The 72089-nt window shown below is 38.7% G+C and overlaps 3 protein-coding genes across 3 annotated transcripts; all 3 read left to right on the top strand.

The window, feature by feature from the left end:
* Positions 1-20265: 20265 nt before the first annotated feature.
* cnn1a (calponin 1, basic, smooth muscle, a) lies at positions 20266-26161 on the top strand (the record flags this gene model as incomplete). Its single annotated transcript, XM_079813359.1, has 7 exons — positions 20266-20325; positions 21130-21251; positions 21710-21776; positions 22330-22467; positions 24547-24663; positions 25521-25667; positions 25949-26161. The coding sequence occupies 7 exons, from the start codon at positions 20266-20268 to the stop codon at positions 26159-26161; spliced, it is 864 nt and encodes a 287-aa protein (XP_079669485.1).
* A 2941-nt stretch (positions 26162-29102) lies between these two features.
* pld6 (phospholipase D family, member 6) lies at positions 29103-35137 on the top strand. The gene is made up of 4 exons (XM_079811541.1): positions 29103-29145; positions 29875-30056; positions 30138-30361; positions 34434-35137. The coding sequence occupies exons 1-4, from the start codon at positions 29134-29136 to the stop codon at positions 34685-34687; spliced, it is 672 nt and encodes a 223-aa protein (XP_079667667.1). The 5' UTR covers positions 29103-29133; the 3' UTR covers positions 34688-35137.
* A 634-nt stretch (positions 35138-35771) lies between these two features.
* On the top strand, positions 35772-55284 carry rab3da (RAB3D, member RAS oncogene family, a). Its single transcript, XM_079812299.1, has 5 exons — positions 35772-36131; positions 38895-39131; positions 50044-50162; positions 50403-50527; positions 52213-55284. Exons 2-5 carry the CDS (start codon positions 38895-38897, stop codon positions 52398-52400), a joined length of 669 nt encoding a protein of 222 aa, XP_079668425.1. The 5' UTR covers positions 35772-36131; the 3' UTR covers positions 52401-55284.
* The last annotated feature ends 16805 nt before the right edge of the window (positions 55285-72089 follow it).

Below are 72089 nucleotides of genomic sequence, written 5' to 3'. Positions count from 1 at the left end.
AACTGGTCATCTTCTCTAACAGACATGTTCACATTATAATCTCTCTCACTGCTGGACAGGACATGACCATGATGACTAAACTTCTGGTTAAACATCACATAGCTAGTGTTTCAGAAACTAATAGCTTCAAATATGATTTCTGTAATATTCAGTGTTATTTTACTATCACTGATATAATATATTAGTTTGTTAATATTCAGAATTAGATTGCATTTTCTGTTTTAACTTTAATTTTAGTTAGTTTTAGTAATCACATCTAACATATATTTTTGAATATATATAATATGAAATAATAATAATTATTATTATATAATATAAAATGAATGTTATTTAGTATATTTGTTTTAAATATATATATGTTAGAATCTAACATAAAAGTTTGTGTTTATATTATATTACTCGACTTGACAGCACTGTTTTAAATATATAGTGTGTGTGTGTGTGTGTGTGTGTGTGTGTGTGTGTGTGTGTGTGTGTGTGTGTGTGTGTGTGTGTGTGTGTGTGTGTGTGTGTGTGTGTGTGTGTGTGTGTGTGTGTGTGTGTGTGTGTGTGTGTGTGTGTGTGTGTGTGTGTGTGTGTGTGTGTGTGTGTGTGTGTGTGTGTGTGTGTGTGTGTGTGTGTTTGTATATATATATATATAGATATATATATAGATATATATATATATAATTTTTTATATATATATATATATATATTATTTTTATATATATATATATATATATATATATATATATATATATATATATATATTTATGACTTATATATTTATAACTTGTATGCAATAGATGCAATTAATCGCGATTAAACGATTTGACAGCACAAATATGTATTTTTTAGGTTTATTTATTTTAATACTTCAAATTAAACTAATATGTTGTCCCTGCAACTAGATTAACTAAAATAAGTTTTATATTTTATTTTATTTAATGTTTATTTTGTTATAAGTATCAACATTTTCGTATGGTTTTAGTCGTAGTTTTAGTTAATGATAATAACCCCAGTAATGCAGTTTTTCTCGATTGCTAAAACACAGTAAGGGCCCTGTCATACGCCCGGTGCAATACGAAAAGTGTTTTTTGCTAGTTTCATCCTGGCGCATTTATCATTTTCACATGATATTTAAATAGCAAATGCACTCGTTCCCTTCTATTCGCCCATGGGTGTGCTGGTCTGAAAACCAGATGTGATGTGACTGCGCCATTGACCAACAAAACCCTGGTCTAAAGTCAATAACGCAGTATTTTTTATGTTATGTAAAGGGTGTGTTAGTAATATGTGCCTATAGGCGGGTGCACAACACTGCTTATTACACACACAGGGACGCGCAGCAGCACACAAACATTTTTAAATATTACAGATAAACGGATTCCTCTCTGGAGAAGCGTTCAGTCTTTATAGTGTTGCCACCTTCAGTGCGGCAAAATAAGGGACATCCATTCACGACACCCAGACAAGGACACAAATAAAGAATACGTCATGAAATGATTATTTCAACATTGACAACTTGACAGCTCAACAATAAACCATAAGAAAACATGATATCAGGTATGTGAACTTGCAAAAGAACACATTTTATATTATTTTACATTTGATTTTATTTATTTCTGAACTCTTTAGAAGCCTATTTGGTGCACTTTAAAGGGATAGTTCACCCAAAAACTAAAATTCTCTCATCATTTACTCGCCCTCATGATGTCCCAAACCTGTATGAGTTTCTTTCTTCTGCTGAAGACAAAAGAAGATATTTTGAAGAAAGTTTGTAACCAGGCTGCTTTGGGAGCACCATTGACTTCCATAGTATGAATGTATCTTCCGATGTGTTCAACATAACAAAGAAATGTATACATGTTTGGAACAACTTAAGGGTGAGTAAATGATGACAGAATTTTCGTTTTTGGGTGAACTATCCCTTTAAGCAGTCATTCTGAACCAGTAATCACTTCTTTGACAATTCTGAAATTCAAAATTTGTTTATTATTTTACTTAATTTATGACTATTTTATTATGTAATTATATGTCCCATTGTTATCTAAATATTTGTTTAAATGTCAAACTTTATATGACAGGATTATTTATTATGTATGATTAAAATAGCCTAGCTAAATGATAAATTAATAATATTAATTAGGCTTTAATCTATTAATTAAGCTGTCTAATGTCTAAAAAATATAATAATTCTGTCTGCCAAGCTCTAATAATGTATGGAATATTATATTAATATTTTTTTCATAAAAAAAACAATAGGCCTATACATTTACGTCACCGCTGCTGCTTTAAGTCAGTCAGTCTGAGCAACTGAAATGCTTCTCCGTAAAGTGTGCCGTTCGCCTGAGGTTCATCTTGAGTTACTGGACAGATCCGCTGATACCTTTTTTCTATTCAGCTCTATATCTGGAGATCATCTTGCGTTCAAACGGCGCAAGCTTGACATGTTTTAAAAAAAAAATGTTTACACTGCATGTTCTCGAAACTCCGTTGCTATGGCAACACAGCCACTAAAACGCAATCACACACAAGTGAGCTCCTGTACTACTTATTATGAAATAGATTTCTTTATATTTGCTTATATTAGTATTATCCACACTGCAATATCCTTATGTGTTTACTATGTATGGACCTATGTAAAATACGGGATAAATCATATCAAATAATTTTGCCTGTAAATATGGGACGATTCCGTATTTTACGGGACGGGTGGCAGTCTTTCCACTCACAAATTCTATAAATAGCGAATCTGTCGCATGGCACGAGCGCAACTGGCTTTTAAAGGGAACGGAAGATGAGACTCTGATTGGTTTATTGCACGTTACGCCCAAAACACACCCATGACTCATTAAGAGACCAGGTACAACCCTTTTGGACCATGCGCCTGGCGCACCGACCCTTGTTTCCGTTGTTAAACCAGCAAAAGTGGATTCGGTCACGCTCTAAGTGCATCTGCGCCATCCGTTTCAGACCATGCACTCAGATCATTCAAATAGGGCCCTAAAAACAAAGACACATTTCTCAAAACTATAAACACATTTCACCCACATTCCAATTTTCTCTGTGTTTTCTGCAAAACCTTACACAAAAATGTCCTCATTTTGCAGAGGTTTAACCATGCTCTCATTCAGAAGACACAAACACATCATATAGTTAACTCAAGTGTCACGCTGTGTCCTCAAATAGCACACATTTATCCATGTGTAAACATTAAGTAGCAAAACGGATGACAAACCAATCAGAATCTCAGGGTGATATATAGGCTTACAGGTGATTGTGTGCTTTGGAGAATGAATTCTAGTGGTGCAGTGTTAATTTTGACAGCGTATTTTGATTTAGTTTCAGTCAGAGTCTTTTGACTAAAATGCCATTTAGTTTAAGTCATATTTTAGTCACCTGAATTGTTTTTAGTTTTAGTCTATAGTTTTAGTCGACTAAATCTACAGTAGTTTTAGTCTCCTAAAATGTAAAGAGTTTAGTTAAATTGTAATACATTAAGCATTTAAGCATTACATAACCGACTGTCACTTGAACCGACATTTTGACACCATTTTGTTTTTGACATTAAAAATACACAAAAGAGCTCAATTCACTTTTTTTTTGTCTGTTTTTTAAAAACATCTATAGTTTTTATAACTTTGTATTTCTGTTTTAGTCAGTAGGCCATATCAGGTTAAGCTAAAGCTTCAAATAAGTTTTTTTATTTATTTTTTTAAATTTCAGTTAACATTTATTTCATTTCAAGTAATGAAGTTTTTTAAGGGTTTAAGTGAATTATAACCTGATACTTTATTGAATTTGTGTCAAATACTGGTCTTTCCTCCTGACTATAAATTAAATGGGAATGAAATTAAATACAGTTTATTGTGTAACCAAAAACGAATGTATAATGCGTGACTTTTAATGATATACAAGTTCGAAATACACAGGGACTCTTATTTTGAAATGTTTGCTCCTCTGTTGCAGTAGCAGCTGCTCATTCAAGTTCAGATGAGATAAAATATGCATTGTTACAACCGTCTAAAACATATTACTATATAAACGTCGTAGAGTAAACATTGTCATTATTCATCAGCATTATTCATGAACATTTGTTCCTGATGAAATACAAAGCATTACAGTTGATAAGTTGGTCTGCAGGCTCATCTACAGGGTGTTTGTACTACTCGCACAGACAATATAATTACAGTACAAAACAGCAGAACTTTAGATGAGAGAACTATGACTGAATCAAATGAACGCACAACAAGCATTTAAGTTTGATTTGTGTTGACTTTGTGTTGACTATTTCAAAGGAATTAAACACTATCATCTGCAATATTTTTCCAAACACCTCTCATAACCAAGTGACCCATATGCTTAAGCTGTTTGGTGGATCTGGCACCATAACAGATCTGAAGTAGCTGTTTCTGACAAAAGCGCAAATTGTTTCCAAGATCTCTAAGTGGGAGGGTTGGTCTTTCCTTTCCAACACCCAATAAAGCGTCCAGCTACATTATGATCAAATCAGCAGAACTCCCTATATAGTGTGGACCAGAACTGCCATCTGGAATAGAATTTGGAACTTTTGATGATCCAGAACGGTTCCATTTCATGTCGTCTCTTCATATTTGGGCATGTGTTGGATTCCACATTCAAACAAACGTCAAACAAATACAAAGGTCAGATTGTTTCACTTGCACATTTTATAAGGTTTCCACCTGAAAATGTGACTATAAACAAAAAACAAAACAAAAAAGGTGGGTTAGGAAACACATTCATTTGGTGCAGTTGCACCCCATACCTCTGTAATTATTTAAAAAAAAAACTGATCACAAGAACAACTCAACATCCGCTCCTGTAATAGAAAAGGGCACAGCTTTGTATATGCATCATATTTTAGTATGAAGCTTATTGCTAGTTTGTGTTCTGCTTTAAGAGAGCCTCATGCATGTTTCGTAGGTTTGGTAATGTATGAAACGCATTGGGTGGTGCTTATTTGGCTCCTGTGTGGGAGTGTGACATGAGATCCTACATGACTAACACTATATACGCTACTGTTCAAAGTTTGGGCTCAGTAAGACTTTGCAATTTTTTTAAGCTCACCAAGGCTGTTTTTATTAAAAGGTACACTGTGTAACTTTTTTGTTCAAAATTACAGCCAGTACATCAATCAATTCTTCTTCCAAAATGTGTTTTTGTCTTACCCTGATTCCCTATGGTAAGCCTATTAGAAGTGTTTGTATTTTAGACTTGTTGGGATGGTTTTGAAGGGGAAATTGCTCACTTGCGTTACTCGTCATATCGGTAAATAGAGGAAGGTTGGCATGGAGCAGCTAAATCTCGAACCTCCGGGGAATCAGCCATTTAAAGGTGCCCTAGAATGAGTTGAAACAATATTTTAAATTGTTCTTTTTTCTAGAGGTATATGTAACTTATTTAAGGGCAGAAATTGTCCAGACACGGTTTTACAGGTCCATTTACAACCCTAGAAATTGTCCCTAGAATGAAATGGTCTGTTTTTGCCTTATTTGGAAGGGTCATGAATAATAATGTGGTGTTCTGCTCTGATTGGCTGTTTCACTGCGCGGCTGATTTCAGTAGCTTTAGTGACAGAAACACATCATGACAATGGAGAGATATGTTTGATCCTGTTTCTGACAAAGATGCAGATTTTGAGGAACAACCAATTGTTTTGAGATTGGAAATGGACGCTTCTGAGTGGTAAGTTTAGTCTTTATTTGCAGTAAGAACTTGCAAAACGTAACGTCAGTACTACTATAACTTCAGCCTACATACTGTTGCATAACAGTCGTGTTATGCTGAGATTCGCCTATTTTTCTGTGGTGTTTTTCACGCACAAGACTTACATATGAAGGAGGAAGCAATGGTGTTTGAGACTCACTGTATGTGATGTCCATATACTGAACTCTTGTTATTCAGCTATGCCAAGGTTAATACAATTTTTCATTCTAGGGCACCTTTAAAAAAAAAAAAAGTCTGCTGGCAAAGAGATAGCTTGTAATAAAACTAGAATCAAAATTGGCTTGGCGTTTCGGAGATGGCAAGAACTGAGGGATTTTAAATGTTGTGACGCGGAAATGATGGTGTTTTTATTACTCAACAGGTGAGTAAGATATTTTATTGAACAGATCCTTTGCCATACGTATCTCTAACAGAGTTCATTGTAAAGCATGATCTATTGTGGAAGGTCATTATGGTTGTTGTAGCCTGTGCTGGAATTTATTTCGAGGGAAGTATCGTGTCTATTAATGTGTATAGATACAATGACGTCTTCAGCTAGTCATCTTGAGATCCTTCACATCTAAACTGGTTATATCTCTTAACTATATTGATCATTTTGACTTTATCACTCTATACAAACATTTCTATGATAACAATGATAGCCTTAAGTCTTGTAGTGAATGTTTTATGAGCAGTATGATGAGCATATTCATCCGCACAATCATGCAGAGCCGAAGCACAACCAAAACAATGTTCTTCTGCAAAATGCAGTTTGTTTTTAACTGCTAGAGGGCCACACATTACATAGTGTACCTTTAAATACACAATATGTAATATTTCTGGATCCAAATATCCAAAAACCACTAGAACAATGTTTTATATTTTGTTGACTTGTGTACTTACATACTCTCAAATGTTTCCAAGGATGTTTACATCCAGAGAAATAAGCTATTTTATCCAGGAACGGACCATGTCTGTGCATCGCCTATCAATGACATCATAACCACGTTACTCTCAATTTCCGTTTTTATGCTGTAGAAACCATGAAACACTAAAGACGCTTTCATTTATTATGTGTTTTATTAGACAGGTGAGGAACTGTTTGGATACATTCATGGACAGAAAGCTAATCATTGTTATACAGCTCAACACAGTTAGTCTTATTGTTTGAATCTCATTTTCTTGAGGGACCATGGTTTACCATGGCTAATATCGAGTAGCATTATAACATAATTCCAACACACTCAAATGTATTGAAAGTATGTACTTTACTATAAAAATATCTCTGGGAAAAAATCGAACCCAGACTACATCATTAGAAATGTAGAAATGTTACAAGTGTTTAAGATTGAGAACAGCAGTGCGTAAATGAATCAAACAGTGTCAGATTGTATGAACTGTGTGTGTTAAGTGTTTAGTTTGCAAAAGAACCAAGTTGTTCTGCTACTTGTGTGTGTGGATGTGTGACCAAATGTAGCCTGGCTCCGCCCTCTTACATACTTCCGCTCAATTTTCCTTTTTCTTCAGTACTCCGTCTGGGATTGCGGTGTATTCTCTGGTTTTCTCCGGTCAAACTTTAACCGGTCCAATCAGCGAACAGAGGGAGTGGCTGAGAGCAATGACATTGATGTTGTGCGCTAGTTTGAGATGACATACGTCACGACCAAACGTTAGCGATTGGTTATGGCAGATCCAGAGCGGCTCTGGGCAGATCCAATAGTTTTAAACTTCAACAGAGTACCTGCCTTCAAGGAAGTTAACGCTTGTCAATGGAGAGTGGCCAGACTCTCTGTACAAATGAAATGTACGAGAGACTAGTAGGACCACGCTAGACAAAATGAGCCTTGTTTTTAAAATGGTGCTTAAGCAATCAAAAAAAACTGTAAAACTACTTGGCACAAGTCGCATCTGCAGCCAATGAGCTCGACATTTAAATGGCTGGTTACCGTTCACTAAAGCAGATTGCAGGGCACTTTCAGAGTTAGTCTAAAACCCTCCACCTTCCCCAGCTCCACCTGTATAGATCTGCTATGGGAAATTCAAAGTTTTCAATCACGTGACTGTCGTGGAGCCCTGGAGGACAAAACAGCCATAGAACTGCAGCACAGCCTGTCAATTTTCCATCTTAAAAACTAAAATATGTGAACAAGATGCAAGTTTTGGGCACTTGTGATCCATATACACCACTTGCCGCAGTATTTCAATCACTAAAAACAGCGGGACGTTTTTAAAACGTTTAACATGAAAAACCCTTATAGGGCGAGTTGCACGAATAAGGATTAAATTAAGCAAAGTTTAACGCTAATCAAGGATTTGTTGATCGGGGTTATTTTTAAATCGAGTTCTGTTGCGCCACTTAATTTTAAACACAGAAAAACACAGTTTTGGGTTGTAGTGTATGATGTCCAGTGCTTTGCTTTAATGTAATTTAGCATGCATTGTCATGTGTGATTTTGCATATTCTGGTTAGAATATCCCTCAAATGGACAAGACTTTATAAAAGGCTGGGTACATGAGACAACTACGCTGCAAATGTCTTTCCATTACCAAGTGAACTATGACGGAAAAGAGATTAAACTGAACCCTTACAAGTGGACGCCAATAGAGACTCCAACCAGACACGCTGTTCTGTGATTCTGTTGCAAATGCACTGTTGCTGTGAAGTGACCCAAAACCAGGGGTGGAGAAGCTTCTGGATGCTTTCCATGACCTCTGACCTTATATCAAAAGCCCTTTTTGGCCTGAAAGCCATGGCATGGCTGATAACAGGAGACAGGCAGGCAGACTACTCGCATTCATTAAAGCGCAAGCAGGCTGGGACAATGTGTGCGTCAGAGGTTTCTGTGGTCATGAGTGAGTAGTTCAGTTCCCTAAAGACGCTCAATTCCCTGTTCTGTGGTCACTCTGTGTGTGTTTTCCTGAATTAAACAGTGGTACCTCTCGCTGGCCAGCTGTATCTTATCTGTCTGCCCGTTAACCCTTCTTACCCCACATCCTGCGCTCTACACCCCTCACCATACACAAACTACACCCGCTACAGGACACCCACGCCTGCCCCTCATACATCTAACACATGGCACTGGTTCGAATGTTCTTTTCATGTGTTATAATTAGTTTGATTTTGTGTAGTTTGAACATCAAATAAAAAATGCACTACTGTTCAAAAATGTCTTTTATTGAGCAAGGATGCATTCAATTGATCAAAAGTGACAGTAAAGAATATTCTATTTCAAATAAATGCTATTCTTTTGAACTTTCTAATCATTAAAGATTCCTGGAGAAAAAAAAATGTATCACCGTTTCCACAAAAATATGAAGCAGCACAACTGTTCTCAACATTGATAATAATCATAAATGTTTCTTGAGCCATCAAATCATCATATTAGAATTATTTCTGAAGGATCACTGAAGACTGGAGTAATGATGCTGAAAATTCAGCTTTGACCACAGGAATGAATAACTTTTTTACAATATATTCACATAGAAAACAGTTCTTGCATTTTGTTCATAAACATGTATATGTAAGCATGCACGCATAATAATTCTGAAATTAAAATACAAACAAATGAATGTCTTAATGTCATAGACCAAATAGAATATATATTCTCTATTATTATTCTAAATAGAAAAGAAAAGTCCACATTTTACTTTGCTGCCACCTATTGATGAACTATTGCAGCATGAATAGTCATCTTCTTTTCTTTTTTTTTACATATGAAAGTCTACGCAAATAAAATAAATGTATATATTTAGTTTGAAAACGTAATGTTGATGATGTTTTGGTGTTGTTTTGTTAAAAAAATATGTAGGTTTCATAAATATACATGAATTAAAATCTTCAAATTAATTTTATTAGATCCATTGAATTTCATGCTGGTAATTCTCAATTTACATATTCTTATAAATGACATCTAATGAAATTTTCAAATCAACAATTTCAAACATATTGATAAAAAATATATATAATTTCTTGCATCAAACTGTTTTTTGCTGCAGTATTTGAAAAATTGGAAATTTCAAAGAATTTCTACATTTTTGAATTACTCAAAAGGGGGAAATGAAGTAATAGCATGGTAAAAAACATGATAACATTCAAAACTTTTGTGCATCCGCCATCCACTCATTATTGAGAACTTACTGATGGGCCCTATCATACACCCGGTGCAATGTGGCAGCAGGCTCAACGCAAGTGTTTTTTACTAGTTTTAGCCTGGCGCAGTTATCATTTTCACGTCCAGTGCCACGTTACTGTTACTGTAAATAGCAAATGCACTCCCGCCCATCTGTTGGCCAATGGGCATGCTGGTCTGAAAACGAGGTGTGTTCAGGCGCATTGTTGGTGCGTTGCTATTTTGAGGCGACTGAAAACGACTGCGCCATTGACCAACAAAAACCTAATATTTTTTGTGTTATTTAAAGGGCGCGTTAGTAATATGCACTTATAGGCGGGTGCACAATGCTCATACACTCTGCTTATTACACACACAGGGATGCGCAGCAGCACACAAACATTTACAAATAAAAGGATTCCTCTATGGAGAAGCGTTTAGTCTTTCCACTCACAAATTTTTCCATGTGAATAGTGAATCCACCATGTGAGTGAAACTGGCTTTTAAAGGGAACGGGAGATGAGACTCTGATTGGTTTATTGTAGGTTATGCCCAAAACACACCCATAACTCATTAAGAGACCAGGTACAACCCTTTTGGACCATGCGCCGGGCGCGCCGACTGTTTTTTCCGTCGTTAAACTAGCAAAAGTGGATTCGGACATGCTCTAAGTGCACCTGCGCTTCAGACCATGCGCTCAGATCGATAAAATAGGTCCCAATATGGTTTTAGTTGAACATTATTAAGTTATGACTGTTTTACAAGCTTACGTTCCACTGGGTCCAAACAGACCCTGGAATGCAAAAGCTGTATACAGTTTTTAATGCATTAGGACGGTTAAAAAATATTTAAAAGATCTTACCAGCCTAAACTTTTGAATGGTTGGAAATGCTTTCGAACTGTTCAAGTAGATCTGTCATTTGGTACACACCATTACAACATCAATATTCAACATCATTTGGTGTCCAAATTCACATATTTTCACTCACTTATTCCAAACACACACAGAGTGAACTATGAGGGATATGCTCTGTGAACACGTGAATGAGGGTTTCAGGCAGCTTAATGCAATGTCAGAGCCAAAGCTTGAGTTTTCATTCTCTCTTTCCCTTCCGAAGCCTGTTTTCAGATGTTGAAGCTGTTCGCCATCATACACACACTTAAGTCATTACTATATTAGTTTCAACCTCAGACGGCACACAAACACACACCCAGAGTCTGTTCACTGAGCGTCTGATGCATATGCACACAAAACCAGAGTGAAAATCATGATATCAGATAATCTGGACAGCAATGCAACTTCTTGTAGCCACAAAAACCAATGGCAGAAGAACCACTTTTGGTTCCCCAAAGAATGTTTCTAAAAAGATCCATATTTTAATCATCTAAAGAAGCTTTTTCCACTATAAAGGACCTTTTATGGGATGGAAATATTCCATGGATGTTAAAGGTACTTTATGGAACATTAAAGAAGCTTTATTTTGAAGAGTGCACCTTTATATCAGAACGCCAGAAAACAAAATGTTGGCAAACATTTAGTCTTTGAAAGATATTCAATTTTATTTTGATGGAGGATGGCAGCAAGCAAACTAGGAAAGATGGGTTTTGAGAAAGTGGAAATCAAGACGAGGTGAGGCAGAAAATGAGACATGCTGAATTTTAGTGCTCATAAACATCATAGAGCAGATAATGACTATGTAGAGGAAACATAAGTAATAGATTGCAGAGAGATTTGGCTTGAAGCTCAATGGAGTGTTACTTTAAATGCTCACTGGCTCAGAAACCCGACCGCTTCAAACAAAACCTGATTAGCATTTGACTTCCCTTCTCCGCAGTAAATAGACGGCTGCTGTGAATTCTTAACTCACCCCGGCCAGGTGTTGTATGGTAGGGCTAGGCCTCATGAATGCGTGTTTCTGTGTGTCCTGCTCCATTCTCAAATGTAAACCCACCTGCTTTATTCTGATCAGGTAACAGGATAGTCACATTCGGACTTCCTCCCTCGGGTGTGTAAAAAGACTCGCATTCAAAATGCATCTATTGTTGTTTTCATGGTGCATTTTACAACTTCTACAAGAACCCAAATATGAAAAGATTTACAGTTAGTAATTCAGCAGACACTTTTATCCAAACAAAACGACTTACAAATGAGGAACATTACACGTTTTTTATGATAAGAGTCAAACTAGATTAGTAGGCTACACAAGCTATTAGAACTGAAATGAAAACTGAAAATATATAAATTAAAGCTTATTCTAAATATAAATAAACACTAGATAAATAATGCTTAAACAACAATACAAGTCAGTGGAGATTTTAGGAAATAAATTAAAGACTATTGCTGCGTCGCAATTCGCCTACTCCTCTAAAAGTATGTTCACTTTTTGTAAAGGAAAAAGTACATACTTTTGAGTGTGTAGCAGCAGAAGAGTAGACAAGCTTTGGGGCATAACTTCGTCATCTTTAACAGACAGCTCTGTCACTTATTACATGCATCCTGTCACCGTTTAAAATGCCTTGTCCATCATCTTGGCACAGTTCAAATCCTCCACATTCAATTTGATTTAATTTCCTACCGTTTTGGAGAGAAAAGAAGCACGTTGTTCTCCCAGGTCTTTCATGCGGAGACTCTTCTCATGCCTTTGAACATAATGATGCATTTAAAAGTTAGTGGCCAAACGTATCATTACAAAAGTTCGCAATGCTGTTGCAGATTAAATATAATGTGAATAACATTGAATACATTTCTTTTTGTCATGTTAGATGCTGATAATGAATCACTCAAACCCCTTTATCGAAAACCTCTCTACTTAAAGGAACACTCCACTTTTTTTGCTCATTTTACAAGTCCCCTAGAGTTAAATAGTTGAGTTTTACCATGGCTGCAGCCATGGTACGGCCGCGAAGATCCGCGACTATTACGCAGGAATGAGAAAGTAGTTCCTAGCCATATAGGTGTAGAAAATCGCAACTTTTCATTTTCAGTTTGTCTTAGCACACGATGTAACTGTAGAAGCGTCAAGTTTTAAATAGGAAAAATACTGAAAGTGTCTTTGGTCATTTTTTGAATGAGATGCTAATGGACTGATCAGAATCAATGATCTATGCTAAGCTATGCTAAAAGTGCTACCGCCAGATACAAAGATTGGCTGAATGGATTCAAAAACGGTAAAACTCAACTATTTAACTCTAGGGGACTTGTAAAATGAGCCTATTTTCAAAAAAAGTGGAGTGTTCCTTTAACTGTCGAACCCATGACCTTGGCGTTGCTAGCGCCATGCTCTACTGTTTGAGCTACAGGAAAGCCATTTTCATTATTCTGAACAATATATAAGCTTTTCATTCGAGTCATTGAACGGAAGATCTGAAGCGCGCGTAACCATCACACGATTTTAATTTCCCGGCAAAAACGGGAAATATGAATTCCCTTTACATAAAAATCAGCCTACAGGCTTTTATAGACAACCTAGGAAGTCAGGAAGTTTTGTTACAAGCTGTTCACACATTGGCAATAAAAAGTGATAAATACATGAACATTCTTACCCCTTTAATTATTTATATGTTTTGACCTGTAGGTGACGCTCTATCATCACATTTCCGTGGTACTGTCCGAATTATAGCAATGATTTAGACAGTTTTATGTCAGTATGCTATGGAAGCTTGTTTCCGCCACAGAATAAAAAAATTAAAAAGGTAATTGAGACTTTTTACCTCACAATTCGGACTTTTTTTCTCAGAATTGTGTGATATAAAGTCAGAATCGCGATTCAATTGCGAGAAAAAAATTTGAGAAACTTATATATAAGATATATAAGATATAAACTCGCAATTGCGACTTTTCTACAATTTTGACTTTATATAACACAATTCTGACTTTATATCGCGCAATTCTGACTTTTTATCACGCAATTCTGACTTTATATAGAGCAATTCTGACTTTATATCATGCAATTCTGACTTTATATAGCATAATGCGATTCTGACTTTATAACTCACCATTGCGAGAAAAGTCAGAAGTGTGAGATAAAAAGTCGCAATTATCTTTTAAATAGTTTTATTCCCTGGCGGAAACAAGCTACCATAGTATGCAGTAGAGTAGATGGCATTTACATTAAGTACAAATATATCACCTTGTTTGCTAAACGTCTGGTTGGGAAAGACAAAATTATGGAAATCACTAGATCGTTGAGATTAGCAATAGTGTAGGGGTAAGACGCATGTCATCAAGTTTTGACGCAAATCGACCTGAGGTTTGAATCCGCCTTTTGCCGAACTCACTCTACTCCCTTTTCCCATCACATATCAGATCGGAAAGGCATTTATTTTCAATAAAAATGAAGAAAATATTAGAAAAGTGGAAATAAAGCGTCAAAATCTGTTTAATAATAAGTGTTTATCGGTTGGGGTGAAAAGACATGTGCTGAATTAGAGACGATAAAAGTGAGTGGGTCCAATATCATTGATAGTAAAAAGTGGATGGGTCTTGTCCCACCCACATACAATGGTTCCAAACCCCATGCATGCTATAAATAACCATATAGGATCATATCTCATTTCAAAATCAGAATCAGAATTTTAGCCCATATATCCAACACACACACCTCTTATTACAAACCAGACAAATGCAACGGTCATCTATCAGATCTGTCGCATTAAATCTGAATCCAAGTACCTCAATACATATACATGAAGATAAACTGTTATGATGCGATATATTTTGCTGCACACATTTATAGTCGGCTGTCTAACGGCCACTTAATATCCAGAACGCTTGCAAACAATCATGCAGCAGGCCAGAGCGTCTCAGTACAGAAATCAATGAAACTGTACTGTCAGGGTTTTAGTGTCGTTTTCACCGCGGCTGGCCAGAATAGATGCATAACTCCGGCAGTAGATGAGAAGAGATGGAGGTATGGGATCAATACGGAGCTGACGGTACAGGTAATAATATATTGACGGGTTTTATGTGAGGTGTGGAGGGATGGGGGCAGTGTGTGTAAATGAAGAAGGAACTACAGGATAAGACTCAAAACGTCTGTAATAGCAACATAAAATACACACTCTTCTACAAAATATAATCTATACTCTCAGAAAAAAAGGTACAGTGGACGTACAGTTTTGTTCCTTGGGGAACAAAACGTATAACTGTACCTTTAAAAGTACAAAATTGGTCTTTATAGAAGCTCTTATTGAGAATTAACAGAGGTTTAGATGTTGATGTTTTATTGAAAGTGTTTTCTTTAGTTGGGCAGTTTGACTCTTGGCTCTTTATGTGAGTTTCTGGTTTTTGTTACAGTGTTAACAAAACACATAATCTGTTCAAATAAAAAGAAGCCATAAATAAAAATTATCATGAAGAAAAATGTTTGACTAAACTCATCACTGACTAAAAATATTAATAAATAATATTCACCAACAATACTTTCATGACACAGATCAGACATTCTGAATTCTGATTTTTAAATACATTCTAGGGGGGGAAAGTTGAACTTGCCTACTCCTGACTTTGAGGTATAAAAATGTATCCTTAAGGGTACCACCCCAGTGATGGCCACTTTTACCTTAAAAGGTACAATTTTATACTCTTTGTTTTTTTTTTTTTGAGAGTGTATATAGAAGCTTAAAGGGTTCTGTCAGGCATTTCATATATAGAACCCGTTTAGTCAGAGTTCTATATAGAATGTTTCTCAAATGACTCAAATGATATTCAGATCTTTACACTATACAGTTGTTGGAATTTGAGAGCGTTGGGCAGGCTTGTAAGGGAGATCTTATACGACACTGATTTATTTATCAGTAATAAGCACATCTGGCCATTTATGGTCCTTCATTTCTGTCTATGAGAGCGGGCCAGTTTGTATGAATTCAGCTTTTGGCTCCTTGAACATTTTCAGATGAATACATAGTGCCCTTATTGTTACTGGAATCGTCTTTATGAAATTGTTACAACAGGATTTTTAAAATATATAATTTCATGTAATGCCTCCATGAGACAGAATAATTGAAAACATGCCGAAAGGAAAGACGTTCACTGAAATGTGTGGACAATAAAGTATTGAACAGGGTCACGTCCCACATTACGACACAGCTCACTGTACTCTGAATGTAATGATTGCCAAATGCAAACTATAATTCATTCTGAATGAGGTTCCCTGAAGGACTATATGTAAAGACAACACACCTATAGTAGGGTCCAAAGGGTCCAAAACTGAGTTTTAGCATTTCGAAAAAAAAGTCACAATGAAGAGAAAATATTTATAATTAGTGACACTTATGTGATTTTTCCATTGAAGCTCAAGACCAAAAAAATGTATAAATAATGTAAATATATATTTCTCACTACTCAAACTGTTATAGCCTATGATTATTGATGCATCAATATTAATTTGTAAAGGAAAACGTGTTAAATTTCAATTAAAAATATGCAAAATAGAATTTTTTCATGAAGTTTTCAAGAATGTTTTTCTAACCGCTTCCCCTACCATTTAAAACTTTAGGTATGTTTTTTTTTTTTAAAAAGAAATCAATAATTTTATTCAGCAAGGAAGCATTAATTTGCTCAAAGGTGACAGTATAGACATTTATAATGTTACAAAATATTTCATTTTAAAATTAACTTTCTATTCATCAAAGAATCCTGGGAAAAAATATAATGATTTCCACTGTTTTCAACATTGGTGATTATAATAAGCATCAAATCATCATATCAGAATGATTTCTGAAGGATCATGTGACTCTGAAGACTGGAGTAATGCTGAAAATTCAGCTTTGATCACAGGAATAAATTACACTTTAAAATATATGTATTATTTTTATTTATATAAAATACTGTATTATTTTACTGCATTGTACATTTTTAACATTTTTCACAACTAAACTGAACTCAGTTCATGTTTTGGTTTACACTTCTAAGGGCTGAAGTGTAAAAAACCCTGTATTTGAATCATGAGTGACCCTTGGCCTCTGCAGAGAAGAGTAATGGCAGAGGAACATTAATCTGGGCTGGAAACTATGCCTCTTTTCCCACATGGAAGTCAAGGTCATGTAGTCCAAATTGGGCATAATTTCTGGATCTCTATACGGATGACTTTATATTCTTGATGCCTCGTGCCATTAGCTTTGTCCATTGTTAAAAATCATTTTTTGGACAAGTGAATTAGAGTTCTAGAGAATTAAGCGAACAGTTTTCCTGAAACACAAGTACCCGGTAAAGCTTAAAGTCTGGATTCTTGGAGCTGCTGGGCAACATTCAGTCATTGTTCCAAACCTGCTTTAAAGCCACAGCAGGATCACCGCTGATTATAACCATATGTTACAGGATGGTATAGGTAAGAAACCCTGTGGTGATTTAAACAGTTGACATCTGAAGAAATGAACTACTTTATACAGATGTTTATTTGGCAAAGTGCATGTTTTAAACTCCTTCACACACAGTTGTCCTCAGGCGAACCCCAGCGGTGCGAAACTGTTCGACTCATCCAGCATAAATGATTTATCACTTACTTGGCAGATCTGGAAAACACCGTTCATGCTAAATGACTGTGATGCATGCTGCATGGCACAGATCTGACCTAAAGCTTGAGTGTTTTTGAATTGGAATGCTGGGATATGAAGGGGTGTTAAGTGGAAAATACATTCATTGGGAAATTATTTTTTTTTAAACATAATTATTTTCAAGAATAAAACACTAGCCTAATAATTAGAGTTAGATTAGATTCAACTTTGTTGTCATTGTGCAGAGTACAAAGTGCAATAAAGTATATGACAGTACAGTATAGTTGGTTTACAGAAGGTGTTTTAGAGTAATATAAATTAAATATAAATATGAATAAATAAATAAAAGCATTGCTTGCCCTGGATGGCCTCGATGTGGGGGAATGAGGAACTGGTGATGCGTTGGGCAGTTTTCACCACTAGTATATAAAAAAATGGTGCTATATAGCACTAAAAGTGGTTCTTTGGCTCGTAATCATAGGGGAACCACTTTAAATGCTGTATAGCACCAAATCTTGGTTCTTCAGCAGTTCTTCACCGGTTCTTTGGCTGAGGTGCTATATAGCACCGCTACCATATAGAACATGTTAAGATATGTGTAAGATATCCCCCCAGATTATGACCAAGAACCACTTTTAGTGCCATATAGCACCATTCTTTTAGAGTATACTATTCATTCAAAATAAGAATAAGAATTGGATTATGCATTATGCAACTTTTCAAATGGTTGTATTCAGCATTGTTGTTGTCAACTGGCCTAACTGACATTGCTTGTTTTAGTTAAATGATCATTTAAGAAATAACATGACAATTTAATGGTGTCAGCTTGTGACAGTCTGATCAAATAATGAGTTTAGAAGATCAGACTGTCACAAGCTGACACCATTAAATTGTCATGTTATTTCTGAAATGATAATTGAACTAAAACAAGCAATGTCAATGATATATACTGTATATACGTATACGATTCATCAGACCAGGCCACCTTCTTCCATTGCTCTGTGGTTCAGTTCTGATGCTCACTGTTGGTGCTTTCGGTGGAGGTCAGGGGTCAGCATGGGCACCCTGACTGGTCTGCGGCTATGCCGCCCCATACACAACAAACTGTGATGCTCTGTGTATTCTGACACCTTTCAATCAGAACCAGCATTAACTTCTTGAGCAATTTGAGCTCCAGTAGCTCGTCTGTTTGATCGGACCACACGGGCCAGCCTTCGCTCCACACGTGCATCAATGAGCCTTGGCCGCCCATGAGCCTGTCGCCGGTTCTCCACTGTTCCTTCCTTGGAGCACTTTTGATAGAGACTGACCACTGCAGACCGGGAACAGCCCACAAGAGCTGCAGTTTTGGAGATGCTCTGACCCAGTCGTCTAGCCGTCACAATTTGGTCCTTGTCAAACTCGCTTAAATCCTTACGTATGCATTTGTATATATAATGCATACCTCAGAAATATTTGGGATAATATGCTAGTATGCAATTCCAAACAACCTGTTGCTTCTGTTGAAAAGTATGGGAGGTCATTATATGTGGCCCAGATGCATTTTGGGTTTTGCAGGACAGCTGAAAGATGGTTGTGATGGCACCTCCTGTTGATGAACTATAGCACAATTGCAGGGTTAATATCATTTGATGGCGTAGAGCATCTAAGTGTTCATAGTAATGCAGGTACAATGTTCATAGTAACTTTTTTACTAATAGAAAAAAGGCTGTTTGAGTACATTATCTCCTAAAATTCCGTCTGAAAAGCACGTATGGCCCATGTTGTCAACATTATTGAGTCTGGTGTCATAGGTTGATGGTCACGCTGCCATCTGGTGGAAAGTTATGGTTGTTACAGGGACAAATGGTAAAATTTTTCAACTCTATAAATTCATAATTCACATGCATCAGTCTGTCTGTCTATCTATCTATCTATCTATCTATCTATCTATCTATCTATCTATCTATCTATCTATCTATCTATCTATCTATCTATCTATCTATCTATCTATCTATCTATCTATCTATCTATCTATCCATCCATCCATCCATCCATCATCACTTAGGGACCACACTGACCACCTTAGTAACCTCTTAGAAAAGCAAAAAGATGTTTAAAAATGTTTAAAACTAATTTTAATTTATTGGTTTGTTTATTTGTTTATCGTCCATGTTACACTCTAAAAAACGCTGGGTTAAAAATAAACCAAGTTGGGTTGAAAATGGACTAACCCAGCAATTGGGTTGTTTTAACCCAGCAATTGAGTTGTTTTAAGCAAACATTTAACCCAACTGCTGGGTTAAAACAACCCAATTTCAACCCAACTTGGGTTGTTTTTAACCTAGCATTTTTTAGAGTGTACATATACAGGAACAGAAAGTCACTAAAGTGATGGTCTCAATCAGTTCAGATTCACTGTGGATTCTTTCTGTTATAAATATGTCTACAAACACATGACAGCCGTAGGACCATCATGCCCAAATAAAGCACTCAAATTCCCTCCGTCTCCTTCGCTTCTCTCTCTCTCTCTCTCTCTCTCTCTCTCTCTCTCTCTCTCTCTCTCTCTCCCTATCCACCATCATCTTCCTGCCCTCCTTGCCTAATTAGTTATTACTTAAGAAATTTGTAGGTTTCCTCTTAAAAATGGTGACATCTGGGCAGAAAATACAAACATATTTAACACGCTCTTTCGAATTAAACCAAATTCAGCTTGGATACTAGTTGGGAACGACATAAGGAAGAGACAATAATTTACATTTTTGTTATACTATTCCTTTAGAACTCATCAGACCCCTGCCAGCAGTTCATTCATGTTCATGATTGGTCAGACAGTCCAGAAGCCTCGGCCAATGAGCAGCCGACTTGTACAGTATGACACACGGACTGAGGGGCATTTAAAAGATGGAGGGGGTCAGAGCCGAACTCCTGCATCCCAGGAGCATCTACAGGACTCAACTCTGCAGCAGAGACCATGAGCACCCAGTTCAGCAAAGGACCCACTTTCGGACTCTCTGCTGATGTCAGGAATAAGGTATGTGCATTTTATAATGCAAAAGCCCTGACAGCGTACAATGTTCTTCCTGCTGTAAATTGATGATCTGTGATGATCTTGATTCCTTCAATTTCTCACTATTCAGAAAAACAATAAATTGCATAGTTAGAATTAATAAGCTGAAGCTAATAATATGCAGTTTGTACCCCACAAGACATTTGCTTTTCTCCCCACCCTCACAGAAAAGGTAGGCTGAAGGGCGTTTTATAAAATTTTTCTACATGTGTTTTCACTATATTAAATTAGATGTTGTTCTTCATCAACTTTGCCCAACATTTATTTTAATGTATTTAAAACAATACAATTGTATATATGCATAAGTAACCCAAATAAAATTCAGAATATTCTACTGGAAAGGGCAAGTGTAGTGAGGATGAGCAAAGCTTTTAAGAACCACATTGAAGTATAAATGATAATAATTCATTCAATCAGACTCTCAAAGGGAATTTCCAGACCAAATACTGATTCACAAAAGAAGCGTGAATTGAATTAGACATTGAAAAACGTTCCATTTTGGTACTGAGTTGCATAACAGCAACATTTCCCAAAACTATTCTCTATTTACTGATGTCATGGGCAATAATATCATTATTGTTTTTGCTGTTATTATAATTATGGTAAAGTATAAGAGCAAAATTCTAAAGGGCAAAACTGTTACAGTACCTTAGCCTAACAATGCATATAGGTTTTTTAGCATACAAAACGTTAGAAAAGCATTAGTACAGTAACCAATCAAATGGTTAAAAAGCACTTATTTGACCTTTTCATCACTTGACATGGCAGCTGGCACAGAAGTATGACCCTCAGACGGAGGAGGCCCTGAGGACGTGGATCCATGAGGTCACAGGTCGAGCGGTGGCTGACGACTTCATGCAGGGACTGAAGGACGGTGTGATCCTGTGCGAGTGAGTTGGCCTGGTTTCACAGACAGGGCTTAGATTAAGCCAGGATTAGGCCTTAGTTCTATTCTTAAGGCATTTGAGTAGCTATTATAAACGTGCCTTGGAAAAAAGAAAAATACTGGTGTGCATATTGAGACAAAACAACGGCACTGACATATTTTAAGAAATGCTTTCAGTTAAAACAGCTCAAACATGCATTTTAGTCTGGGACTAGGAAAAATCTCATTGCAAGGAAAGCAGAAAAAGAATAAACATGTCACAAAAAGAGGCTATTTAGGTACAATTAATCACACAAATTAACCGTAAAAATGATTTATAATAATTCAGATAGATTAAGCAGAAGCAAAAGTAAAGTGGATATATTAAGTCAAGGGTAAAAAATGCAAGGGTCACATAAAGACCTGCACTCACAACATTTTTGAGCTTGGCATAATTGCTCTTATATGGTGTTCATCCACTAGGCTGATCAACAAACTGCAACCTGGATCCGTTCCGAAGGTCAATCATTCAGCCCTGAACTGGCACCAGGTAGTGTGTATGTCTGCAATGTTTCAATTTTGAGGCATCTCTTGCATTGCTCCTAGTCAAATGTGTGTGCATACTATGTTTGAGGGCGACCTCTTGGGTTTCATGTTATGAAATGGAATTGCCATTTTAAGAATGCGGTATGCACTGTTTAACTGTACGAAACGCAGAGAATGTAGACACTGGATGAGTGTGCAGAAGTGAAGGCATCTGATTTACTGTCTTCCGCAGTCTGGCGTTCTCTTTTGCACTGTCAAAGTGGTTATTGATGCAAATAGTTACAGAGGATAAAAGAAACATGCAATTAATAGTCTGCATTAACAAGGAATGCATCACAAGAGTCAAACTCACCTAATGAATGGACTATTTTACCTCATGAACTCTAGTCTGTTTAAAGTACTTCAACTGTGGAACTGATCTATATTTCTGGACATGGCATAGTAGTATCTATGAGACAAGAAGATTTGGGAGAAATTTGGACTTTACTCAGCGATGCACCCATCCCTAACTTACTTTTATTTCAGTGATTTTTATCTATCCCCTCAATTTCTCTTAGTTGGAGAATATTACTCACTTTGTGCGAGCCATTGGTGAATACGGCCTGAAACCACATGAACTCTTTGAGGCCAATGACCTTTTTGAGGACATGAACCACACCCAGGTCCAGTGTACCCTCATCACTTTGGCTGGAGTGGTGAGAAAAACTAATAAAATATCTCTTTAATATGCAGTATATATTATAGTATATATAGTCTGTGTTACTGGTCTTACATGATGATCGACTGTACTCCGATTACATTACTTGCCACCACGGTATTATTATATAAATGAATAGGGATGCATGATATATCGGCCACTATATCTGTAATGTTATCATTATCGGCCCAATAAGAAATTGGTAAATTGGTTGATATATTAAAGCTGATAAATAGTGGATTATTTCCTTCAGCTGAGACACTTCAGATGCGCACTGTTCGCCATGATGATGGTTTTGAATTGCTTGAAATATGATTGGAATCACATCAATAATAATAATAAAAAAAATATATATATATTTTACAAATTATAATTGTGTGTTTGGGACATGGCTTTTAATGGTGAGACTTTTTGTAATCAGGGTCTCAAAAATTATATACAAATTTGGATTTAGATTTATCCGCCAATATATCGGTTATCGGCTTTCAAGTATAAAGAATCATCAGTTATCGTTATCAGAACATTTTTTCATATCAGTGCATCCCTAGAAATAATAACCATTAGATTAATCAGACAACAGATGCTACAATTATTAACTGAAAGCATCTGCTCTGCTCCATATACAGCATGAGTCAAATTGCATTCACGCCATGTCGTAATTACTGTAAAAAGCTCTCATGTCTTCGTAAAGCTCGTAATTAAAACTTGTAAACTGTGAATTTTCTGAGAGCCCTACTTGTATCACATGACCTCTGCAGATTCATTTAGGCATTGATAGTGTTGCCATAGGAAGGCATAATTCCCAGCTCAGAGTATAACGTCACGTGTTGTCATCTCAAAATTACGGTAATTACAACATGGCGAGAATGCAGCTTCAGATTTCACTTATCACATGACGAGAGAAAGTAGAGATGGTGCATTCATGCAATGTCGTAATTATCGTAAATAAAGCTCTGTATGCTTTCGAATCGCTCTGGTGGTACTTTAATGTCATACACTGATCTGTCTGCACAGCGCCGAAATCATCTAAAATCATCTATTAATAATGAATTACCACTTTTGGTCAGTGATGAGATTAGTAAATCATTCTACATGATGATAAAAACCTGATCATTTTTGTATCTGGCTTACTTTGTAACAAATTATGTGTTTTGGTAAATACTGTTACAAAAACCACAAACTCACATAAGAAGTCAATAGTCAAACACTGATCAACATAATGGTGACCAAACATTTTCAATAAAACTTCAACATCTACACCTCTGTTAATTCTCAATAAGAGCTTCTGGGATTTCAGATTCAGCCCACATTTCTCAATCGAGGTGCCCTTCAAGATGGCTGAGTTTCATCAGTTTCTGGGTCAAGGGCTGGAGGATGGAGGAGCAATGAAACGAGGAAGCATTGAGTCTTGAAAAGCACCCCCAGTTGTACACTCGTTATTGCGGCGCATTATGGGATTTATTGAGTACACTCGATAGCGCCCACTGGTTTCAGTCACCGCTACAATTAGCTGTCCCCTCAAATAGTAACCTATTTAATGGTATAGGGGGCAATTCCGGACGTAGCTAGAAATCGGACACAACCTGAAAAATCTGCAGTGGTCAGGTGGTACAGCGGCCACGTGGTACAAGTCGTAGCTCTTAATTTAGTCAAGCTGGTTTGAGATCAGGAGTAAGGGACATTGTCTACCAACGCTGAATACCAAAGTTTATTAATAAAGGAAATAAATGCTGTCTTGATCATTAGGCTTAGCAAAGTATTTGCGGTCGTACACTAGATGTGAGCCTCCCATTAATTTCGACATGGTGTGAACGCAACTACTGACAGGAGGTGTGCAACAAATCCTGAGCGTCATTGACAAATATCTTATCTTGTAAAATGTGTGGTCAGTTCCAACACTCCCTAGAGTATGCGCGATTGAGAAAGTAAAAAGCAATAACAAGTTTATCTAGGCCTACCGATGTGAAAATTTCGTTAATGTTACATCCATAATAAGCAGCTTGAATGACCTGTAAATACGATCAAAAATATTTAATGTATACTGTTTTTTTTTTATTTATTTACTCTCATCACCCAGGCCAAGACTAAAGGCTTCTACACAAAAAGTGACATCGGTGTGAAGTATGCGGAAAAAAAGGAAAGGAAATTCAATCCTGGCCAGATGAAAGAAGGGGACAACATTATCACCCAACAGGTCACATGTACACAAATACTTGAAAATAGATGCCAAGGCAGCAGGAAAACTGAAAATACTTTGAATAATGGGAGGGAAAAAAACGTAACACACAATTACACAGAAATGGAAATTAGTCTAAACTAGACAAAGATCAAGAGTATGTAAATTAACTATTTGAATTACAGTTGCATTTGGTATGAATGTAATGCAGTCTCTGCTTCTGTAGCACCTGCAGCTACAAACAAATACACACACGGGTAACACTTTATTTCAATAGTCTACTTTAGACATTACTATAAGTAACTTTGCAACTACATGTCAACTAACTCTCGTTAGAGTATTAGTAGACTTTCTGCTTAATATCTGCTAAGCATTATATAATTTGAAGCCCAAAAAAGTGCATCCATCCATTATAAAAGTAATCCACACAGCTCCAGGGGGTTAATAAAGAACTTCTGAAGCGAATCAATGGGTCTGAGATCATATACACCGATGGCTTGAGGGTGAATAAATCATAGGGTTTTTGAATGAACTATCCCTTTAAGACCTAACCCTAACCTAACAGTCTAGAGTTAGTCAACATGTAGTTGCAAAGTTATTTGTAGTAGTACTGTAGAATGCCTAAAGTGGTATCATTTTTTTTATGTTTTTGAAAGAAGTAAATATAGTAATATTGTGAGATTTCAAATAGCTGTTTTCTATTTCAATGTATTTTAAAATATATATATTTTTAATATATATTTTTAAATTTCTGACAGAGCTGAATCTTCAGAAGTGTCACATGATCCTTCAGAAATCATTTTAATATGCTGCTCAAGAAACATTTCTTATTATTATCAATGTTGAAAATACACTATTTCTCATCTGATTCACAGATGGGCTCCAATAAATTTGCCAGCCAAAAGGGCATGACCTCTTATGGAACCAGACGCCATCTCTACGATCCCAATATAGGCATGGAGAAACCCGCGGATCAATCCACTATAAACCTCCAAATGGGCACAAACAAATGTGCCAGTATGGTGAGGGCACATGCTGCATTAAAAATCACTCTTATTATGAGACGTCCTCCTCGGATATTATGAATGCCAACACTCATAATAGCAAAAATGGATATATGTGTGACTTTCTTGCAGTAAAATACTTTAGTCATCTCTATGTGCTTAATAAATGCTGAAGAATTCAGAAAGTAACATCGGCTATAATAAAATGACATGTCTTGAAAGTTCAAAAATGCCCCAAAAATGCCAGAACTGTTGCGATTACAATATATTATATTAACTACGTATTTGTCCTGTTTTAGGCTGGAATGTTTGCCCTTGGCACGGCAAGACAAGTGACTGAGAAGAACGTGAATCTAGACCCGGTGGACACGACAACAGTGTCCCTGCAGATGGGAACCAACAAAGTGGCGTCCCAGAGCGGCTTCACTCCGATGGGAGGCTCTCGTCTAGTGTACGACCGCAAATACTGCGCCAAGCCTAATGAACAAGACGGCATGGATTTCCTTAATTAATGCACTTTGGTATTCAGCATTGGTAGACAATGTCCCTTTCTCCTGATCTCAGACCAGCTTATTTAAATTAAATGATCATCTTTGATGATGTTGGGATGCATTTTCTCTCCTTAATTAGAAAAAAGAAGCTGCTCTCTGATCAGTTTAAAGGGGGTCATCTACCACACAAAATCTTCTAAACTCCAAATCAACTGGTTTAGGTGCTTCATTATGGATCTGACATAGTTTGCCTTATACAGCATATTAACTGTTTACCTTTTTCTTTATATTCCTTAAAATTGTATGTACCCGTATTGTTCTGAATATAAGACGACCCACCCTTTTTCAAGATTTTGGAAAGAGGCTTTTTGATGAAGAAAATGCTTTTATTTGAAAGTAATTTTCATACTGCATATGTTTCACATTACATTTTTTGTATTGAAAGTATAGTAAATACTGGTAAAAATGTACCAATGGTCACATTTAAAAATAAACACTTTTTGGCATAGGCCATCTGAATTATATAACAATAAGGCTATCCATCTCAGAGTGAAAACCATAGCCTACCAACAGTAGTAGTGAAATCTTGTAGTTTTAAATCAGGGGCCAGTTGATCAAAAAGTTTAATCTGGATCAGAATGATCTGGATTTGGAAATACCATGTTTTGCTCTCTGGGATCAGGTAATCCATCTTCCTTTTGTGCTGGTTTTTCAAAGCAAAATTGGATTATATCACACTGATCCAGATACACACTTTTTCAGATGACCAATTCTGGATTACTAGTGCTCTACAGAGCCCCTACAAGGTAATTGGGAAAAAATATGAGATGGGAAAAAAATATTTCAATGCTTTTGCGTTCTCTCAGAAAAGTTTTGCGTATCGTTCACCCGAGACACTTTGTGTTCGCTCGCAAAGAACTTTTGACTGGTTCATCTCTTATGATTGTGCCAATGTAGTTTATAAACAGTGATTTAAAAAAAACACTTAGATTTAATATATTTTTTGTTTGAGGATTACTTTATGACGCCAAAATCAATTTTTTACTTTACGGTATAGGCTACCGAAAGGCTTAATAGGAAGCCTAATTCTAATGTATTACTTTAAACAATTTTGTTCCTGAAATCCACCCTTCTGCTGGTATCAGGATAGTCCTGATTTTCTTTTTTAATCAAAGGAATCCCAAGCTTACTAAAAGGTTTAAAATAACACAAACTGATGATTTGATCCAGATAAAAACCAAGATTGTGTGATCTAATCTGATTTCAGAATTATTATTATTTATTTATTTATTTTAACAGCCCATTTTCAAGATTTGATCCAATCCAATAGCCGAAATCTGATCAAATTACTTTTGAACAACTGGCCCCTGGCACAATGTCTTGTGTTTTGCCTACTGGGGAAGTTTGGTCCCATCAGCGAGGCATACAAACATGACAGTCACACGGCTCTTAGATGGTTAGCTTTTCTTTGACTGTGTTTTTGCACTCACAGTCTAATAAACATAGGCTACTTATATTGTTGCAGGTGTATTATTGATATTTAAAAGTCTAGACAGTGAATATAAGACGAACCCATTTTTTTAGATGTAAACATTGTCTTATATTCGGAACAATACGAGTAATTGGGCTTTAGTCTCAAAATATACTGGATCAGAAAAAGTTACTGATTGGTGGCTCTAGGTGGGGAAATGACTAAGTTTTAAACAACAATGTTGATACAAATATAATGACAGCATAAAATGGTTTGGTTATTGTTCTGAAGTAGGGTCAGGACAAGACCCTGTCCCCTACATTCGGTCCCTTGTCATCAGTTATTAATTTATATTCTTTAGGATCATTAAAGGTACACTGTATTCTTTTTTTTTCTTTCCCTCCAGCGGTTTAAAAAAAAAAACACTGCATGCATTTTGCAGAAGAACGTTGTTTTGGTTGTGCTTCGGCTCTAACATGTGAACGTCTGATTGCCTGGAACACACTGAGGTCTGACGTGGGACATTTAATTTGGGATATTCCTACGTCCAACCTCGTCTTTTGGAAGAAGGATTGATGAAGTGTTGACTCATTTGTTGTTAATTGTTTTCAAAGTTGAATTCCCTTAGAGAAAAAGAAGTTGAATCATTCACACTGATGCACACTGATGTCTGTTCAGAATATACACCACTTGTGTAAGTAAGGAAGTGATGCAATGTTCAGAGGAAAGTGTGGAAACATTTGACACACTTTTGATTTTTTTTTTTTTTTCAGCCTGCATGTGCTTGCATGTCTGTTTATGAGAATCGTGACATCTTCTGGCCAAAAATGTAGTGTTTAATAAGTCTCAGCAAAAGGAAACCAAGATTTCTTGGCAACTGCATGTTTGATTAGTTTCTCACAAAAAAAATGCAATATTATCTTTAACAGATGTAAAACATGGTTGTCTTAGTTCTGTTTTGTATTAGGGCATCCTTAAACAAATCTACTGACAGTTACATGGTAGGCTACAGTGAAAGAACTGACTTTGATACCATAATATTGAAAGATTATTGGACATTGCTTGGATATTGCCTTAGACCATAGCCTACCATGTCCAAAAAAAACATAACTCTCTGGTACTTTTTGGCTCTTTTCTTTAGAATACGGTCGAATTTACTCACTGCATTCTGAATACAATACCCTATATTTTATAATAGATAATAAACAATGACCAAGTAACGTGTCCTCTCGTTTTTACTCTGAAATCCGTGAATTTGTTGAATCACAAATCACTAGGGGGAGCCACCACTGACACAAATGGCAAGGGGAGGGAACAAACATGCCACTTTTGTGATGTGAGGTCCGACTCATTTATTCTAAGAACCATATAAAAATATAAAAAACGATTCAGTGAATCTTTTACGCCGTGACGCAATAGTGCCGTTTTGTGAACACGTTCAACCGATTCACTGAAAAGATCCAACTCACAAGAACGATTCGAACCGAACGTGCATGTGCCTTGTCACTTGAGTTCGGCAGACATGTCCAAACAGGTATTATATCAAAACATTCTCACATTTTGTGCTATAAAAGTATTTTCGTACCCGAATAAATGACAAATATGCTAACAAGTACACTTTTAATTGATCATATTAGTCGCTTTTTCTGAAATGCGACCACGAGCGTCAAATTCTGTGTTTGCAGTTAGCTTCAATTAAACATTAAACAACATTGAAACACGTTGTTGTACATTCCTTGGCCATTTATGAAAACCACAACTGTTGACCTAATTGTTACATTTTGGAGATTTGCAAAAATTATCATTTGATTACGTTCCAAATTATTACACAAACCTCTGGAATACTTGCTTCTCATTGGTCAATCTGGTCAATTATTTTTGTATAATGAACTTGTCACTGGCAACCGATTTCTCATATAACTGTCTATCTATTAAAATGAATGAAAAAATCTTACATAAATTGTTTTGAGTTGAATTATTTAAGTTGAGAAGACAAAATTTTGACTCTGACCGATCACAAACAAGTTTTTCAGTGTAATAAGTTGTAATAATTCATTATGCATGGTTTAAAATTAGTGTGGGTGGGTAGGATCTGTTCCCCCCTGACGACTGGCTTGTTGTTTATGATCCCAACTGTGGCTAATGAAACGGTAGAACAAAAAGTTCAGGAATGTACAGTCTCTAATACTTTTTTGTTCCTGAAGTGTAATACAAGGCTGCTTTACTTTTCTAATCCGTTCTTACTCTGTGTGTGTATTCTCAGATGTCACTTAAAGAGCTGATGAAGGTGTTAGGGCTGGGAGCCGTAGCTTTCGTTCTGGGGGTGGAGTGGTTAGACTGGCTGAAGCGGCGTCTGAGAGTCTCTCGCGGGCCCCTGAAAGAAGTCCTGTTCTTTCCTTCACCCCATGTTTGTGTCGAGCACCTGTTCACACGACACCTACCCTGGTAGTTTAGTCCACTTTTTCGAATCTAAATGTGTAATAATGTGTAAAACAACTAATTTCTTTGCTTTATCTCGGCCCTCAGTGCATGTCCCCTTCCCCATGGTGAAGAGACGTCCTTCTCCAGGCTCCTCGAGCATCTCCTGTCCGCACGTACGTCACTGGACCTGTGTGTATTCTCCTTCTCTCACATGGAGCTGAGTAGGGCGATTCTCCTCCTGCACAAACAGGGAGTCGTTGTACGAGTCGTCACGGACAGAGACTACATGACCATCACTGGATCTCAGATCGGCACCCTCCGTAAGGCAGGTGTGTGTATGTATATATATATGTATATATTTCAGTCATGACCATGCCCCACCTAGTATCATAAAAACATTCCTGCCGAATCCATACGCTTCATTTGAATATATCCTGCTCACTTCACGACTTAAAAAGTCTAGATAAAATATTTGTTGCAGAATTATCAATACATTTACACTTTATTATTAATTCAGCGTATATAGGCCGCATCTACACTGCAGGTCTTGATGCACAATTCCGATTTGGTGACCATATCCGATTTTTTGGACGACCCGCTTACATCATCTTTTAAAAGCGACCCGTATCCGATAATTGCATTTACACTATACATTGGCGAAACAGCCCAAGACGTTCTGACCCGTAAAAGGAAGTACAACCCCAAATCAGAAAAAGTTGGGACAGTATGGAAAACGCAAATAAAAAAAAAGAAGTGATTTCCAAATTTACTTTGACTTGTATTTCATTGCAGACAATATGAACACAAAATATTTCATGTTTTGTCTGGTCAACTTCATGTCATTTGTAAATATGCATCCTCTCCTGTCATTCAGACCTGCAACACATTTCAAAAAAAGTTGGGACAGTAAAGCATTTACCACTTTGTAATGTTGCCATTCCTTTTCACAACACTTAAAAGACGTTTAGGGACTGAAGACACCAAGTGATGAAGTGTTTCAGGTGTAATTTTGTCCCATTCTTCCTGCAAACAAGTCTTAAGGTGGGCAACAGTACGGGGTCTTCGTTATCACACATTCTCTATTGGAGACAGGTCGGGGCTGCAGGCAGGCCAGTCAAGTACTCGTACCCTCTTCCTCCGCAGCCAGGACTTTGTAATGTGTGCTGAATGTGGTTTTGCATTGTCTTGTTGAAATATGCATGGACGTCCCTGGAAAATATGTCTTCTTGAAGGCAGCATATTATGCTCCAAAATCTCTATGTACTTTTCAGCATTAATGGTTAAAAAAGTTACCTTTGCCAAGGGCACTGACACAACCCCATACCATGACAGACCCTGGCTTTTGGACTTGTTGCTGGTAACAGTCTGGATGATCCTTTTCTTCTTTGGTCCGGAGCACACGGCATCCATTCCTCCCAAAAAATACCTGAAATACTGATTCATCTGACCACAGTACACGTTTCCACTGTGTGATGGTCCATCCCAGATGCCTCCGAGCCCAGAGAAGTCGACGGCGCTTCTGGACACTGTTAACATAGGGCGTCCTTTTGGCACAGTACAGTTTTAACTGGCATTTGTGGATGTAACTACGTATTGTGGTACTTGACAAAGGTTTGCCAAAGTAGTCCTGAGCCCATGTGGTGATATCGCTTATAGATGAATGACGATTCTTGATGCAGTGCCGCCTGAGGGATCGGAGATCACGGTTGTTCAGCTTAGGCTTGCGCCCTTGTCCTTTACGCACTGAAATTCCTCCAGATTCCTTGAATCTTTTAATTATGTTATGCACTGTTGATTGTGAAATATCCAAATCTCTGCCTATCTTTCTTTGAGGAACATTGTTTTTAAACATTTCAATAATTTTCTCACGTATTTGTTGGCAAACTGGTGATCCTCTGCCCATCTTTGCTCCTAAAGGATTAGACCTTTCTTGGATGCTGCTTTTGTACCAAATCATAATTACAATCACCTGTTGAGATCACCTGTTTCAAATCACATCATTATTTAACCATTTTACCTCATTACTAGCCCTAAATTGCTCCTGTCCCAACTTTTTTTGAAATGTGTTGCAGGTCTGAATGACAGGAAAGGATGCATATTTACAAATGACATGAAGTTGACCAGACAAAACATGAAATATTTTGTGTTCATATTGTCTGCAATGAAATACAAGTCAAAGTAAATTTTTTGCGTTTTCCATACTGTCCCAACTTTTTCTGATTTGGGGTTGTACAATGGCATGATATGCAATGCACCTGTAATGGATGCAGACTAAATGATTATTCAATGTATTTAAAGAGAAAAAAGAGGAGAGCCCTTGATCGCAATTCGTGTCCACCTGAGTTGACGTCATTCACCTTTTTCAATGACGTACGACTCGCATTTACTGGGGAATATCCGATTTGACCGCTTGCATGGCAGACGCAAATGCTCATATCCGAATCATATTGGATTTATTACCACAAATGAGTGAGGCCCGAATCCGATCTGAGGATATCATTGGAGGAATTCATGCGTTTTCGTCCTGCTTACACGTTCACATCATATCCGATCTGTGCCACATGAGAGGGAAAAATTGGGAATTGGGTCACTTGAACCATGCAGTGTAACAGTGTTGATTTTGACAGCTAATTTTGATTTAGTTTTAGTCATAGTCTTTTGACTAAAATGCCATTTAGTTTTAGTCACCTGAATTGTTTTTAGTTTTAGTCGACTAAATCTACAGTAGTTTTAGTCTCCTAAAATCTAATGAGTTTAGTTAAATTGTAATACATTAAGCATTTAAGCATTACATAACCGACTGTCACTTGAACTGATATTTTGACATCATTTTGTGTTTGACATTAAAAATACACGAAAGAGCTCAATTCACTTTTTTGTCTGTTTTAAAAAAAATCGATATAGTTTTTATAACTTTGTATTTCTGTTTTAGTTAGTAGGCCATATCAGGTTAAGCTAAAGCTTCAAATACGTTTGTTATTTATTTATTTTTATTTCAGTTAACATTTATTTAATTTCAAGTAATGAAGTTTTGTTAAATGGTTTTAGTTAACTATTATAACCCTGATACTTTATTGAATATGTGTCAAATACTGGTCTTTCCTCCTGACTATAAATTAAATGGGAATGAAATTAAATACAGTTTATTGTGTAACCAAAAACGAATGTATAATGCGTGACTTTTAATGATAAACAAGCTCGAAATACACCGGGACTCTTATTTTGAAATGTTTGCGCCTTACAGTTGCAGGAGCTCATTCAAGTTCAAATGAGGGAGATAAAATATTCATTGTTACAACCGTCTAAAACATATTATACTAATAATACTATATAAACTATATAAACTAATAATACTATATAAACATGGTAAAGTAAACATTGTCATTATTCATCAGCATTAGTTCATAAACAATTGCCTAAAACGTGCGCTATTCATTGATTGTGAGCCGCTCTGGAGCGCTGTATTGGGGATGCGTGAGCCTGTAGAAACGCAACAGCGCCGTGTTTTCCAGCAGTTAGATCAGCACATGTTCAAATCAAATGTGCGCATCTGTTACACAGGACATCAGTTCTGACTGGATCTCTTCCCTAATCGTCCCTCCATTACATTTTTGTCTCGTTTTTATTAGTTGACGAAAATGACAGTAGATTTTCGTCATAGTTTTTGTCATCCAACACTAGTTTTTATTTAGTTTTCGTCTCGTATTCGTCAGTGAAAAAAGGTCGTTGACGAAAATTATTTGTCAACGAAATTAACACTGCAGTGAAAATGGGGCCATAGAGCTCTATGTTTGGATGAATATTTTGGTGGGGCATACAGACGAGCCACGGATGGGAAGGTGTTCATAATGTTTTGGCGTATCTATATGCGTGCGTGTCTGTGTGAAAACAATCTTCTAGCCGAAGAGTTATTATAGTCCTGAGCATTACTAAACAAATTAAATAACAACAGGAATGTCTCTGGCTCTTTAAGAATTTATAGATTTTTTTATTACTCTCCCAGAACTGATTTATAGGCCAGAAAAGTAATATTTCTAAAATTCAAAAAATGTCCTCTCAACTGTGGTATGCAGTGTAAAATGATTTATAGTCAGAACTTGCACGACTGTTGCAAGTGCTAAAACTGTCATTCATACCTAGATTACAACAGCAGCACAGCTCGCACATGTTCTGTCTGGCTCAACCTCTGTCATTTCAGCACACACTGCTCTAACTTATGCAAGCTACTGCGAAACTCACTGCCTGATGCATTAGTGCAGAATTAAAGGCTCTAGAGGATTCACACGTGGCGGGTGTGACAGATGTTTAATAATCACATCTGTTGTTCATTTGCAAGTGCAGTTGGAGCTAATTGATAGTTTCCCATCTGGTTTTTTTTTTTTTTTTTCACCTCTGTTACAGGCATCTGTGTGAGGCACGAGATGAGCGCAGCTGTTCACATGCACCATAAGTTTGCATTAGTGGATGGCAAGAAATTGATCACTGGCTCCCTCAACTGGACCCTAACTGCAGTCCAGAGCAACAAAGAAAACATCATGGTTACAGAGGAGCCGAAGCTCGTACAGCCCTATCAGCAGGAGTTTCAGAAGCTGTGGGAGGCCAATAATCCAGCCAATCACAAACCTCAAACCACAAACGGGCTGATAAACAAATAGACCTGTAAGGTTGAGTGGATAGATAGGGCTTCACATTTACTTCTTTTTTACCTTAAGGTTGCATATAGTTTATCAGTTGGATTACTTTTAGTAGTAAGTTGAAAGCTAGTTTTGTTTTGTTTTTCCTGACTGTTTGTCTTCATGGCAATCTCAACACCTTTAGGAGTTTTTATGAAAAGTGTAACAATTTTCATATTTAGGTCAATATAATTATTATTATTTATTTTTTTAAAAGATGTATCCCAACTAGTTAAAATAAAATAACCCATAGCTCTGCTTATAAACACAGTGTGTGTAAAGCAAGCTGAAACCTGTGAGTGTTTCATAGCCATGCCTTTGATTGCTCAATTCCTGATGGTGCTCGCCTTTTGTGTTCCTCTTTGGTGAGATTTTAGATAAGCTTGTTTCTGTAACTATGTACCTGAATATTATATAAAAATAAATATCTCTAAAGAAAAAAAAAGATATAAAAAGACAATGTACTAATGGATTTATTCAAACAAATAATTTACTCGATTTGCATTACTTTGTACTTGAGTAGGCTACAATCAGCTCATACAGTAAATAGTTGATACTTTTTTACACACACACACACACACACACATATATATATATATATATATATATATATATATATATATATATATATATATATATATATATATATATATATATATATATATAGTATCTATTTATAATTTATGCAGTTAAGACTGTACAGTCTTTGATAACTTTATTAAATTTCTGTATATTGATTATATATTCAGTTATATATTCAGAATTGAATTGAATATATGAAGGCCATATGTTTTTATGTGTTCACTTAAATTAAAAGTTGCTCTTTTTTTAAAGCCTATGTTAAAATCGATAGCTTTCAATTATAGCCTACTGTAATATTGAATGTCTATCATTAATGTTTAAAAAAAATCTATTTCATAGAGACATCAGTAGCAGTAGTAGGCATATTGATAGGCATAGTGAGTAGTATCAGTGATACTGACCTTCGTTCATAAAAAGATGCCATTAAACAAGTATTTAAAATATACTGTCTAGCCCAGTTGTGCAGATTTTATGCTGAGTCTGAGTGGCTGACAGGGGACCTGTTGATTGGTTGCTCCGTAAATGCAGGCTGGACGCTCGTCAGGGCCGCTGGCTGATCTGGAAACAGCCGTCGCCGTTTCGACGAGCCGTCAGCACAAATAAAAACTGGTCGACAGCCAGGTCGCTGCAGGCAACACGGCTTTTGCAACGCCCCTCTGAAGGGAAGGGAATGGTCGGGTTTTAAACCGATAAGGCGAGTGAGTCAGAGTGGACCATTTCCAGTGTGTTTTGCCGGAAAAGTGAAACTGGATCTGCGAAGACTGGACGTCCGGAACCAGCTGAGGAAAAGCGCAACATCAACTTTATAGAATAAAATAACCACCTCGAAGAAGAGCCGGATAAGGTTTGTCACCCTATTATGTTTTGTTGGGTTTTTTTTTTTTTTTGCCCGAAGGATACGCATTTTTCTTAGTCGTTTACAGATTACAGTAGAGATCAGGAAGATGTCCATATGGAAACATGACTCGAGCCGTTTAAAATACCTCTATTCTCTTTCAACCACATTATTCAGTTATTGATGACATTATCATATGAATATTTTCTGAGTGTGTAAGCTGATACTGTGTTTGACAGATTTCATAGTTTAGGGTGTGCGCTGCGGTTTTTGCATCGGATCAAACTTGTAATTTCCTCTTAATGTGTAATGTAATTCTATTTTAAATTGCAGTGGCACAGCAGCATTGTGTTCATGCATATGTGTAAGGTGTGTCATATCCTGGTAACTCCCTCTTCAGGTAATTTAACAGGTGTTGATGTGATCACCTTTTTCTCATATGCTTGAGCAGGATGTTGGGCTACTTGTTTCGTTTTTCTTATAAGGAAATGTGTGTTTATGGAAATAATTGATGTTCAGGGTGATTGGACACTTTTCCCAAGTAATTTCAATGGCAAAAAGTGTCCCAATCACCCTGAATTCGCTCCTATGTCATTATTTACTCATCCTTTTCAGTTGTTTTGTCTGTGGAACACAAATTAAGACTTGCGGAAGAGTCTTAAATAGGGATGCACTGATATGAAAATTTTGGCTGATACCGTTAATCCGTTATATTTGAAAGCCGATAACTGATATATTGGCTGATATATCTAAATCCAAATTTGTATATACTTTTTAAGAGACTGATTACAAAAACACAAGTCTCACCATTAAAAGCCATGTCTTAAACACACTATCATAATGTTCTCATTATAATTTTATGTAGCCTTTATAACAGACTTGCACTGCACATGTTGCTCTTAACTGTGTTTTCCCTTTTTGAAGTGATTCCAATCATATTTCAAGCAATTCAAAACCATAATGGTGAACAACAGTGCGCATCTTAAGTGTCTCAGCTGAAGGAAATAATACATTACTTATCGGCTTTCTATCAGGCCGAAAAACGACAACATTAAAAATGAACATATATCGGCCAATATGGTGGCCGATATATCGTGCATCCTTAGTCTTAAAGTGTCTATGTCTGTCAAGCTCAAAAAGGACCATAAAAAGACCATAAAATATAGTATAATCTGTAGGATTTATTGATTTATATTGATTATTGAAGTCTCTGTGACAAAGATGTTGAAATTCAAGCAGTTATTCACAGAAAATCTTCAGTCATGCCAGTTTGTCGTTAACTCATTAAGTATATTAAAAATCTGTTTGTTAATGGAAATGAAGCTGAAATAAAATGTAGAAATGTTGCCTTGGCAACTAACTGGAAATGAATTTAAGCTGAAGTACAAAAATTACTAAAACTGAAATCATCTAAATCAAAAGTAAATAGAATGAAAAAAGCACATAACACAATTTTTTTTTAATATCTGAGTCACACAGAATACACAATAATGATAGAATCTGTATTTTCTGTAAGTATTCTACTCTATGCGCTTCCCACTTTAAGTACTAAAGTGGCCAGAATGAATTGTGCTGAGCTGGTCTGCTGTAATGGCTCTGAATCAAGGGAAGATCCTCACTCAGCATGTCTGATGCCCAAAGAAAGAAAGCGAGATAGATGACAGTGCTGGAAGAATACTTTAACTATGAGAGAGTATCAACTGAGCTCCAGCTAATGCCGGGCGGGGGACACGCTGCACGATTTTAACCCCGATTATCACTAGCTGACAGTTTTGTGGAAACCGCAGACAAATGCCCCAAATCAGAAGTATATCCTGGATCTGTCTGCAGCTGTCATGCAGTTTTAAATGTGGTTTACCTGGAAATAGGCTTTATGCCAAACGTCCAATGAACAGCAGGAAAACGGGTCTCATTGCATCCGCTTTGATGTACAATCCCAGCCAACACGTGTATGTGGGGCCCTAATGGGTTAAACATGGGCTACAGGGGTATAGAGTGGGCATGGGCTCAAAATGGGCATCTTATCTAGGGCCCACTTGGGTCAACAAAGTAGGTCCCACATGGGCAAATACCCAAAGGGGTTAATCTTGCTTGATAAAGTAAAGAATGAACTACTGGTTTCTGTTCATTGAATACCTTTAACATTTTAGTGTAGTTAAGTGGATTACATGTAATGTTTGTATTTAGGGGTTTACTGTAAATAAGGTACCCCAAATAGAAAATATGGTAGCCCATATATACAGTATATACCCGTTGTGGCCCAAAATAGCCCTAGATAACACCTATCTGGGTCCCATCATCAACCCTTATGGGCAGACCCATGTAGGCCCCAGTTGGGTAACCCAGGTGGGCCCCAGATATCAGCCCATGTGCAACCCCTTTGGGCCCCACATGGGTGTGTTGGCTGGGATATAACTCCAGTCTCACGTGTGATTTTACGTTATTTCCTGTATCACTTTACTTCTTTGGTTGTGAAACATAGTTCGTAGACCAGACAGAGTTGTCGGCGACTCTTCCTATTGAAATGTTGTGTAATGTGCACAAAGCAGCCCCCAGACAGTCGTGCAGTGTGGCAAGAACTGCGATCCAACCACTTTAAAAATCGTGCAGTGTGTACCCGTTATAAATGGGCAAAAGGGTCTAGGCATTTTTAGGGCCCAACATATGAAGAGTTTTGTTGGAGGGTTAGACAACCTTCATTATTAACCTTAATTGGTGACTACATAGTTAGCTCGTCTGTCTAACATTTTCACTTTCCCTCCACCCCTCTAGATGGCGTCGGCCAATGACACCCGTCCTCAGACGCAGGTGCAGAAGGACGTGGCCGATCAGAATTTTGACTACATGTTCAAGCTCCTCATCATTGGCAACAGCAGCGTTGGAAAAACGAGTTTTCTGTTCCGTTACGCCGACGACTCCTTCACCTCTGCGTTCGTCAGCACAGTCGGCATCGACTTCAAAGTGAAAACGGTTTACCGCAACGAGAAACGAGTCAAGCTGCAGATATGGGTGAGTGTGGAAGATGAGACATTGGAGTCGTTTATGTAGCTTTTATATGAAGATGGTGGGTAGTAGTTTTTGTTCATACAAAGTCTAGACTAAAAATGGTGTCATATTTTGAATTAGTTTTTTATGTTATTGTGGTATCAACTATTTTAGATTTAGCTACCTGCCCCTTAAATGGCACATAAAAACAAAACAAACTGTGGCTGAATGCTTTAGACAAATCAGATATTTGTTCCCCTCTCTAAGTGGGCAGAATAAGCTTCAAAATAGAAAAGACTTCAAGTTTCGCCCGCTTTTTTTAGTGGCCTTGTGGTTTCGAGGCTATGAGGTGAATCACAACAGTACAAACTTTATTATGAAGCAAAAATGTTTTTGAAAAGGAGATTAAGGTATGTTTACACGACAACGATGTACTAAAAACGGAAACGTTTTTCCTTTGCGTTTTTCGCGTACAGGTGACAGCATTGACAAAACGTTCCCTGTTCACACGAATCCGCGAAAATGACTAAAATCGCTGTATTATTCATGCCAGGCCAGTAGATGGCGATGTTACTTTGTAAAGAAACACTATGCGCCTATAGACTGAACACACAATACTCATACTCATACTCATTTACAGAGACAATAAAGGTATCGCTTTCAAAAACGTGCACTTTTTATCCCGTTTTTATCAAAAGTTTGAGTTTCAGGCCCGCAAAACGCCATGAATGACATGAACGACAAATGAATGGTGTCGGTGTCATCTAAATGGTCCCTAAAAAACAAAGATACTAAAGTCTTTAGTGAGGGTACAATCCCGTGAAGCATTACAAATTACATATTTGAATTTAAACGACAGATACATTTTATATTATGTATAAAATATTTAAGTATTTTGAGAGAGTAGGGAGACTGAGACTGAGGCTGCATCTGAAATCTCATACTTCTCTACTATATAGTAGAAAAACAGTATGTGACAATCAAGTATGTCAGAATTCACAGTACTCATAAAAGTGTGGGCGAAAAGTTCCCGAATAACCTACTACTTTGGCCGAGATTCTGAAGTGCGCATACAATGGACACTTTACTATCCCATAAGGCCACTGGAGAGGATTTGTGAATGGCAGTGAAGTGACGCTGGTAGGTCACAATACGGTGACAGCATGGCGAATGTAGTACGCCCAGATTACATTCATACTACACAGATTCATACTATGTAGAACATACTTTTTTAGCGGTTGCTAAGTATTTACTTATTCATAGTACTAATAGAGTACGCGATTTCGTACGCAGCCTTACATGTCATTCACGGTGATTCATGGGAGTGAGCAGCCACTAAATAGTTATTTTGGCACGATTCGCTTCTTTAGATTTTCTGATTGTTTTATGGATAATGTATAGCCTGACATCGTCATGCTCAGATTTTTTTGAGAGAAATAGTAAAGGTGAATGCATATGAACAAGTTCTCCGTTTAGTAATAGAATTCAACCCAAGCGCTCTTTGCTGACGTGATGATTATGTTAGTGTTGATCATCTGTCCATCATCAATTTGATTGGTCCGAACAGCTCTGGTTCGAGCATAGTTGCTCCACAACGGATCAAGTCCAGACCGAACTTCCCAACCTCAAATGTTGTGGGCGGGGCTAAGTTCGGCTGGCATCCAGGCTAGATAATGTATGTTTTCACCAGCAAATTTCACCGTTAAACATAATTATTTAAAAAAATAAGTTAGAAAATAAGAAATAACGTGGACTGACGACTTAAAACAATCATAAACCATCAATTATCAACCTCATATAGCATTCAGTAGAGCAGTATTTAAATGTTTGTAAGTTATCATTAAAAATATATTCCCCTATGGAGAAAATGAATGTGATTTTTACTTCCGAAACCTGACTGTTGTCCTGGCTATGTGAGTCTTTGGTGCAATGCTTTTAGTTGCCAGATTTTAAATGCATTAGGTTGCATTACAGGTATAGTGGAAGAATAAATTCAGTGCTTTAAAATCTCTTATTATTCATACTTTACAGTTTCAGCCAGAAAAGAAGACTTGTTAGTTGTTATTGCCAAAGTCGAATGTTTTGAAAAGAGGATCCACTTAATGTGTCAGTATGACTTAGTGATACTTTGATCAAGATAAACTAGGTGGAGGTGTGTGTGTTTTTCACTGGTGTGTGTCAGCAATGATGTTTAATGTTACAAAACATCCAGAATGACCCAATCCAGATGGCCCCATCATTTGATGCATTATTTGTGGAGCACGCACACGCACACACACACACACACACACATAGGGCTAAATCCATTTTGAGGGAACCTTTAGAAAATAAAAGCCATAAAATCAAATTGGTTGTGCTTTTTGGCCGTCCAGACCAGCATCCATCTGCCTTCTGCACTGAATCACTAATTGAATCAATACTGACACAGGAAGTTGGCCCAGTGCTGCCAAAGAATTATTTACAATCCGGTGTGTGTTTTTGTGGCTGCATATGTGTTGTTCTAAGTTAGTTTATGTTAGTTAAATACTGTTAAATTCCTTTGTCTTGATATTGTAATTTTCGTTGTTATTGTTGAGCAGCCTCAACCGCAGCCTTCCTCGATAGAGGAAGCGACAGTAATTTCTGCTGATGAAAGGAAGTGGGTGAGAGAACATCTCAGAGGTGTTGAGTAGACTTTTCCCAGAATGCACTTGTGTGCTGATAACCCACCATAGGACAACTCAGCTCTGCCTCCAGTAATTTGAGACTAGAATATAATCTAGTAACTAGATTTTTTACATTGCATGTGCAAAACTTGTGAACCCAATGCTAGGATTGTGAATAAGTTGCCAGGAAGTTACTATGTGGGTGTTCTAGGTAGTTGCTTGCTAGGGGTATTAATGTTATTTTTCTATCCTCCAAGTGAAAATTGTAAGTTTATTGATTAGAAAAGCCGAAGGTAAATGATGTCATGTCAAGGCTGATGCACAACTGATGGCACAGTCCTAGTTGTTGTTTTAGTATCATATTGCGCTGATGCTTTATTATACATGAGATCAGATGTTCTCAAATGGTTTTGCTTTAGAATGCATATTTTATATTAAATATTGTGGCGACCCAATGTGCTACCAAAAGTTTTTACCTTACAAACGTTTATTGAACAAAAATTTAAATGCATTTGCATTAGAGCTGCAACTAACGATTATTTTTTCTGTCGACTAATCTAACGATAATTTTTTCGATTAGTCGACTAATCTAACGATTCTTTTTCCGGATTAATTTTATGATTCTTTTTGACTGATTATTGTATTTCAAAGAGGGTAGTGAATTTGTATATTATTTTAACATGAAATCAATGAATGATGACAATATTAATTGTATTTCAGGAAGGGTAGTGTACATAGTATGCCATTTTATAATGAAATATATGGACACAAGAAGCATTTTAAACATCATGTATAATGATACTATTCATCATAAAACGTATACAGAGTAAGCCTAATTAGGAAATGTTGTTTACTATAGTAGTTGAGTATGATTTACTTATTGATTTGTGTCAATAGTAAACGAAAATGCACTTGTATTTATCTGCAAAAGGTTCACATACAGCTTTCAGCATAGTTTTAATGTATAACTAGTCGTCTATTTTGAAGATATACATGTGCATAAACAACAGCTAAAGCTGCCAGAAGTTTTTGCCCAAATTTCAAAGACATATTTAAATGATTAAAGCTAGAGGCATATCTTAACTTTAATGTTACTTTAATCATGTAAACTACCTATATACAGCATGTTATTATGCATATGTGTTTGGGACAGAGGGGAACCGGGTCGCATTAACAGGAGATATATGCAGCCCATAATAAATAAAAGCACGAGACGTACAGGGGTCGGAGAAGAACACCGGAAAATGTGACCGTCTGTTGCAATACACGCGCCACGGTTCAGCTGCGTGAGAGAACACTGGCAGCAGGGTTGCCAGGTTTTCACAACAAAACCCACCCATTCGTTACTCAAAACTAGCCCAAAACAAGCCCAATTGCGTTTCGGGGAGGTTCTCCGGTAAACATCGTGTTCGGGGGTTAAATATGTGTTGTTGTTTTTAAACAGAGCGAACAAAGCACAGTTTTATTCGGCTTCTGTTTAAAGTACTCCCACACTTTTGAATGTCGCGGTCTGGCTTTATATGATAAATTATCATTTTCACTATGCCCGGAAGCAGAAGCTGCCATTATTCTAGATCTTCTAAAACGTAAATAATGTGCCGCCGACGCGTCGACGCATTTCACGCACGTATGACGTCGACGCGTCGTTGCAGCCCTAATTTGCATTGCATTGCATTGCATGAAAATGTGATTAAATGAGAATCCATACTTAATGTAGTCTAGATGCCAAGTTCAGTCGTGAAATTCTAGTGAAAAATAAATATACCAAACCATAATACAAACAGTTACATACGGTATGTTTGTACTTAATATAAATACCCTGCACTTTTGGTGTACTAAACTGATACTTAAAGTCTGCTAAATTTGTTCTTAAACTAATATTGTACTTAATGCACTTTAATTATAGCCTGGCTCCGCCCTCCTACATACTTCCGCTCAATTTTCATTTTCCTTCAGTACTCCGTCTGGCGTTGCGGTATATTCTCTGGTTTTCTCCGGTCAAATTTTAACCGCTCCAATCAGCGAACAGAGGAAGTGGCTGAGAACAATGACGTTGATGTTGTGATGACATACGTCACGACCAAACGTTAGCGACTGGTTATGGCAGATCCAGAGTGGCTCTGGTCAGATCTAATAGTTTTAAACTTCAACAGAGTACCCGCCTTCAAGGAAGTTAACGCTTGTCAATGGAGAGTGGCCAGACTCTCTGTAGCTACAAATTAAATGTACGATGGTCTGGTAGACCAGGCTATTTTAATTATCCAGAAGTAGTGCTGTCCAACTAAATATATACGCAAGTATGAGTGCAAAACATTTTTTGACACAAATCGAGCCGTGTTCGAATCCGCCTTTTGCCAAACTCGCTCTACTCCCTTTTCCCATCACATATCAGATCGGAAAGGCATTTATTTTCAATAAAAATGAAGAAAATATAAAAAAAAGAAATAAAGAAATAAAGTGTCTAAACGTGTGTTTAATAATAAAGTGGTTAGGGGTAGGTGTAGGGAGGGATTTATTGTCCCAAGAATGCGGCATTCCATTTAATAATTTTAATAAATATAATAATTTACACTGTTGTTATTGCATACCGTTTCATGTACAACACCTAGGGTGCAAATAGTATCTGCCCCTTTTTATAAGTATAAGTAGTATAACTACTATTTACACATAGTGTAAATAGAATATATTGCTACTTGCACTTAGTGTATATTTGATTCTGCTAAAATGGAACTATTGCAAGTATATTTTAGGTACACTTTAAATATCTTACATTTAAAGACTGATATTATACAGTGATCATACTATCCTTACTAATAGTGATATTAAAACACATTTAGGCTTAATATTAAGAAATATGCATTGTGCAATAAAGAAGTACTCCAAATAAAGTTTAATTATAATATTTATATCAGCAAGTCTCAATCAATATGTCAGTAAATATGTTAATGCATTTGTACTATACTTAGTATGAAATGTATTTTAAATACAATTTGGTATAGGGTTTTTTTTCACTGGGGAACTCTTACGTACCGCTGATTGTCTGCCTCGTCGCCGGTTCAGCAGCCAATCAATCGCTTCTTACTATATACTCTCGCTTTTATTTTCTGGTCCAACTAGATGGGGCTCAGTCTGCGTGCCACGTCTGTAGCCCTCCTCCTCCCCAGCACCACCTGTCTAGATATGCTGCAGCTACAGGGTCTCTTTTGTCTTGCAGCAGCATCATATAATCTTGAGGTTCAGCAGAGCAAGTCTTCGTATTTGCTCAGCAGCATCAGCTTGTTTTCTTCTCTGTATTTCTTTTGGTTTCTCACAGCAGCAGCAACGGCATAGCAGAGCTAGTCTGCCGGAACCAAACCTATCTTAATTATTAACTATATTGATCATATGGTTAGATGCATTTTTGCTTTTTGCACCTTTTTTTCCCCGGCTGTACATGTAGAGAACCACTGCATTAAATTCTCCCTGATGTTGATTTCAGTAAAGGCCCTCTTCTGTTGTCAAGATCCCAGGGTGCAGTCCAAGCCTTGTGATGTGTACATGTGTGTGTGGTGTATTTAGTGGGTGGGGAGGAGCCACATTGCTCTTTACTAAGTGTTTGGAGATGTTTAGTTAATAATCAGTCATGTTTTATTGACTATATTTCTATAGCAGTGTGTATGATGTCAACTAATCAAATGGTGTTTGTGTTGCTATCTCTATACACACAAGTTTATTAGACTTTCGGTTACACTTTAGACAATCTACTAACTATAAGTAACTTCGCAGCTACATGTCAACTAACTCTTAGTTAGTAGATTATTTGTAGTTGTTTGTAGGTCAGGGTTCGGGTTAGTAGAATAAGTTGACATGTACTTACAAAGTTACAAAGTCAGTAGAATATCTGTTGAGGGATCATCAGAATAAAGTGCTAGCAGATATTAAGCAGTCTACTAATACTCTAATGACTGGTAGTTGACATGTAGTTGAAAAGTTACTTATAAGCCCTGTTTACACCTGGTATTAATATGCGTTTTGGTCGATCAGATCTCAAGTGGATGATGCTAAATACAGGTGTAAACGGGGTCTAAAAGGTTTTGAGCTTGTCCGCTTTCGAACACTTCCAGAGGTAGTTGAAATCGCATTAGACTGCGATTGCAGTGTAAACGCTCATGTGATAGAATGTGTTTAAACATCCACAAAAGACCATCTATTCTCAGAGTAAACATTATGGGATATTCTATTTGAAGATGAAAAACGTACCAAGCACAATGTTCTCCCACCATTCCTGATTTCTAACACACACAAAAAACGTTTGGCTGGTCTTGCGGCTGTCAGAGCAGAAACAAAAGCTGCTGTTCTCCGTATGTTTTTCCATCGCGTTCATATGTAAATTGCACAAGCTTATTTTGTCCATTAGATGGAAAGATCTGAAAAAAACATAGATTTACCCACCCATAGACCCTCCCCATGAAGAAATCAGGACAAGTGGTTCAAAGGGGACAAAAGAGACAGATTAAAACTCTAGGTGTAAACTCCCTTGTCTACTTGTGATCCTGTTGACCAAAACGCATCTTAATACCAGGTGTAAACAGAGCCAGAGTTAGTAGAATGTCTAAAGTGGATTCCCGAAATAAATGATCCAATATCCAGGGTATAGCGTTAGTTCTGGCAGGAGCAGTTAGTCAAGCTCGCATCAGCTGACTGTCAGCTGATCATGTCTACCTATAGGAATACGATGCCTATCACAGCATATAAGCTCCTTCAGTATTATCAGTTGCTATCGCGTTTCTCCGGAGCAAATGATCCCCCTCTATCCCCAGCTCCTCCTCTCTTCAGTCAGGATTTGGCATTCTGATTCCCCCTGAATCAGACTAAATTCCCGAATTAGGTTGTAGATTTTAATATTGACATTAATGCTAATGCTGTTTATTTTCATGTCATTTCTATTTTATTTTTATTATTTATTCATTTTTATCGTATAGTGTTATGAATGCTTTGGCAATGTAAAGATTTCTTTCACCATGCCAATAAAGCTATTTGAATCTTGAATCTTGAAATGCTATCTGCAATACATCGTTGCTTCTGTTCTGTTTACCCTTAGGGGGTTTATCACGGCTCTCTCTGCTCTTATCCATGCTAGGCTTCATGGATGCGCAGGGAGTTCTTGCCCAGAACAGAACCATACCGCCAATCTAAACTAAATGTTTATTGTCTTTCCCTTTGATGATAGTGATCCTGACAGAATAACAGATTATGCCAAAATAATGTCATTCTTCCATGAATTTAATTGTTAGATTCAGTTCAAAGTTCAGGTCAAGACCTCCCAAATCCTTTTTTAAGAGCTTATTTTATGCAATATAATAGTTTGCATTAACAAAAAATTAAAAATAAACTCTTTTATTACACTAAAGTGCACCATAAATGTGTTGAAAGTACCATATACATTATGTGCATGTTCACATTTGCATGTACTCTCTCTCTCTTGTTTACTTAAAGGAGGAGTTCATCATTTAAAGGCAAGGGCGAATGTAATTTGAGGCATTGCACGATGAAGGAAGAGCAAATATTACACATTACTTTGGATTAGTCATCACAGTGCTCTGTAGATTTAACTGCTGTATTGGCACAGTCATGGACATTGAAGAATCATTTCATTGACATTTCCAGACTTTAAAGGTTGCTTTCGGATCAGAATGAAGCATGTAAGATTGCATAGGCAGAAATGGTTCATTTGTCTTTGTTGTAAAGTTAGTCATCATGTGTGTGTGTGTGTGTGTGGGTGGTTGTGTGTGTCTGTGTGTGAATTGCACCTAGCACATCTTATCTCTGTTGAAAGAAGGGGCTGAGGCTTTTGTTACGCTCCCATTAGTTTCAATTCAGTTCTTTCCCTAAAATACAATACATGCATATATACAACCCTCTAACAGCTGCCCAAACCAAGAGTTACCATGGGAACCGACATAGGTGAGGTCACAGCATTTTAAATCAAGTCAAGGCTTTTCAGTATCATGGAAACTAATCAAACGTTGCCTGGTTACCAGATTAACATGGCTGTTAACCTCTAAACCTCCGACTTTGTTTCATTTGCATTGCATTTACTTGAATAATTTTCTTTTTTTTATTTACTCTTAGACTTATATTAACATAAATGGTCAAATATTCAAGATATGTTTGCATTAAACTTTACTGGCAATATAAACTTATCTAACATCATCAATATTGCTATGATTTTTAATGCACTTTTTATTTGCCCATTAAGTTTACTAACAATGTAATTAGAGTAGTTGGTATCCCTCCTTTCTAAGTGAGCATTAAAACCATTATTAAACACATAATTTGCTTCATCACTCAAAATTCTTTACCTAAGTTTTACATACATTTTACATGTAATAATGTGTTTTATTCAACAACAAAAAAATATGTGTGTGTATATTCAGTGCCCTCCAGTAATATTGGACCCTTGGTAAATATGAGCAAAGGCAGCTGTGAAAGTAAATCTGCATTATTTATCCCTTTTGAACAATTCACAAAATTCTAACCAAAACAATTGAAAGTGGGGGGGAAATCACATTTTTAAATAAATGTTTTTTCTCCAATGCATTTTGGCCACAATTATTGGCACCCTAGAAATATATTAGTATATTAGTAAATATAAGTATATTCCTATTTCCTTTTCACATTTTTAGCACACCAGAGTGACAAGGAGCATTAAATTATCCAGCCATGACTTCATGTTCCACAGGAGTATAAATATGAGGACACACAAAGGCCAAATTCCCGTAATCATCCACCACAATGAGTAAAACCAAAGAATATATTTCTGATGTGCAGCAAACGATTGTTGAGCTTCACAAAATAAAAAATAACTGAAGTATTGAAAACCCCCATTCCCACCATCAGGGCAATAATTAAGAAGATCCAGTCAACTAAAGATGTTCTGAATCTGCCTGGAAGAGGACGTGTGTCTGTATCGTCCTAATGCACGGCGAGGAGGAGAGTTTGAGTGGACAAAGACTCACCAAGGATCACAGATGGAGAACTGCAGAGATCTTGGGGTCAGAAAGCCTCAAAATATCACCACATGTTGTTTGGGAGGGATTCAAGAAAAACCCTCCTAGCTCATCCAGAAACAGACCTCCAGCATATTCAGTGTCAGACACGACTGGGACTTCAGACAAGACCGGATTCTGTGGTCAGATGAAGCTAAAAAAAATAGCTTTTTTGCTGCAAACCCATAGAGTTTGGTGCAAACAGGGATTAAATGTACCCCATTCCCACAGTTAAATATCCCGCTGGATCTTTAATGTTGTGGGCCTATTTTTTTGTTGGAGGTCCTGGACATCTTGTTCAGATTCATGACCTCATGGATTCTAGCAAATGCCAACAGATTAAAAATCTAAACCTGACGGAATCTGCTAGAAATCTTATAATGGGCTGTGGCTGGATCTTCCATCAGGACAATGATCCAAAACAAACATCAAAATCAACACACAAATGTGTCACAGATCACAAAATGAAGCTTCTGCCATGGCCGTCCCAGTTCCCTGACCTGAACCCTAGAAAATGAGTGAACTGAAGAGAAGAAGCACCAACATGGATCTGTAGGATCTGAAGGATCTGGAGAGATTCTGTATGAAGGAATGATCGCTGATCTCTGGTCAGGTGTTCTCCAAACTCATCAGGCATTGTAGGAGAAAACTCAGAGCTGTTATCTTGGGAAAAGGACGTTGCAATAATTGGGTGCTAGAGAAAATAAAATAATGTGAGTTTACTCCCACTTTCAATTAGGTTAGAAGTTTTTGAATGAAAGTTCAAAAGGATAAACAATGCAGATTTATTTTCACAGCTGCCTTTGCTCATATTTACCAAAGGTGCCAAAATTAGTGGAAGCAATTTAGTTGCACATAATTAATGGTGAAATATCATATTTATTTAAAGTCTCTTAGCACTTTACTGATATATTACAATCTCCAAGCAAGAAATAACAGCAACCAAATAACTGATGAGGCTTGACAGGCTCAAAGCATATAAAGCGCTGAATGCTTTCTGCAATCCATATGGCTTTTGCCATACAGTGTTTTAGGAAGTACAGTTATTTACATTTATGCATTTGGCAGATGCTTTTATCCAAGGTGCAATCAAGGTACACATTTTCCATTTTGTCAGTTCTTGCTTTCCCTGGGAATTGAACCCATGACCTTGGCGTTGCTAGCGCCACACTCTAGTGTTTGTTTGAGCTACAGGAAGTAATGCTTGGATAAATCAAATGCATTTAATGGCTATATTTTGGATGCTTGTATGTTGTTTCTCAGGACACAGCAGGGCAGGAGAGGTACCGAACCATAACCACAGCGTACTACCGAGGGGCCATGGGCTTTCTACTAATGTATGACATCACTAACCAAGAATCCTTCTACGCCGTGCAGGACTGGTGAGTTTACTTTATTTATAGTCCTACATGGATCATGCTAAAGTTACAGAGTCAGACTTCTTTTATTCAATACCAATCTGCTATGACCCTAGGTAGTAACTCAAAGTGAGAGCGATTGAAATGTCGAGGGTTCCTGGTTGAAGTGCCACACATTTTATAACAGCCACAGAGAGGGCGCTCACGAGCAGTTTTTTTGAGCATGTCAGTTCAAAATTGATTGAATATGTGTGTGTTTTCTAGGGCAACTCAGATTAAAACATACTCATGGGACAACGCTCAGGTGATTCTGGTGGGGAACAAATGTGATCTGGAGGACGACAGACTGGTGGCCAGAGAGGACGGGCAAAGACTGGCTAATGAGCTAGGCATGTTACAGGACAACAGAAAACACCTGCCACACACACACATGAGCCTGTAAATAAAGACTTGAGCATGCAAGGGTCCAGAATTTACTTTTTGTTTGCAATCCCTCCCAATGGTGGGTGAGATTTTTTGGATGAAAATAATCTAACTGGCTATGCTATTATGCATTCTTTTTTTATGTAGAAGTAAATGCTTCTTTTATAATACTTGCACCTTTCTTGTCCTTTTGTAGTTTTCATTATGACATTGATTGCATGGATAATTGGATATTCTTCAAAAATACATTCTTCTTTAAACCACATAAAAAACATACATGTTTGGAGTGACATGTTAAGTTGAATAATGACTGAATTTTAATTTTTAAAATGGAGGTGAACCATTTTAAAGTCAAGTTCTACTCTCCTTGCCGAGTGTTAATTTTGGACCCTGTGCATGGCACGTCACCCTGTGAATTTCCTCTGTGCTGCAGAGCCTTATTTGGACAGAAGAAAAGACAGGAAGAAATGCTGTGAATGATACAGGCCTTTCAAAGCACAGAATGCAAATGTGTTGCTCAGAGGGCATCTATTGCTCAGTAGATGGTAGATATAATGAGTTATGACCTCATATGTAGTGGTTGACCAATATAGATTTGAAATACTTTCTGCATTTTTACATTTTCAAAACAACTCATTTTGTATGATTTATAAGCTTGTTTCCTCATGGGGACCTCAATTTAAGTCGGAGTGCCCATGAGTCATTTAGGTTAAAGTCCCCACCGGGATAGAAAAGGATCATCTTCACACTTGAATCGGCTCCTCTGAGTCCAGACCTTAAATTCTCTGAAAGGCTTTGGGATGTGCTGGAGGAGACTTTACAGAGAGCTGGACTCTTGCATTGACAATACAAGATCTGTACCAAAAACTGATGCACCTCTTGATGGAAATAACATTTATTGTATATGGCCATGATGTGTCCTCCTACATGGTTGTTTAAGAAATGAAAAGCTACACACTCCTTCAATTAGGGTTAGAAGAACTGTTGCCAAACATATAACATGCTAGAAACATAATAATCCCTGCAATAATGATACAATCAATGACTCTTAAGCATTTGTCTTAAGCAACTTTTTTTAGGGGCTGTGCAGTGTATATATATATATATATATATATATATATATATATAAAACATATATTATACTTTATATAAAAGCATTGATTTTGTAAGACTTTTGTGAGGTTCGTTGGCATTTACTGTTTATTAGATTTTTTTTTAAGTGTTTAAATGATATAAAAGCTTATTTCCGATGTTGCGTTTCATTTATTAGAACTGTTGAAGTCGGCATGAATTTCTGCAATATTTCATAAAAATACGATTGAAAATGTAATTGAAATGTAAAAATGTGAAGAAAAAAAGGACAATAAACTAATGAAGATGGAGAATGGGAATCTCCTTTGCGTCTATCAAAATAAAAGTCCCGCTTCTGACGCTCATCGGCCAAACAGAAAACTTAATTAATGTCAAATATCAGCCGGACACTAATTATATGTGTAGAATGTTTTTATTCTGCTTGTAAAAATGATATTTTGGGGTTAATAAACATTACAGTTGTATTCAAATATGATTTAATTTCACATTTCATATTTGATGCGTATAACTCAAGATGTCTCCTCTTCTGTTTCTCTCTTTCTCTGCTGTCTTTTTGCAGGCTTCCAGTTTTTTGAGGCGAGTGCCAAGGATAACATTAACGTCAAGCAGGTGTTTGAGCGGCTGGTCGACATCATCTGTGACAAAATGAACGAGAGCTTGGACGGAGACCCCAGCATCTTAACCAATCACAAAGGCCCGAGTCTGCAAGACACGCCCCCTGATGGACAGAGCGGCTGTGGATGTTAATGATCCTCTCTCAACAAACACTCATACTTGAAGGCAAACATTCACACACATGCACACACTCCCCACCCCTCTCTCTCTTAAACACACGTACACCAGAAGAGAAGCTCTTTCAAGCGTACAGCCAGTACATAGTCTGATAAAATGCCACCCAAACAGTACAAATCTGGCATAAGCCCTTTAAAATGAATAATCACTATTTCAGTTACATAAACAGGCCCCTCAGGGATTGAATGAAATGGGACGGGTTTCCCTTTGCGTGATGTGTGGCTGCTAATACATTGAACTGTGATATCATGATGAGAACAGCCAGGAAAATACTGCATGAAACTGCAGAGCATGAATCAGAAATTCACTTGCCAAAGTCTCAACTGTTTCAAACTACTCCAGTGTCTGTTTACATCATGCTCAGATAAAAAGCATTTGGTCGTCAGTGTGAAGTAGCTTTGAAATGTGTATGGATTATTTTAATGGATGCAAGATCATGTTTTACTTTAATATAGGTGATAAAACATTTTAGGACTGGAAATATCCAGTCAATATGATTGTAAAACGTCATAGTTTTTGTTACTTGTTTCAAAGTATGTCCTCAAGTCAGATTATATTTGTCTTTGGCATTTGCTTTGAATGCAATAAATTTCGCTTTGGACACTAAAGGAGATCCTGAAATGACTAATCACTTGTTCCTAAATCTGCGTTATAGTCTGGAAACGGACTACCAGGAAACCACACAAATGGTTTAAAATAGGTTATGAAAAGTTGAGGCTGGACAAAATAATGCCTGGAAAAGTCACAGCACTTTAATTATTATGGTTTGAGTCAAGAGCATTATAGTGTTTTTTATGTAGGCTGTCTTTTTATGCATGTTATTAGAAAATCAATAATTATGTGTGCGTGTCTATATACAACATTCAGGGATACCATTATATCCTAATATTGTGTTGGTCCCCCTTTTGCTGCCAAAAACAGCCCTGACCCGTCGAGGCATGGACTCCACTAGACCCTGAAGGTGTGCTGTGGTATCTGGGATCAAGATGTTAGCAGCAGATCCATTAAGTTTTTTTAAGTTGTGAGGTGGGACCTCCATGGATCGGACTTGTTTGTTCAGCACATCCCACAGATGCTCGATTGGATTGAGATCTGGAGAATTTGGAGGCCAAGTCAACACCTCAAACTCGTTGTTGTGCTCCTCAAACCATTTTTGCTTTGTGGCAGGAGCATTATCTGCTGAAAGAGCCACAGCCACTAGGGAATACCGTTTCCATGAAAGGGTGCACACGGTCTGCAACAATGCTTAGGTAGGTGGGACGTGTCAAAGTAACATCCACATGGATGGCAGGACCCAAGGTTTCCCAGCAGAACATTGCCCAAAGCATCACTGCCTCCGCCGGCTTGCCTTCTTCCCATAGTGCACCTGGTGCCATGTGTTCCCCAGATAAGCCACGCACACACACCCGGCCATCCACGTGATGTAAAAGAAACCGTGATTCGTCAGACCAGGCCACCTTCTACCATTGCTCTGTGGTCCAGTTCTGATGCTCACGGGCCACTGTTGGCGCTTTCGGCGGTGGACAGGGGTCAGCATGGGCACCCTGACTGATCTGCGGCTATGCCACCCCATACGCAACAAACTGATGCCCTGTGTATTCTGACACCTTTCAATCAGAACCAGCATTAACCTCTTGAGCAATTTGAGCTCCAGTAGCTCGTCTGTTTGATCGGACCACACGGGCCAGCCTTCACTCCCCACATGCATCAATGAGCCTTGGCCGCCCATGAGCCTGTCTCCGGTTCTCCACTGTTCCTTCCTTGGAGCTCTTTTGATAGAGACTGACCACTGCAGACCGGGAACATCCCACAAGAGCTGCAGTTTTGGAGATGCTCTGACCCAGTCGTCTAGCCGTCACAATTTGGCCCTTGTCAAACTCGCTCAAATCCTTACGCTTGCCCATTTTTCCTGCTTCTAACACATCAACTATGAGGACAAAATGTTCATTTGCTGCCTAATATATCCCACCCAATAACAGGTGCTGTGATGAAGAGATAATCAGTGTTATTCACTTCACCGGTCAGTGGTTATAATGTAATGTTATATTGTTGTAGTTTATAGACCAAATCTTAGTTTTAAACACAAACACAGTTCAGATTAAATAAATCTGCATAACAGCGATCTGTTACTGGCTTCACAATTTATAGTATGCAATTTGCATAGGTTAGATATATAATATCTTCAGGCCATTTCTTTCCGGGGTACATTTCAGCTAATTTTCTCGCAAAGCATGACACACATGTTTCTCTTTAGCATTGTACATTAAATTTCCATTTTGCACACAACACAATTACTTTGCATTTAAAGTGCCCCTATTATGGCATTTGTTTTGTTTTGGGAGTCCCCAACAACAGGTTTACATGCATGCTTGGTCAAAAAACACTTTAATTGTCTTATAATATTCATTTATTTTCACCTTATTTGCTCAACGACACCCAAAGGATTCACTTCCAAACCCCTCCTTTTGCGTGACGCTAATCTGCGGTGATTGGTCAGTTGACCCAGCCAGTTGTGATTGGTCTACTGCGTGCAGCACATGTCAGAAACGGAACGCCTATCGCCATTACTGGATTACAGCTTCATGAAACAGCATTAGAAGAATTCCCCATATGCAAAAAAACATTAAATCACATTATACAGACTTTTTGAGAGGACTTGTATAATGTATAAGACATTATCAGACATAAAACCTTTTTTCCTCAGTTGTAGCTGCCTTAATAAACTTATCAAAATGGCAAGATTTATCCCACAACTATTTACAGAAACACTGTGATGATGGAGTTGACATGCTAAGGCTGTGACCTTAGAGACTTCAATATTGTTTGTTTAAAATATATTAAAAAAAAAAAAATATATATATATATATATATATATATATATATATATATATATATATATATATATATATATAACTTCCATGTGTCCGACTGTGAGATACACAATGAGCAGGAAATAGTAAGTGCTCCTCAGAGTTAAAGCTGCCCATTGCACTGCCTGACTTATTCAGAATTATAAAAAATCATGATGGAGTTGATACAAAGTGTGGACGCAACTTTTATAGCTATTTTTAAATGGAAAATATAATTCAATATTTACTTTTTGTATTCAAAAAATTGAAGAATCTCCAAGGCACTCGGGTAATGTAGAAAGAATTAAAAAAGCCTTTTATATATCATAGCAGTATTCATTTAAAAACTGGTGATGTGTTACGGCGTCAAGCCTTCAGTTTTCACAGTTTTTAAATGAATACCGCCATGATATATTTGTAACGAGGTTAGTTCACACACATACATAAACAAAACGTAAATAAAACACAACTTAAAGTCCAGGCCTGGTCCTCTCTCGTCCTTCACTGTCGTCGCTCCTCCTTTATACTCCCGTCACTCCTCCGACGGCACGCAGCTGGCGATCATCATCACTAATGACCGCGGCCTCGTCCCGTTCTCACGGTCCCTCAGCCTCGCTGCTCGCCACAATATTAAAGGCTTTTTTAATTCTTTCTACATTACCCGAGTGCCTTGGAGATTCTTCTATTTTTTGAGTTTGCACTATCCCTCATATCCAAAGAGCACCGAAATAAGGAATTCACACCCCGTGCAGCATTCTTTTGCATTCTTTGTTTTTGCTTTTTGTATTGTTTGATATCTTTATTGTTTCCAAGTATAGAGTGTGCTTTTAAAATAATACTAAAGAAATTATTTCAAAGTATAAGCAATGAATGTCCTGAGTATACAAATTTCCCTTAGATGTAACTTTTTAAGTATTTTACTGTGTTGATATTCCTACTATTTAACATAAATAGGGCTTTTGTGTTTGGGACATGTTTTGTCCCTTATCTCACAAATCAGCCGAATATATTTAGATTTAGAAGCGAGGCTGAAAATGAATTCACTACTAGTTTCACTACTAGTTCCCACTGAGGAGGACTCTTTAATTAGACAAGATGTGTATTTCTGGCTTGGTGCATGCGTTTGTGTATGTCTCAGATAGTATGCTGTAGGTTAAATTAATTTGACCTGTTTGACAAACAGCGCTAACGTTCCTCTGGGATCAGAACATCGTTATCCCCCATTCCAAACTTTCTTGACCAATTATTTATTTTACAAGTTTCATAAATCTTTTGTTCAACCGTTCATTTTGCCTAAGCAATCGAATTATCTCTCGTCCCTTTGAGAAGATCTTCTCATGGTTGGATTCCATTCTTCCTCTTCCTGCCCTTCTTGCTCTTCTTCTTCCTTTCCTTTCTGGTCATCTTGTCCTGATTCTTTTGCAAATCTGCTACAAGTAAATCATCCATAAAAACGTTTAGTTCACCTGGTTCATTTATGATTTATTTTGGTTCACTTAGAATTTGTCTAGGGATTTATTAGGAGAGCACATTTCAATTGTTGGATTTGATCCGACATATATATATATATATATTTTTTTTTATTCGTTAGGGATGCGTGATATATCAGCCACCATATCGGTATCGGCCAATATATGTTCTTTTTAATGTTATCGGTATCGACCCAGGAAGAAGATTGATATATTAAAGCCGATGAGCAATGTATTATTTCCTTCAATTCTTGCTCATTTCCTGACCAGTGATTTGTGATTAAAATTGTTAAGACCATTAAAAGACCACTAAATATGTTTTGCTATTTTTGGCTTGTCCTTTTTTCTTTTTTTGCCCAGGAGTGTGTTTATATGCTTTATTATTATTCTTTTTTTATTTCATCATATCCAAAATAGCAAACCAGGTAGCAACAAATGATGCATTTTCCCTCAAATGCACGTGTCCACCGGTGTAGTTCATCATAGGTTCTTTATAGTTCATAGTTCATTATTGTTGTTCATTAATATACAAGTTTGACAACCAGAAATGGGGTTTGCCTTCATTTTGAACAATATACACTCACCTAAAGGATTATTAGGAACACCATACTAATACTGTGTTTGACCCCCTTTCGCCTTCAGAACTGCCTTAATTCTACGTGGCATTGATTCATCAAGGTGCTGAAAGCATTCTTTAGAAATGTTGGCCCATATTGATAGGATAGCATCTTGCAGTTGATGGAGATTTGTGGGATGCACATCCAGGGCACGAAGCTCCCGTTCCACCACATCCCAAAGATGCTCTATTGGGTTGAGATCTGGTGACTGTGGGGGCCATTTTAGTACAGTGAACTCATTGTCATGTTCAAGAAACCAATTTGAAATGATTGGAGCTTTGTGACATGGTGCATTATCCTGCTGGAAGTAGCCATCAGAGGATGGGTACATGGTGGTCATAAAGGGATGGACATGGTCAGAAACAATGCTCAGGTAGGCAGTGGCATTTAAACGATTCCCAAATGGCACTAAGGGGCCTAAAGTGTGCTAAGAAAACATCCCCCACACCATTACACCACCACCACCAGCCTGCACAGTGGTAACAAGGCATGATGGATCCATGTTCTCATTCTGTTTACGCCAAATTCTGACTCTACCATCTGAATGTCTCAACAGAAATCGAGACTCATCAGACCAGGCAACATTTTTCCAGTCTTCAACTGTCCAATTTTGGTGAGCTCGTGCAAATTGTAGCCCCTTTTTTTCCTATTTGCAGTGGAGATCAGTGGTACCCGGTGGGGTCTTCTGCTGTTGTAGCCCATCCGCCTCAAGGTTGTGCGTGTTGTGGCTTCACAAATGCTTTGCTGCATACCTCGGTTGTAACGAGTGGTTATTTCAGTCAAAGTTGCTCTTCTATCAGCTTGAATCAGTCGGCCCATTCTCCTCTGACCTCTAGCATCAACAAGGCATTTTCGCCCACAGGACTGCCGCATACTGGATGTTTTTCCCTTTTCACACCATTCTTTGTAAACCCTAGAAATGGTTGTGCGTGAAAATCCCAGTAACTGAGCAGATTGTGAAATACTCAGACCGGCCTGTCTGGTACCAACAACCATGCCACGCTCAAAATTGCTTAAATCTCCTTTCTTTCCCATTCTGACATTCAGTTTGGAGTTCAGGAGATTGTCTTGATTAGATAATTGTATTAATGAGGAATTGAACAGGTGTTCCTAATAATCCTTTAGGTGAGTGTATGTAACAATATATCATATTTTGAAACCTGACAAACTTGTTGTGAAATGTTTGGATTGAAAAGTGTGCTTGTGCTATTATTTCTTTTTCAAATAAACAACTTGGTTAGAATTTTTGAGATTAAATGCAAGACATTAAGTGAGCTATTTTAGTTGTGCCTTAGGTCTCCAAATACTTTTTGGGGCTCCTGTATACACTGTGCATCTGCTCGCGTGTAGAACTGTGAGAGGTCATAGATGCATGTTCTTCTGATGAACATCACTCTTAATATTTCCCATACATGTAGTAAATAACTTATTGTTTCACATTCACCAGATAAAGAATGCATTCAGTTTATCCACATTTGTTGTTGACCTGTTTGCTCTTAATTTAGTGCCTTTAAGTGCTACATAGTTTCCTTTGCATGAATCTTTTTCACTGGTGGTGGTTTGAGCACTTAACACCTCTAGAAGAGCTGTGTGTTGGTGTGAAATTCATGAGGATAAAACATTCTGAGAATATTTAAGAGCCGCTAGAACAAACACATCTATCCTAGTATCACCTGGAACTGATTGATACTGCCGCATAAATTCAAAAAAACATATTCACGAGTTCGCACTTACATATAATTTATAGAGAGTAATTCAATGCGTATTTGGCGTGCTGTCCGGGGGGAGGGCTTCAAGCTCGGAATTAGGCCCGAACCCAGAGTACCCCCCCGTATATGTAAGTGGTTTTAGAGTTAAAAGGTGTGGCGAAGGGGTGGTGGAAGGGTTGCTGAGAACTGTCAACAAACGGAGGTAGGACTGCTGCGTGTATATATACCTCTAATGTTGATTAGCTGAGTGCTCTCCACCTGTGTCAATTATCTGAATGTGCTTCTCCCGAACTTTGTTTATAAAACATAATTTCACGAGTTCGCACTTACATATAATTTATAGAGAGTAATTCAATGCGTATTTGGCGTGCTGTCCGGTGGGAGGGCTTTGAGCTCGGAATTAGGCCCGAACCCAGAGTACCCCCCAAAAGCTAAAGAGCATAGGACAGCCGCCTGCTTAATAACCCCCAAGAAGTGCCGAGCTTGGCGGCTGGCATTAGAGAGGGGGCCTGGTTGTTTGAACGGGAGGGCCCGTGAGCGGCTTGTGTCGCCAGTGGGCGGCCCCTGTTAGTTCACAAATCGCACTGTTCTTGATGGGAGCAGGGTGTGGTCTTGTACGTGGGAGACCGCCTGGAAGGAAAAATGGGAAAAAGAAATATGAGATTTGATTTAGAGATTTTGTGGGACTTACCCCTTCCTTGCTGCATGGAAACTTTCCCCTTTCTTGCTGCAATGAATCGGTCCACTTCCTTACTAATTGGAAACTTTCCACTAGTGGAACCTATCAATCCAGAGGGTTTTATCCGCTTCCTTACTGTGTGGAAAACTGTCCACTTCTCGCTGCGTAAGTTTTTTAATCCGCTTTCTTGCTGTGTTTAACAACTTTTATTTCTTGCTGTGTGAAAACGATCCACTTCCTTCCTGGAATCTTCGACTTTCTCGCTGTGTCAAAACTTATTCGCTTGAGGAGACTATCCACAATCTTACTGTACTGTGCTACTATCCAGTATCTTACTGCGTGGACGACTATCCGCCATCTTACTGCGTGGTTAACTATCCACTATCTTGCGGTGTGGACGACTATCCACTGTCTTACTGTGTGGACGACTATCCACTGATTTACTGCTTATAACTATCTGCTTTTCTTGTTGCTCGGAACGTTCCACTTCCTCGCTGCGTGGAAACTTTCCACTTTCTCGCTGTGTGGAAACTTTCCGCTTCCTCGTTGCGTGGAAACTTTCCAATTCCTCGCTGCATGCAAACTTACTGCTTTCTCTTTGTGTGGGAATGTACCGCGTTCCCACTGCATAGACACTATTCACTTCCTCGCTGCGTGGAAACTTTCCACTTTCTCGTTGCGTGGAAATTTACGGCTTTCTCGCTGCGTGGAAACTTTCCACTTTCTCGCTGCGTGGAAACTTTCCACTTCCTCGCTGTGTGGAAACTTACCGCTTTCTCTTTGCGTGGAAATTTACCGCTTCCTCGCTGTGTGCAAACTTACCGCTTTCTCTTTGTGTGGAAATGTACCGCGTTCCCACTGCATTGACACTTCCTCACTGCGTGGAAACTTACCGCTTTCTCGTTGCGTGGAAATTTACCGCTTTCTCGCTGCGTGAAAACGTTCCACTTTCTTGCTGCATGGAAAAACTATCCACTTTCTCACTGCGTGAAAAACTATCCGCTTTCTCACTGCGTGGAAAACTATCCACTTCTCACTTCGTGAAAAACTATCTGCTTTCTCACTGCGTGGAAAACTATCCACTTCTCATTGCGTGAAGAACTATCCGCTTTCTCACTGCGTGGAAAACTATCTGCTTTCTCACTGCGTGGAAAACTATCCGCTTTCTCACTGCGTGGAAAACTATCCACTTCTCACTGCGTGAAAAACTATACACTTTCTCACTGTTTGGAACTTTCCACTTCTTGTTGAAAGGCTGAAAACAGAAAAGAGAAGCATGAGTGCTTGACCGTGAGATTTCTTACTGCGTCCACTGGGAGATAAATGCTCGCTGGACAGAGATAAAACCTCCCGGTAGATGGGGGGGGGGGGGGTAATCGGAGGATTTGGAGGGCTTGATGATGTGGTACCAGTTGGTCCTGATATAGCTTTGAGAAAGCATCTGAGGACCATCTCCCAAGAGCTTGGATCTGCTGTTGGGAGAGGCCTTTTAGAGCTGCTGAAGTTGCTTCCTCGATGCGGAAAGGGTAGCTTGAGAAGTCTTTTACACTTATACACTTTGTTTTTTTTTTGTTTTTTTGTATTTCACGAAACATGAATGAATTTGCGTGATGTAAATCCGACAGATCCGATTCTCTGAGGCGCAAACTAACATTGTGCCGCCCATCGCGCAGTATAGATCAATTAACACATATTCACTCACACATATTTGAAAATCAGAATATCAGATAGTTCATGACGAGGTTAGCAATTTTGTGAATATTTTGAATAAAAAGAAAAAACGAAATTAACCCGATACAGCTGAGCTGTTATACAGCGCTATTGTGGCAGCTTTGTGTCATGTGAGAAGCACGACGCGTCGCCATGGAACAATAAGGTGATGCGTTCTAAAATATTTTGAGGCCTAACAGCAGATAGTTAGTAAATTCGGCATCCGGGTGATGAGCTTGTTCAAAGTCCATGTGTGAAATATTTAAATACACTGGACATTAATGCGGGCATGGGCGCAGCCACGGAAAATAGAAATGTGCATAAACTGGCATCACTGTTTGGTACATTTACCAGAATTAAAAATGTTTGCAGGGCTGCCTGCTTTCTTCGAAGGAGGAGACTCTCCTTTTGAATCCCTGATTTGCGCTGGCGGTTGCTACACTTAGCACGTAATTGGTGGATCTAGCTGTGTTTGTTTCCGGACAGGGTAGAGAGGAGGGGTTAACCTGCGGGCACGATGTTATTGAGTAAGTCGCTGACCTGCAGACCGCAGATCTGGGGGGGGGGGGCATAACTGCATTGGCCGTGGAGAAAATTAGCTAGAGAAAACTTAGCTCCTGAGGGAGCAGAAGGAACAGCACTGCAGTGTGATGGAGAAAAATAGCCAGAGAAACTGAGCTCCTGCGGGAGCAGAGGGAACAGCACTGCTGTGGCAGTGGAGAAATTAGCCAGAGAAACTGATCTCATGTGGGAGCAGAGGGAACATCACTGCTGTGGAGCAGAAAAGGAAAAGCTCTGCTGTGGCAGTGGAGAAATTAGCCAGAGAAACTGATCTCATGTGTGAGCAGAGGGAACATCACTGCTGTGGTGGAGAAAAGGTTAGACGGACAAATAAAAATAAACAAATAAATAAAAAAGAAAGAAACACATTGAGCAACCAAATAGGACTCTATTTTGAAATTGCTATGACTTATTTCATGATGCTCGTTCAATTCATATGAGGAGATCCAAAATATATATAGCCTTACAACTGCATACAACATATAACAATATATTCACCGTAAAGAAAACGTTGTCATGTTCATAAGAATTTGCTTGGCATGAATGTGCCCTATTCATTGACTTCGAATCTGCTCTGAACTGAAGCATTTTGAAGCATTGTTTGCAAGCCCATAGAATGCACATCAGCACCACAATCAGATTTTGAAGCATTAGAGCTCATATTTATTTAATGAAATCATAGTCTTTGAAGTTTTGCAGTCTCATGATGTTTTTTCATCCCCAAAATATAAGGTTGCTTACAATGATAATTGATATAGCCTACTTGTTATACAATATAGCCTTATATACTGTAAGGTATTGATGTTACATTCAAGAAAACGGGTGTTCCAAAATATGTTGTACGGTTTGCAGATCTATTTATAGTCGCAAAAGCGAGTATGGTCGCACTGTGTCGAGCCATGTGATCGAGCTTATGTGAACGTCAAGTAAAGGCAGATGATTATCAGCTGGTTTCAACTAGTGGCTGATTGTTTGGCGTAATATGCGCTGTTGCAGCCATCATTTTAGTGATTTGTTCTCACGATGCGTTCACTCGCTTTACCAGCAAGTGTATTTATCGTTTATCATCATGGCAACCGCGTGCGTCCATAATGAAACACTTCTCGTGTGTGCACATGTCTGTAGTAGTAGACTATGTAGACACGTAGAGACAGCATGATCGCAAGAAAAGCTTGATGTCTGCCGGTAACAATATATTATCTTAAGACAGGAACTGTTGTAGTTCTCCCTGTTGCAACTTGCATGTCTGTGCGGTGTGCACTCTTTACACTGTCCAAGCACTGCTCTCGCCACTGAGTCTGTCGTCATGGTTTCGAAATGCACGTTATTAATATCCTTTAGAACATCGATTATTGAAGTTTGTGAATCGATTAGAATTGCTAGAAGACAGAATCGATTGTGGATTGAGGCAAAGACACAATTAAATCTCGGGAAAAGCAAAAAATTATTTTACCGTGAATGCTGATGGAAGCGGCCGAAAGGGGTTTTTAAGGTAGCTTATACATTTGTAAGTAAAGACTCTGTACTGTACAATTGCCTCGAGCGGCGCGTGCAGCCATGCAGACAGCGTGAGTGGGCGGCCGGGACCAGCTGCCGGAAATGCCGTCCATGCTGAGAACTGTCAACAAACGGAGGTAAGTCTGCTGCGTGTATATATACCTCTATTGTTGATTAGCTGAGTGCTCTCCACCTGTGTCAATTATCTGAACGTGCTTCTCCCGAACTTTGTTTATAAAACATCATTTAAATCACATTATACAGACTTTTTGAGAACACTTGTCAACCATCAGACATAAAACCTGAAGGAGTTGACAAAATGGATTTTTTTTCCACCTTAACCATGTGTTGTACAGTGGAACAATTTAGTTTATGTCCTCAGTTGTAGCTGCCTTTATAAACTTAGCAAAAAGGCAAGATTTATCCCACAACTATTTACAGAAACTATTACACTGTGATGATGGAGTTGACATGTTAAGGCTGTGACCGCAGATACTTCAATATTGTTTGTTTAAAATATATATATATATGTATATATTAGTGGTGGGCATAGATAAAAAAAATTTAATATAGATTAATCTCACTGTAATTTTGGAATTAATCTAGATTAAAATGGCTCATTTGAATTCTGCCGAAGGCATTCAAAATATGTGAGCTCATAAGTGATCGTTTGTCTTTTTGTAGTTTGAATAATAAATAACTTCTGTCCCTTTAAGACCTGATGCACGCATGGATCCCAAACACTGTTCCTGTGAGCTGGTTACGACTGTGTTTACGTTAAAACTCACCAAGAAGGGCATTGAGACATTTTTGAGTGTATTCGACCATTATTAAGCTGGAAAAAGGAGCTAATTTTTGCACTTGTATGTCAGAGGCGGCTTTATTATGGTATGTGTGTGTGCGCTTCAGATGCGAGCGCGAAATCTGAGGGAATTAATAGAATTAACGTTATGTGCAATCCAGCACGTTAACGCCGATAATGGCCCACCACTAATATATATATATATATATATTATATATCTATCCACAATGAGCAGGAAAGAGTAAGTGCTCCTCAGAGTTGAAGCTGGCCATGACACTGCCTGATTTATTCAGAATTATAAAAAATCCTGATGGAGTTGATGCAAAATTAAGACAATTTTTATAGCTATTTTTAAATGGAACCCCTGAAGGAGGGAACGGAGACATACGTCAGATATGATGGGGTCTTGAAATGGGATGACTTATGGTGTGACCAATCCTCTTCGATTGTAACTAAACAAGCCAACGAACATTGGAATGCGGTCTTTGCATCCTGCAACCCCACCTACACAGGCGGGCATGAATATGGAAGCGGGTGCCCATATCAGATTGCTTTTCGCTTTTCGATCTTCAACTCCACTGACTGCAAAGGCTCAAAGGAGACGAGGAGGATTTACCCTTCCTGCACCCCTGAGGAACCTGACGATCAGATCTGTGTAAGAAGGCTCACTGGGGGAAACGCATACTTGCGTAGGTCCCGGGCCAGCTGTGTGCCAGTGCGTCCATGCAGAGGGTTCTGTCGGTCAGAGAATAGAACAACTGGCAATGGATCGAGTCCGCAAAGGCAAGGTCTACCTGTACGGCTCCGAAGAGGTCCCATCTCAACTGATGGAGTCGATACTCTCCCGGAAGCACAGGCTGTCGTGAGAGCTCATTGGCTGCACGATATGGATCAGCCCGAGCGGCATTACTGGGGATGCAGCTGTCATATGCCCTAGGAGCCTCTGAAAGGATTTCAGTAGGACCACTTTCCTGCCTCTGAATGAATTCAGGCAGTTCAACACCGACTGGATGTGCTCCTCCGTGAGGCACGCTGTCTGGTTGACCGAATTCAGCTCCATACCGAGATAAGAGATCCTCTGCACAGGGGAGAGTTTGCTCTTGTCCCAGTTGACCTGAAGGCCCAGCTGGCTAAGGTGCCTGAGCACCATGTCCCTATGTTCGCACTACTGACCTTGCGAGTGAGCTATTAAGAGATTAACAGTTGAGAATGCGAATGCCACATTCCTTCAATGTAACAATGGCTGCCTCTGCAACCTTCATGAAGACGCGGGAGGGCCAGCCCGAAGGTCAGGACTTTGTACTGATATGCCCGACCTTCGAACACAGAGTCCGTGTCGAGGTAGAATCAAAACATGAAAGTACGCGTCCTTCAGGTGCAAACCAATCTCGGGGACAGATGCATTCGAAAATGCGCTTCTGTGTCAACCTGTGAAGGGCCCACTTCAGGACTCGCAGGTCCAAGATCGGTCGTAACCCATCGCCTTTCTTGGGCACAATGAAGTAGGGGCTGTAGAACCCCATCTTCGTATCGGCTGGAGGGACCGCCTCAATCGCGTCCTTCGCCAGTAGGACTTCGATCTCTTTCCGCAAGACAGGGGCATCGCAGTTCCGCACAGAAGTGAAGTGGACGCCCCTGAACTTGGGAGGATGACCGGTGAACTGAATCGCGTAGCCGAGCCTGATGGTGCAGATGAGCCAGCGGGACGGTTGCAGAAGCACTAGCTGGGCTTCTAGAAATTGTACCAACGAACCTACCCGCACCACAGACGTACCCACTGTAGGGCAGCGAAGTGGAGGGCAGGGACCAGACCCAAGAGGCATAGCGTCCAGAAGTGGGGTCTGAGTGCGCAAAGCAGCACCTACCAGCCCCCACGGTTGGACAGCGGGTATGAGAGAAGGCAAGGTAGCGTTCTCGAGCACTATCGTCCTCACCCCACTGAGAAGAGGGGAATAAGAGTGGCGAGGCTCCCTGGCGTCGCACACTGTCATTCTCGCCCTCTTGTGGGGAGGGGAACGAGAGTGGCGAGGCTTCGTAGTGACATACGTTGTAATTCCTGAGCTCCCGAGACCCAGAGGTATTGGAACTGCTCTTATATTAAGAATCTGGGTATTACTGGCTGTAACTGAATTTCACAAATGATTATCCACCCGGCCCTCCTCCGGGGAAGAGCAGCTCAGACCAAGCCCAGCTGAGATGGGTGGCATCGTCTTTTTGCAGGGGCACGACATCACAGTAGCTTAGCGGGCTGTGGCAGAGCTCTTTTTTTCCCCCTCAGGGACCGACGCCCATGGCGACGAGCAGAATGAGGGGCAGTCCACGATGGACTCTAGTCATGTTGGGAACAGCTACCTCAGCCTGCTTTTGAACTTTGGAGGACTTGTGAGATAGGAGCATCGAGAAAGCATACTTTGGCGACATCTCGCACCTCTGCAAGGTTTAGGCCAAGAGCGTTTCTGGACCACCAAAGTGGAATACGATCATTCACTGTACGCAGCTCAACCTTGGCCCCAGAACTACCCTTGTGCATTAAGAGTGCAGGGCAGAGGTGGCCTGCCAGTGGCACTGCCACTACACTGTCGAGAGTAGTGAGAGAGGGGAAAACTTTATACAGATTATAGTGTTTTTCCGATGCACATCCGGGAAAAAGGCAAGGGGGTGGACAAGGCGATTAACGCGTTGAACTACGGAAATTAAGTAATACAGGAAAGCATGACTGTTAACTCTGAATATGATTCAACATGAGCACACACTACTATAGTGGGAATCTCAGCATCATCTTCATTTCAAGCGCATAACAGCCCTCTCTCCGATGCAGCGATTGATATCTGTCTTCTGCCAGAGCCCCATATGAAACGCTTGGTCCCTTTTTTTCTATAAGGACCAGCAATCCCATCTGTAAGCTACCAGCAGGCATGTGAGACAGTGAGCAGGGCCGTCAGACTCGACGACACACGGTGGTCTCACCGACTCACCGACGTGGTCATGCTCTCATGAAAGAACATAAACCACCCACAAACACAGTCTCAGCATGCTGCGATGCGATAGAGGAGTGAGGGACCCAAGGAGGTGGTCTCGTCGGGGAAGCGCTAACTGTGATCCTCAGGTCACCAAAGCTTATTAGTCAAAGTAGCCCTTTTTGGAGTCGGGACTTTACCCCGTTTGAAGTTTTATAGTCTTGACCGCGCATCTAGTGCACCGAGTGATGCCCTGGGTTGCTGTGTATTTTTTAATTTGTTGCATTTTTAAACACTTTGTTTGGCAGTTTTACACTGTGATCTCATGCTGAGGACAGGTTAAATTGCATGTGTTTCCAAGTATAGAGTGTGCTTTTAAAATAATACTAAAGAAATTATTTCAAAGTATAAGCAATGAATGTCCTGAGTATACAAATTTCCCTTAGATGTAACTTTTTAAGTATTTTTATTGTGTTGATATTCTATACTATTTAACATAAATGGGGCTTTTGTTTTGGGACATGTTTTGGCCCTTATCTCAAGAATCAGCCGAATATATTTAGATGTGGGTGTGGGATCTGCATCAAAATGCCAAGCAAGGCTGAAAATGAATTCACCACTAGTTTCACTACTAGTTCCCACTGAGGAGTACTCTTTAATTAGACAGGATGTGTATTTCTGGCTTTCTCATTTTGCCTAAGCAATCGAATTATCTCTCGTCCCTTTGAGAAGATCTTCTCATGGTTGGATTCCATTCTTCCTCTTCCTGCCCTTCTTGCTCTTCTTCTTCCTTTCCTTTCTGGTCATCTTGTCCTGATTCTTTTGCAAATCTGCTACAAGTAAATCATCCATAAAAACGTTAAGTTCACCTGGTTCATGAACCTTCATTTTACATTTCTTCAGCAACTTGGAGAAGAAAACTCAGAGGTAAATATAGCTTGAAATGAAAATATTTATATTGTATGTAATTTCCAAACATGCTGTAAAATCAAACGAGTTTGTAAATAATTTGATTTTTTAACACAAATAGATGTATTTTGCATGCATGCAATGCTTGCTACCAATTCATAGCTAATCTGTAATGCTAGCTTGGATTTCTTTACAAAATACTGTAAGATTCTCATTTCCACCAGTGTCATTTATGCTTACAAGGTGCAATTCATAGATTGAGTGGCTAAATATGAATATTTTATTTATTGAAATGTACAACGCTAATGTATTTATTCAAATATATAATTGTTGAAATGCTTTTTCATCTATTTTTAAGATTATATTTTTCATGTGACTATTTGTGGTTAAAGTTGTTTACAGTAAGACTGTAACTGTTCATTTGGTTATGGAACCAAACAGACTAATGACTAATGATTTGTTAAATTGGTTTAAAATGTTTTTTTTTTCTTCTGTTTTTCTACATGGACGTCCATTCATTGTCATTTCCACAACACCCAGTCATTTCCACCACCTCATAACTTTTTAAAAAAATAATGTACAAAATTCTAATCACTCATTCAAAATGTCTGCATAGTTTATGGGATAATGTTCCACTTAATGTAATAACACAAGTAGTTATTTTTCTGAAATGTATCTAACCAATGCAATATTATATTTCAGGTTGTGGTGGATGTAAACTTTTTGAGCCTCATGACAATTAATTGACTTAATCCACAAATCTATGGTAATTGCAATATAGGTATAAATTGGTAAAACTATGTGTGAAAGTTGTCTTACACTGTTAAGAAATTATGTATATCATAATAATTTTAAATAATAATCAAATATATACATGTGATGGAAATTACATTTGTTCAGTGCGGATCGGAAAATATGTCAAAAATCACCAATTTGTCTTATAATGTAAGTGTGTTCTCTTATGGATCATTAAAGGGGTGATGAATTGAGAAATCAACTTTCCCTTGAGCTTTTGATATATAAGAGGTCATGGCAAATATAAGAATATCCTGTGAGTTTCAGAGCTGAAAACTTTCTTGTTAGTCAAAGAAAAGCTTTTATAGACACCAGACCCTGAAAACGATCTTGTGCTTCACCTTTACGTCATCGTGCGACGAAACACCGCCTCTACAGAATAATAAGCACAGTGTAATTCATTAGCTCCACCCACTAATAAACCAGCAATAAACATGCCGAGGATATCACGATATTGCGCTATTCCTGGTTGTGGAAGAACACAGTCGCCGCATAAGCTTCCTTCGGATCCTAATATTAGGAATATGTGGTTGAACTTTATTTTAATGAAGTTCCAGCTCACGTGGGGATTTGCAGATATATTGAGATTGAAACACAATGCTGTGCCTTCTATATTGGACCCGACAGGAATGGTGCAGCACACTTGTAACATAGATCCACTGGAGGCGAGTTGCAGAACCCAAGTGCAGTTTTATTCAATATATCAAAACATAAAAACCATAAACAAAAAACTTGGCTTGGCTAACTTAACTAAACTTGACTTGACTTGGCATGACCTAAACTAGAACAGATAAACAGACTCACCACCAACGGGTTACAACGTTAATAACAGACCAAGACACATGGCAAACATGAGGGCTAAAATACACACACAGACTAATGACAAGACAAGTGACACCTGTGAACAGTGATGAGACAATGAACCAATGACAGGACAAGACACAAGATCACATGAGGGCATGGGATTCACATGACACTGAAACATGACAAAACCAGGAAGTGCATGACAAGACTGTGAACAAGACACTAAAACAAAGCAAGAACATGATAAACTAAAACATGAACCAAGAACAATGAACATGAACCAACACCAAGACACCATGTGACAGATCCCCCCCTCTATGGGCGGCCCCTGACGCCCAAACAACACCAACACATCAATAACCTAACAAAGAGTCTTAACAAAAAGTCTTGGGGGGCGGTCTTGGGGGAGGGATGGGGGGCCAGGCCCGTGCAGGGGCACCGGACCCAGACATGACACGGCCGGGCCTGGGAGCGTGGGCGGACCTGGACCCTGTGGCGTGGGCGGACCTGGACCCTGTGGCGTGGGCGGACCTGGACCCTGTGGCGTGGGCGGACCTGGACCCTGTGGCGTGGGCGGACCTGGACCCTGTGGCGTGGGCGGACCTGGACCCTGTGGCGTGGGTGGACCTGGACCCTGTGGCGTGGGCGGACCTGGACCCTGTGGCGTGGGAGGCCATGGCGGCAACGGCAGTTCATCAGGCCATGGCGGTAATGGCGGTTCAGGGGCCCACAGAGGCGTGGCCTTCATGGCCTCCATGTACCCCCTGCCCCCCCCCAAAATTTTCTTGGGTGGGACAGCGGGGCCGTGGGCTGGAGCCTGGACGGGGCCGTGGGCTGGAGCCTGGACGGGGCCGTGGGCTGGAGCCTGGACGGGGCCGTGGGCTGGAGCCTGGACGGGGCCGTGGGCTGGAGCCTGGACGGGGCCGTGGGCTGGAGCCTGGACGGGGCCGTGGGCTGGAGCCTGGACGGGGCCGTGGGCTGGAGCCTGGACGGGGCCGTGGGCTGGAGCCTGGACGGGGACGTGGGCTGGAGCCTGGACGGGGACGTGGGCTGGAGCCTGGACGGGGACGTGGGCTGGAGCCTGGACGTGGGCTGGAGCCTGGACGTGGGCTGGAGCCTGGACGTGGGCTGGAGCCTGGACGTGGGCTGGAGCCTGGACGTGGGCTGGAGCCTGGACGTGGGCTGGAGCCTGGACATGGGCTGGAGCCTGGACGTGGGCTGGAGCCTGGACGTGGGCTGGAGCCTGGACGTGGGCTGGAGCCTGGACGTGGGCTGGAGCATGGACGTGGGCTGGAGCATGGACGTGGGCTGGAGCATGGACGTGGGCTGGAGCATGGACGTGGGCTGGGCTCACTGGGGTGGAGAGTACTGTGGGAACGTGGAGCTCCTCATCCACCGTTCCCACAGTAAAAGATGAGCCACTCAACTGAAGTGCATAGTCAATATATCCAGCTAGAGTTCCTGGAGAATTGCTCTCTGGCATCAAATACCTTAAAAGGTCATTAAGTCCATTTAAGAAAATACCCTTGAGGGCAACATCATTAAAGTTCACCTGGTAGCAAAGTCCACAAAACTCCTCCACATAGTTCTCTATGGCTTGGTTTCCCTGGCGTAGACGAAGCAAGGATACAACTGCTGGGTCCATTTTGTAGGTCTGTTATTCTGTAACATAGATCCACTGGAGGCGAGTTGCAGAACCCAAGTGCAGTTTTATTCAATATATCAAAACATAAAAACCATAAACAAAAAACTTGGCTTGGCTAACTTAACTAAACTTGACTTGACTTGGCATGACCTAAACTAGAACAGATAAACAGACTCACCACCAACGGGTTACAACGTTAATAACAGACCAAGACACATGGCAAACATGAGGGCTAAAATACACACACAGACTAATGACAAGACAAGTGACACCTGTGAACAGTGATGAGACAATGAACCAATGACAGGACAAGACACAAGATCACATGAGGGCATGGGATTCACATGACACTGAAACATGACAAAACCAGGAAGTGCATGACAAGACTGTGAACAAGACACTAAAACAAAGCAAGAACATGATAAACTAAAACATGAACCAAGAACAATGAACATGAACCAACACCAAGACACCATGTGACAACACTTATGTGAGTAAAACATGTTTTTTATACGTGATAGTATTGCATTGTTACAGATCATTTGATATGTGTACGATTGTGTTTTGATTATGTGTAGAGAGACTTGTTGTAACATTATGTGTGTGTCCGCGCGAGTGAGAGTGTGTCCGCGCGAGTGAAA

The sequence above is a fragment of the Gobio gobio genome (assembly GCF_949357685.1).
Source record: "Gobio gobio genome assembly, chromosome: 3".
Classification (NCBI taxonomy): domain Eukaryota; kingdom Metazoa; phylum Chordata; class Actinopteri; order Cypriniformes; family Gobionidae; genus Gobio; species Gobio gobio.
This window is presented reverse-complemented; position numbering and strand designations above follow the sequence as displayed.

Coding starts and splice junctions, on each gene's coding strand:
- pld6 (XM_079811541.1), top strand. Junction 30,057..30,137: donor TTCACACGACACCTACCCTG/GTAGTTTAGTCC, acceptor CTCGGCCCTCAG/TGCATGTCCCCTTCCCCATG. Junction 30,362..34,433: donor CGGCACCCTCCGTAAGGCAG/GTGTGTGTATGT, acceptor CCTCTGTTACAG/GCATCTGTGTGAGGCACGAG.
- rab3da (XM_079812299.1), top strand. CDS start 38,895: ATGGCGTCGGCCAATGACACCCGTCCTCAGACGCAGGTGCAGAAGGAC. Junction 50,163..50,402: donor TTCTACGCCGTGCAGGACTG/GTGAGTTTACTT, acceptor TGTGTTTTCTAG/GGCAACTCAGATTAAAACAT. Junction 50,528..52,212: donor AAGACTGGCTAATGAGCTAG/GCATGTTACAGG, acceptor GTCTTTTTGCAG/GCTTCCAGTTTTTTGAGGCG.